This window comes from Peromyscus eremicus, chromosome 3, assembly GCF_949786415.1.
Source record: "Peromyscus eremicus chromosome 3, PerEre_H2_v1, whole genome shotgun sequence".
Lineage (NCBI taxonomy): Eukaryota > Metazoa > Chordata > Mammalia > Rodentia > Cricetidae > Peromyscus > Peromyscus eremicus.
In genome coordinates, this window is record NC_081418.1 from 104,478,810 (window position 1) to 104,550,898 (window position 72,089).

The window sequence follows — 72,089 nt, forward strand, 5'->3', positions numbered from 1 at the left end:
TTGATTGACACTTTGTCTTGCTTTAGAGGGAACTTAAGGCAGCTATGAGGACATATGAAATATAAGATGGCATAAATTTAAAGCAGGAACAAAAGGAGAGGAAAAATGAGGACAGGAACGTGAAACAGATCCAAGAACGGGGCTGAACTGCCTACCCAAAAGACGTATGGGCCACAAATTTGGCTCTAATTTTGTAGCAGTCAATGTGGAAAAAAAATTATACAATTACAAAACTGTGTCTAAAAAGTAAAATCCGTCCAGTATTTCTGGAAAAATTAAAATACTTCTATGTATGGTAATTATCACTCTGTTCCTGCTCCTCTTTGGGGACTCTGCTAGGTCCTGTCCATAGCAGTTATTTACCAAGAATCTGTGGACAAGAGGAAAAGAAAACCATCTACCTGTTCACGTATCCTTTATCTAGACTTTTAAGCCATGAGTATTTCCTAAGCATCAAGGGTACAAAAAGCATTGAAGCAGGAGCTATGGGGCAGGCTGGTGAATGAACCAAAGATGGTTCGTCATGTGACAGTAAGAGAACATGACAGAACACATGGGAACCAACAAATAAAGCCATCACAAAATGCATCACGTTATCAATAAATGTGACATAGAATAAGATAAAGACTTCCTAGGGGTCCCTACAGCTCAGGCCTCCTTGAAGAAGTGACACTAGCTGAAGCCCAAAGTGAGAAGCAGCAGACTCCAGAAGAGCCTGAAATTAATAGAAGGAGCCTTTTGCAAAGGTTCCAAGGAAGAGAAAAATCCATCTCAGGGGGACCAGAGATCCCTGCAACTCAAACACAGTAGGCGGGCAGAAAGCAGCATTGGACAATGCCTGTCATTGTAGACAGAGCAGGGTTGTGTGCATGAGGGCAAAGAGTTCGTTTTATCCCAAGTGAAGAAAGGGTTTTAAATGGGGAAATGGCCCATGGGGCACATCTGAAGATAGCTCCAGCCGCACCTTGGAGGAAGAGCAAAGAGTAGGGAAACAGATCAGTGAAGATGCTGTGGCTGGAACAAACTGGAAGGCCAAAACGAGAAACGGGCAGGGAGCTGTTAGAAAGAAATTTTAAAAACCCTTGGAGTTATCTGGAGTTAGTGAGTAGGCTGGAAATAGACAAAGAGGAGAACCTGAGGTTTCCAGGTCAGAGGTGGCAGAGAGGACAGTGGTCACAGTGGCAACATCATCAACATACAAACAGACTGTAGCTCTGCTGAGCACTGTGCTAAGCCCAAGTTTGGAAGGTCTCAGGCCATCATTTCAAGGGCTATGTTACTATCCTTGCCTTCCATTGGAGGAGAGGTATCAGGAGAGAATGCACGCCCAGAATTGGATCAGGAGCTGTTTTTGTCCATTCATATTCATTCATTCATTCATTTATTCATTCTCTCTCTCTCTCTCTCTCTCTCTCTCTCTCTCTCTCTCTCTCTCTCTCTCTCTCTCTCTCTCGTGTGTGTGTGTGTGTGTGTGTGTGTGTGTGTGTGTGTGTGTGTGTAAAATAAGGCTTTCTGGGCACCTCTCAGACTTCTGAGATCCTGGGCCAGCATTCACTATTTCTAGGAAGCTTCCAGTCCTCCCTATACAATGCAGTGTGGTCCAGCAACTGCAGACCTGTGACTCCAGCTTGGTTCTGTCTCCAGTAATGAAGTCACATTGAAAGCATACAATGTCAAAGCTGGCAAAATGGGCTATTTCTCTTTTCTTTTTGCACTTGCCAAGGTCTTGAGGGTCAAAATTCAGCAGCTACTCTCAGGTTCTTTCTTTAGGATGTAATTGATGACAGGGAGAAAGGGTCACAGGTGGAGCAAACAGGAGGGGAAGGATAAACCTCTCGGATTGTCCCAGAACCATTCTTAGGAGTGCGGATTCAGAGGGAGGCAGGTGGGTTATTTAAGGGTGAAAGCACAAGGTTTGGAATGCTTCCCAAAGAAGCCTTACTCCAGACTGTTCCAGATCAGTGCCTTTCTAGGTTTGCCATTCCCCAAGAAAGGCCACTCTGCCCCTGGCCTGGCAGTGAACTCCCACTGTTTGCTAGCTTTGCCTGAAAGTTCCTCCTTTTATCTAACAAGTCCCAGGAGCTGTTATTTAAGCTCATTTCCTTCTCAGCTTCTCGGAGGCTTTCAAAAGAGTTGGCCTTGATTGACTATGAAGTAATCCTTCACATTGAGTAGTAGCATCAAAGACTTTCCTGTGGCCTTTGAAAAAGAAAAGGAATACATCAACTCGGAGTGGGGAGGGAGGGAGATAATGAAGAGAAATCTCAATATTCTCCTTCCAAAGAGTTGCCTTCCACAGACATGTAATTGTTTTATCACACATATATGGACTAAAACTCAGAATTCTAATTATGATTAGATTTGTTGAATTTGGGAGGATGAAGGAAAAGAATGGTTAAAAAAAAAAATACAAACCAGACACAGTATTGTCTTAGCTTGCTTTCTGTTGCTGGGATACAATACTGACAAAAACAACATGGGGAGGAAAGAGTGTATTTGATGTATAGGTAGGAACTGAAGCAGAGACCATGCAGGAACACTGTTTATTGGCCTTCCCATCAGGGGGCTCTGCCTGCTTTCCTACACAGTCCAGGATCACCTGATCGGAAGTGGCACCAGTCATGGAGGGCTGGGTCCTCCCACTTCAATCAGTAATCAAGAAAATGTCCCCCAGACTGGCCCGCCGGCCCATGTGATGGAGGAGATTCCCTAGTTGAGATTCGAGTGTGAAGAGCTGAGAAGACTCCTTCCCAGGTAACTCTAGTTCATGTCATAGACTAGCCAGCAGAGTATGGTAGGGCCTGAAATTCACATCCGTTGCTTTTCTCCCTCCATCCACTGAGCGGTCACAGGGATGGGATTCTCTTTCCCTTTTAAAGGTAGAGGAGGAAACTAAAGCTGAGAGACTATGTCTATGACAACGGAAGTGACAGTCCTCAGCCCCAAGACACATCCAGCATCACAGTGGCTAGTGGTGGTGGCTCTCAGCTGGGAGCGATTTCCCATCCCAGGGGACATTTGGGAACTACAGAGATATTTTTGGTCATTGCATCAGGAAAGTTGGTAAAAGCATGCCCAGAGTCAACTATAGTTCAAATGATGCTGTGTGACACTCTACAGCACACAGGATAGACCTCCAAATGTCCAAAACACCCAGTGAAGAAGCCTGGCCTTAGAAAACAGTCTAGTGGATGCTTTCATTTTTGCCACACTGAGAAATAGAAGCAAAAGGTTTAAGTGGAGAAATGTATTCTCAACTCAATAACCTGACTAATTATTATATTGAACCACCTGCAGAGTTCATATTTTCACAACATATAGCTGATTCTTTTGGATCTGGCATTTCCCAGATTTAGTGAAATCCCAAACTAAAAGATTTCAAAGCATAGATGATTCATTTCTTCCAAGGCCGGCCTGAAGCCTTGCTCTGAATGTACTTCTCTTGTACCCTCTAGTCCTTCTAGGAGCGGTCTCAGCTGTCAGAAGGGACACATGACTGTGATCCCAGTACTTGAGAGACCAAAGCAGAGAGGATCCTGAGCTGGAGGTAAGCCTGGGCTACATAGTGAGACTTTGTCTCAAGAGAACAAACAAGTAAAAAAAGGGGCAAGCTGGGTTCAGCCAGAAATACTGTCTGAATCGTTCATACCCATGGTGATGAGGCAGAGGTCTAGTTCTAGATGGGTTGAGTTTAAATCCCAACTCTACCATGATAGCCTTGGGCAACTTAGACTCACTGGGACCTCTTCTACCTAATCTATAAAATGGTCATAGGAAGTTTAAATTTCATGGATTTTCTGAGATCAAATAGATAAAATGGCCCAATTTGAATTAAGAACTAGATACTCCTCTTTCATGTTATTATTGTCTATTATTGGTGTGAACTTGCTTCTGTCTCCTCCACGTTGGAAACAAAAGCCCAGTGTATGCCCATGAAAAACAATGATGAATTAGTTTCCCTCTGATGGAACACACACAGTTCTTTAATCTCTGTTTTTTTTGTGGGGACTTGTATTTTCCATCTAGTCTTTCCACCGAGTGCTATAGCTTGAGGAAACCTAAATAAAGCATGTACTTTTAAGGACACCTGTTGAGATGCCTTCTGGAGCCCATTTGGTGTGCCCAGGCTCTGGAGAACAAAGGATGGCCTGTATTATAATCATAATCTTAGAGCCCTACAATAACAGTGTCATATAAAGGGTGGCTTCTGATGGCAAGGTGCTCCTGGTCCACAAGTGCCAAGTCCAGGGCTGAATAAAGAGGTCGTTATCTGGTATGCTGTGTCCTAAAAATCTACCTCTGGCCCTTTGCAGAGACTTTTCTTCTTTTGATAACTCCTTGTCAGCAGCTTACTCTACAAGTCATCCAAGGGTAAGCATCTGAAGCTCCAAGCCAAAGGCAGTGTGGACAGGGGAGCCTGCCTACAAGTCCTAGATGTACGTTCTGAAAAAGTTGAACTGGCTGTGGGCAATCTGACCAAGGACATTAGTGAGTCAGCTGCTCCCCTGAACATGCAGCTCTCACAGCAGCTGGAGGTTCTGTGGGGTTCTCGAAAGTCACAAATCCTACATGTAATCTCCAGAGGAACCAGGTGATGCCAGGCTTCTTGGTCGAGCCAAGAACAGTGTGGAAAGAACAGGTTGTCTTTGTTTCCAGGTGGCGCCCAAAGCAGCAGAAGAGGTTGTATGAAACACACTGGCATGTAAACTTCTTTATTTTCAGCACAACACTGGCCCTAAACACGGTTAGACTGCGTTGTTTCTGCTCCTTCCATCCTTATTGATGCTCTTACTATTTTATTTGTTTAAAATACCTCATAAATTATATGCTTAGTATATAAAATTGAAAATAAAAAACATAAAAATCCCCAAAGGCACAGATTTATAACATTAAAAAATCATTTATAATTCTACCACTCAGGATCACCTTTAAGATACTAGTTTAAATATGTGTGTATATGTATACATATAGTTTAAATATAAACCTCTGTATATATGTTACTAGAGATACACTGTGTGTGTGTGTGTGTGTGTGTGTGTGTGTGTGTGTGTGTGTGTATACACTGGAAACATATATGTATATACCCATGCATATCACCATATATTTTCCACATATATTCCCATACATACATATGTTCACACATATATATTCCCATATTTATGTATGATATACACACAATTTTTCCAGAAACATGGTAAAATGATTTCCAATAGCAGCTTTTATCATGGAGTGTATTTTTAGTCTTTTCCATATACAGCCATCCACATAGTTTCTTTCAGTCTTTAAAACAGTCCTATGACATATATAGATTAGAAAACTGGGATTAAGGGGTAAAGTAACCCAGCTAAGGAAATAAGCTAGTTTGGTGGTAAAATAATGAACAGACTCATGTTACTGTACCAAACCCTGTCTTTAATTTACCAAGAGTCAGAGTCAGCAAGCTTTTCTGGGGAAGAGCCAGAGGGAAAGTATTTTAGGGTCTGTGGGCCTGACTATTTCTGTCGCTGGTTGTACAACTGTAGCTGCCGCAAGAGAGAAACAAAGAGAAATGGATGGTGTGAGCGAAACCTGATCTGTGCATTTGCTGACACTAAAATCTGAGTCTCAGATTATTCTCCATGTCATACTGCATTGTACTGGTTTATTCTAACCATCACAAACACAAAAGCATTTTCTTATAGAACTGGCAAAAACATCAGGATGTGCCCTTAGGCCAATGGGTCCTGAATACTTACCAATAGTGCTGGTATATCTACTTTTCTAAAATGTATCTTTCATTGAATTGTTGAACTTCAGGAATAAACCAGCTAACGCCAGTGACATTTGCAGGTCCTAGTACACGCTGACAGTCAAGGACTGCAGAGACTGAAATGGAGTAAGAGAGAGGCTGTGACCGTCAGTTTTCACTTCACAACAATCTCTGAAGACATAAATTAGTTCCTCCATTTTAGAATTCTAAAAACCAAGACCCAGAGAGCTAGGAAACTTGCTGTGGCCATGAAGTTAAACACACACACACACACACACACACACACACACACACACACACTGATGTGAATAAAGAGAATCTAATTTCAGAAATTAGACTCAAAGCCCCCTTTTCCTGCCAACACAAGACAGATACACAGAACTAAAAAGCATATATTGACAGGAACATGCTGATCAAAACAGTAGTACCATGATCCCAACATGTCAGAACTCATGACAAAGTCCATACCACCACTTGCGAGATAATGAGGAGCACATTGGGAGCATATTTCTCCCTGAAAGTACAAGTATTTAACCAGACAAATAGGACACAGGAAAAATGAGATAGATATCAAATATGTTAGTGTTCATTTTGTTCTCAAATAATCCCATCTGAAGTTTCAGTACAACAGACGGCTTTTGACATCACCCAATGGATACGGACAATAATTGGAAATTTGATGAACCCTTGCTATAGGAAGCAGATACTGGACTGTGAAAGGAGGAAGAGCAGAGAAGAGGGAAGGCCACTTGTGGAGTCCCCAAAGCTCCTTACCTGTGTGGTTCAAGCTAAAATGAACTATTATTTTGACCAAACCCATACCTTCCAATACCTGTTGATTTAGCCCTAAAGAAACCAGCCCCTCGTTAGATGATATATGCTCAAAATTGGTTAAAATGCTTTTCAGAAATACTCCCTGAGGAAGGCATTAGGATCTCAAGGCTCAGTGTCCCCAGTTGGTGGAACTGTTTGGGAAGGATCAGGAGGTGTGGCCTTGTTGGAGGAGATGTGTTACTTGGAATGGGTTTTGAGGTCTTGAGCCATTTCCAGTGTTTTCCTCTGCCTCCTGCTTATGCGTCAAGATGTGAATTCTCAGCTGTTCTGCCTCCATGCCTTCATTCCCCCATCACTGAGGTTAGTTTACTCAAAGACACACAGATAATGAGTAACAGAGCCAAAATTCAAATCCAGATTTCTCTAACTCCAAATTCTATCTCCTAAGTATCTTAGGAAGCAAGCCACAGATACCCAAAAGCCCTGAGAACACATCTACAGAAACTTCCAGGTACACAAGTCATAACTCTGGGTCATAGGACGTGTGTGTGCTCATGTGTGTGTATACGTGGTCAGTCATCACAGTTCAAGGCAGTGGTGCTTCTGCAGAGAACATAACCTTCTGTCTGTGCAACAGTCTGAGTATGTACAGGGCTGATGCAGAGACTGCATGGTACCAGGGGCCCAGACTCCTTCCTGGTGACACCCTTATCTGTTAAGCATCATCACAGGGCAGAGATGGCTTGTCCCTCCCACTGACACTATCTTGGTTACTTTTCTGTTGCTGTGATAAAACTCCATGACCAAGGCAGTTTATAGAAGAAAGAGTTTAACTGGGCTTCTGTGTGCATGATGGGGGGATGAAGGCATGGAGGCAGAACAGCTGGGAATTCACATCTTGATGCATAAGCAGGAGGCAGAGAAAAACACACTGGAAATGGCTCAAGAGTTCTGAAGCCTCAAAACCCACTCCTGGTAACACATCTCCAACAGGGCCACACCTCCTAATCCTTCCCAAACAGTTCCACCAACTGGGGACACCAAGTTTTCAAATCTATGAGCCTATGAGGGTCATTCCCATCCAAACCACCTCAGGCACATTCCATCCACTAGGGAGAAAGAAGAGGAGCGTTTTGAGACTCTGGATTTCCACATAAGGGCTGACCCTACAGGAGGGGCATGATCCACTCAGCTGCAAAGGAGACTGCTTTCATCAGTGGTACCTCTTCATCCTCAGTTTCTGAATAAGAGACAGACAAAAGGGGTACTGGAGGAAAACAGACCAGGCTGTGTGTGTCTAAGAGGGTGGGGAGTAAATCTTCATGTTCTGTCACAAGAAATCAGAAGAACACAGGCATTACTTCCCGACTCCACAAGCACTCTTCCATTAGCAGCCAGAACCCTCTGCTCTCAGGGCAGCAAAATGGAAAGAGTAGAACAGAGAGGGGAAGAGAGGACACAGAATGAGGCCCCAGGGCCTTGCCAGTCCTCTCACTTGGCATCTACCCCTGGCCTGGCACCGAAGTGGGGTACAAGAATTCCTGGGATGACCACTCAGAGAGGGTGCTCATTTCTGGAGGGTCTCTCTCAGAGCAGCCAATGCCCAGATGCTGACATAAACAAACATCTGTTCACCTCAGGCATGGGCTTCACATTCAAGCCACTCCCAGAGTTGTGTGATTTCCAAACACGATCATTAGGAAATGGCTCACAAACAGTGTCTTTTACTAAACCTTCTATTCTTGCTTACATCAGAAAGAAAATGCTATCTGAAGTAGGGCACTAGCCTCTCAGATGACATGAAGATTTCCAAGAAATATTGGAAAGTAGTGAGGTCAGGAATGAGAGGAATTTCAACAAAAGTTTTTCGGGGATTACCACGCAGGGAAAAAAAAAGCAATAGCTTTAATAAGGGAGGTCATTCATTCCCACATGCCTGGCACCATGTTTAAGTTCTGTATACAATAATGAGTTTTTTGTATGCACACAGGCACTTTAATCCTCAAATAACTCTATTTTACAAAAAGTGAAACAGCCCGAGAGCACGAACATTTGTAAATATACATAACTAGCCATATACGAACGAGCCAACAGTTGAGAATCAACTGTCCCATTAAACAGAGCAGGCACCATGAACAGCAAACACTACTTAAACACAGGAGGACCACTCTGTCTGTCAGACATTTCTAAGAAGTTTCACTAAATTCAAAGCCTACATAAAAGAACACTAATTTGAGTGAGCTCATCATCTTAGGCAATGTTCTGATAAAACCTTCTGTAAACATCAGGCTTCTCTTGCACGGTGTGTACCTGAGAATGTTTTGTACATTTTCAGACGTGGCATTCAGTGACTCTGGGAGGGAGAAGAGGGCGGGGGTGGGCATGCACATTTGTAGTGTTTCCCAGTCCCTCGTCTCTGGGCTTGCAGCACAATCATTCAGGAACCGACTGTCCCATTTTTACAACACCGGAAAGATGAAATGCTTTTTTCAACCTGAGAACTAATGTAAGGGGGCTGTTAGACAGCAAGTCATACACATTTCCCTGTAAAAGGGCAGCAGCTACCAAACATCACCAGTCTCGAAGTATTATGTGCCTAACTTGTCACCGCCCAGTTTTTAAAAAACATTTTATCAGTATATATTAATTGCACAAGTCAATGGTCTTCCTGGCATGTCTACACATCCACACATTGTACTTTGATCACAATTTTCCTCTATTGCACTTTCTTATCTCCTCTCCCTTCTCTCTATATCCCTAAAAATCACCTTTTTAATTTTATACTTTTTTCCCAATTACATTCAGCATATGAGACAAAGCATGCTTGTCTTTGAGACTGGCTTATTTTAGTTAACATGTTAATCTCTGGTACCATCCATTTTCTTGTATAGGACATACTTTTATTCTTTCCAAGAGCTGAATAAAATTCCATTCTGCATTTAAATATAAGCACGTAGACACCCCCTAGCCTAGACTGGCTCTTTAACTTGGCAATTGGGATAACATTGCAGTTAACTGTAGCTGGGCAGGTACCTCCATTGTGTGCTCACAGTGGTCCATGGGAGCATATACCCAAGAGTGGCAGTTCTATTTTTAATGTTTTGGAAACCCTCCACAATCATTTCCATAGAAGACAGACTAATTTACACACCCACCATCAATGCATAAGGGCTCTTCCTCCCCATTCCTTGGCATGCTGGACAACAGCTGTCTTTAGTTTCCCTGACGACACTTGATTTGACTGAAGTGATGGGAAGTCAATGTATTTTTTAACTTCTTAGTGTATGTATGTGTGAGCATGGGGCCACGAGTGCCACGTCCAAGTGTGGAGGACAGACAACAACCTTTGGGAACTGGTTCTCCTCCTACCCTGTCGAAGCCGAGTCTTAGCCTTTCCGTTTCAGCTGCTCTGCATAATCCAAGCAAACTAGCTCGAGAATTTTGGGTGGTTCTCCCATGTCTGCCTCCCATCCCCCATGTCTGCCCCCATTTCCGGCAGGAGTGAAATGATTACAATGAGTACCACTGGGGCTCTTTCTTTCTTACCATATGTAAGACAATGTATTCCTGGGAACAAAAGGATTAGCTAAACCAGATCATCCTAGCCTAGAGTTTTTGGATAAAGCCTGCCTCAATATACTTACAATCCTGCCACATGCATTCAAAAATTGCCCTCAAGTGATGTCATTTCAACACATTTTTTTTTCACATCTACCATCCACTTTTCTACACAGTTATTGCCTAATCCTTTCAGCCTTGGTAATGACTAATGATTGCGGTACCTTCTGACTTGGAGGTGGGGTGGTGGCAAATCCATTTCAGCCCTAGTGATTCCTGTGGCACCTTCTGATGTGGGGGTGGGGTGGTGGCGAATCTGCCCGTTTGGTTTTGTTTCCTTGACTACATTCTGATGAGCATTTTCTTGTAAATTCTGCGCTCTCAGCATCTATTACATATGGATTTGACATTTTCTTAGCACCTTTAGCACCGATTCTTTTCCCAAAGATCTTTAAAGTTGTTTTTCCTTATGTATTGGTGTGTGTGTGTGTGTGTGTGTGTGTGTGTGTGTGTGTGTGTGCGCGTGTGTGCGTGTGCGTGTGTGCGTGTGTGCGTGTGCGTGTAGGTGCCCACTCAGGCCAGCTGCCTCAGATTCCCCCGGAGCTGGAGCTCACAACAGGCAGTGGTAAGCCACCTGACCTGGGTGCTGGACGCTGAGCTTGGGCCTTCTGCAAGAGCCCTGAACCACTGAGTCATTTCTGTAAGCTCTCCAGCACCATTTCTTAAGGCCGTGCTCCAGATATCAAGTGAGTATCTATGAGACCAGGAAGTAACAGCACCAGAGAATGGAGGGGAGATTGACAGCATCTTCCGAAGGAGGCCAACAGAGGAGGCCGCCTCACCAACTAGGGCTCGACCACCTGACAGGCAGAAGAGAGCCACTGGCACGGTTGTCCTCCCTTTACGGACACACAGAAACACAAAGGCCTCCACAACAAACCCAGCACGAATCAATCAGTGCTGATATGTAATCAGCAGCTGGTCGATATTCATTCTTTGAAATAAATGCTGAAGAGAATTAAACAAAATAATCAGGCGTAGAAACTTTATTAAAAGGGGGAGGAGAAGAATTTAGAGGAAAATGTTCCACTCTGAAACAATCATTATTAACATTTTGACACATTTCTTTCTACAGTAAAAAAAAAAAATATACTGGGGAGCAAACTATAAGACATTCATCTTTAAGATGGAACTAGCCTTCCTGGGCTGGCAAGATGACAGGTAAGGGTACACCTCACCCGCCCCCCCCCCCCTGAAGCTGGAGGACCCGAACTCCATCCCTAGAATTCACGTGATGAAGGGGAGAGCCAACTCCTGCAAGTTGTCCTTTGACTTCCACACCTGGGCCATAGCACACACATGTGCACACACACAGTCAATAAATGCAATCGAATAAGCTTTCCCTATGTCAGAAAAGTTTTCTGAGAGTGTCACTTCAATAGCTACACGATTTCAGCATTAATATTCCCATGCCTATTGCAAGAATGTTTCATACCTTGAGGCTGCGGAGTTACATTGTTTCCAATTTGCAACTATAAAAATAACATTGGCATAAACACTTCTTTTTCTCCCCATTTCCGATTATTTCCTAAACAAGACTCCTGGAAATGACATTATTTATTGAGTCAAAATGAGCACACTCTTCTTGGCCTTCTGAGAACACGGGGTCAGATTTTGAACCAATGTGTGTCCCTAACACTATATGAGTGTCAATCACCCAACCCTTCACCAACACTGAACACCAGGAACATGCAACCAATCCCCTCCATACTCCATACTCCAAAAACACCTTTGCTATCTAATAGGCACAATGGCATTTTTTTTCTTATTTTTATTTGTACTGTTCGTGTGCTGGTGCATAGAACTTCTGAATTTTCCACCTGCCTTGTGAATTTGCCTTCTCCGGAACCTCCCACTTCCTGGGCTTTGCCCGTTTGGAAGGCACTTTCAAAGCAGTGAGCATTTATGAAAGCCGAGAATGGGTCCTGCCTCTGCTCTCCACCCTTTCTTGTTTTAAATTGTCTTCTCATTGCTGGTGTAGTGCTGGCAAAGGTCATGAACGTCAGCTAATCCATTCTGATAAGAGATTGTCCTATATGTCCCCAGGGCAGAGCAATGATTGTTGGCACCCGTGTCCTACATATGTCATTCTTTGTATCATTTTTAACCCAGAGTTCACAAGCACCACTCAGAGAAAAAAGCTGCTGGACTGGAGGGGAGGGGCACTAGTCCCGCAAGAGAGCCCTCATGAGGACTGCCTCCAACGGTAGTTTGTAATTAGAAGGAAAATTGGAGATCTGTCAAAGCTCATGGTGGCCTTCATCTGTCTGAGATGCCTGGAGACTGGGCCACAGGATGCTGCCTCCACCATGCTGACAGGCCCGCCATGCAGGATGCCCAGGGAGCTGTCATGGAACAGGAGGCAAACCCAGTTCAGAGGAACCCAGAAGCCAAGGAAACGGCTCAGTAAAGGACCCCCTAGCAGATTTGAGCATTCAAAACTTTTTTTTATGACCATAAAAGCCACATAGGATTTATTAGACTACACTGTTTGATCCTATAATTATCTGTTTCACTTCTCTCTTCTGGGAGGCAGCTTCCCTTCCTGTTTTGTCTCTGACGTGTTGGCTGCAGCCCTCTTATGCCTTCTCACCTTCTGCTTCATATTGTAATTCTCTGTATGTGTTTCTTACACATATGTGATATACAGAACACCGTTAACTCTTGAAGGACACATGTTTTGGGAGAGCTGTCCCCATGCCTTATCTGGAAATGAGGGCAGCATAGTGCCTGGGTTTCCCCAAACTACAGAAAGATGGGTGCTCCAGAGGCAAAGCAAAAAGACTGTAGCATTAAAAAGAGCAGTTCAATTCAAGACCTGGAGAAGCATTTACAAAAGCTATCTAGCCACATCTCCCTGCAAAAAGTGGTCTCACTGTAAATGACAGAAGTCAATGAACATTTTCCAACAATGGCAAATGTGACTGATGTACAGAACCTCTGGGACAACCAAGTCAAAGTCACCTTGACTGGAAGGACCTAATATGACCAACCTGACAGACAGCTAATGAGAGGCTGTTCTGTTTGGCCTTTTCATAAACCCAACTTCCTACAACACTGAGCATACCATGCTTTTCAGGCAATGCATCCTAAAGGGACAGACAACTATTAGATCAGGACCACAAGTATCACCAATGCCTCTACTGTCTCTTTCTACTGAGGTGTTGCTGTACCTAACAACATGCTAAGCACATTGCTAATGGAGCCTGACATGGCACAGAACCACTACCTGGCTTCTACACAGGATACAGGGCTGATCAAACACCAACTTTCAGCCAAAACACTTAAATACAACATGGACATATGGCCTTCACATCCAACTGGCTTAAGTTTTGTGTTTGTAAGTTGTAAGACAGTGGGCAAAATATAATACTTTGAGCAAATCTATTAACAGAAATGAGTTCAAATAAAATAAATTATTTTGACAGTACCTGGAGCATGGTAAGAATTGAATAAATTGCTGTTACCACTACATCTCATCTGCAAAATCAATATTTGTTTCTACCCAGGCTACCATTCAAGGACTAAATTATGAGAATTAAATAAGACCTGTAAAAATTTCAGTATAATACCCAGTAAATAGTGACTTCTCAGTAAGAACAGCCATTGTTTGTAATTAATGAAGAGATTTGGAATTTACAAAGCCGTGCATGCACTATTAGAATAACTCAGTTCTATTTCTGGCTCTCTCTTGCTAACTCTGGGATATCACCTCATTCCAACTTCCACTAGACAGTGTGGCATTTGTGACCACGCACCTATGGGATGTTGCATATATAATTCAAAGATGATTTCACATGCATAAAAGCAAAGTCCACAGTAGATGTTAATAAGAGAACAAAAAGCAACAAAAGTATCAGTACACTAACCTACAACATGCTAGGATTGTCACAGCAAAAGGGACCAGCTCCCAGGGAAAAGAGAAGGCTCATATTCTTCCATGGTTTCTAGCAAGCCCAGCGATGCAGAGACATCCCCACAACGGCCCCACAGCTTCTAAGAGCCAGCCCTAGAGAATTGCTACAGTGGTTTCTCAACCTGAGATACCTTCTGTTAAATCAGATATTGACTGATCCTTCTCCAAAATCGTTACAGGAAACAACTTTGTGTGAAGAGCATTTCGAGATTTTTATTACTACATCTTATTTACGCATTTGTTTCTTTGTGTATGCATGCAGCGTGGCACACATGTGGAAGTCAGAGGACAATGGGGAGGAACTGGCTGTCTCCTTCCACTGGGTGCATTTTGGGGATTGAATTTGGGTTGGCAGGCTTGGCAGCCAGGGCCCATACCTGCTGTGCCATCTCACTGGCCCCATTTCAATGTTTTAATCATGCATGAAGATCAGAGGGGGGAGCTAATCTATGTCTATACTTCATAGGTGATTAAAAAAAACTGGGGAGCAAAACATTCTTCTGTATCCTTATAATCAGAATGTGGCAAAAATAGGTTGACTATCCCATACCCAAAATATGTGGGACTGGATTTCAGATTTTAGAATAGTGATACATACATAGAGATATCCTGGGGATGACCCAAGAAGAAATATACCCAGACTTCATATACTTCTTTAGCAATACAGGTTGAAGGTAATTTTATGTGATTTTTGTGATACCTTTACTAATTTTGTATATGAAACAAAAGTACTGTGATGTGGAATCTTCCCCTTATAGAACCATTATTAGTGCTCATACCCTTCTTGGTTTTAGAGTATTCTGGATTTTGGATTTTCAGTTAAGGTTGTTCATCTTGTACCATAAAACAGTCTTAGGATGTGACCATGTTGTGACCAACTCTGAATGAGAAAGCTTTTTGTCTATCTAGCTCTAGATTCTTGAGTCTATATGACGGAAAATGACAGGTGTTTCCATGGACAGCAGGAAATAGCCCAAGGATGGGAAGTTGGATCAGCAGGTAAGAGCACTTGCTGTGCAAGCATTAGGACCTGATTTCAAAACCCTAGTGCACATGTAAAAAGCTGGGTGTGGCTACACAGGTACCAGTAACTCTGGGGCTGTGGGAGGTAGAGACAAGAGAATCCCAAAGGCTTGCTGTGGCCAACAGCCTATCCTCAAGTTCAGTGAGAGGTTCCACCTCAAAGGAATAAGGTAGAGCTCTTGAGAGCATGTGATGGTTGGTTTAAATTGATATTGATACAATTTAGAATTGTATCTAGGACAGGAGTCTCATTGAGGGGTTATATAATCAGGTTGGCCTGTGAGCATGTCTGCCTTGGGGGGTTATTATCTTCATTGTGATAACTGAGGTGGGAAGACCACTGTGAGTGGCATCATTCCCTAGCCAGAGGATTTGGAAGTCTATAAAACCTGAGAAAGCAAGCCGATCACTAGTAAACATAATGTTTTCCTCTCTGCTCTTGACTGTGGATATGAGCGATTAGCTGCTTCAAATTCAGGATGACTTCGCTTCCTTGCTACGATGAACTGTAATCTGGAATTTTAAGCTAAAATAAACCTGTTCTATCTTAAATTGCTTTTTGTCAGAGATTTTACCATGGCAACAGGAAATGAAACTAAGAGTAGGCCAATCAACGCCTTCCTCTGCCTCAGTGTACGTGGACCGATAAGCACCCAAACACACTCATGCACCCATACCACACACATACACACACACACACACACATACATACACACAACAAATAAAAAGTAGTGAACACACATATTCTCCATGTACCAGAATGTATTTGCTTTCATATGACAGAAGTCTCTAAACCAGTTCTCTCAACTAGGTTACTTATACTCAGGGTTTTTTTTAATGAATACTTTTGCAATTATTTTAAAAACTAAAATATAATTACATTGTTTTGTCCTTTCCTCTCCTCCTCTAACCCTTTCTATGGTCCCTCTTAAATTCATGACCTCTTTTTCTTTCATTATTATCATTACACACACACACACACACACACTACATAAATATAATTAGCTGAGTCTGTTTGGGTTGCCTGTTTCAGGGTTGACCAGTTGATATTAGATAACTCAATCCTGGGGAAGACTAACTCTTATTTTAGCAGTCCTTAGCTGCCTATAGTTCTTGTCTAGTGGTAGGCCCCATGAGATTTCGCCCTTCCCTGTTATCATGTCTTTTGGCGCTGTCCTTGTGTGGGTCTTGTCTACCTAGCCATATTGTTGATGTATCATGGATGAAGCTTCCCTGTTATTCCTAGGAGACACACTCTCACATCCAATATCCTGGTCCTCTGGTTCATACAGTCCTTCTTCCCCATCTTCCATGATGTTCCCTAAGCTGTCAGTGCAGGAGCTGTGTTGTAGATGTGTCCACTGAGGCTGGGTACCCCTGATCAGTTGTTCCCTGCATTTTGACCTGCTGTGGGCTTCTGTAATGGTCTTCATCTTTTGATGAGGAGTGAAAGCTCTGCTTATCTGTGGACATAAGGATAAGTGTTTAGAACGAAGTCAGGAATGACTTGCTTTAGGAAAGTGGCAGTAGCAGAATCTTTGGAGGCATTTTAAAACTCTCCCTGCCCATATCACAGCTCTGGGGATGGGACCCAAGTACCAGAACTTTAAAAACTCTTCAGATGAGCGCGGTGTGCAGCTATCCTCAATCAACTGAAAGGGCTATGACTTTAAGCATTCATCTAAAGCATGCAAGATATTATGCAGACTTGTAAAGTGGCAAATAGGACTGGAGAGATAGCTCAGAGCATTACAGCACTTGTTTTTACAGAGGACCAGGTTTGATTGCCAGTACGTCAGGCAACTCACAACTGCTTCTAACTCTGTCTTCGGGGGATCCAATGCCTCTTTCTGGTCTCTGTGGCACCTGTACACACGTACACATGCACACGCGCGCGCGCACACACACACACACACACACACACACACACTTATAAATAAATAAATAAAAATAAATCTTTTTTTTAAAATAGCACAAGAATCCTGGAACTAGGAGGAAAAGCTTGAGATATGGCACTGAGTGGCAAGAGAGTGTTAATCCTGACTCTATGAGGCACCGGACAAAAGAGCACTCACTCTGTTTCCATGGGTCTTCCTTCACCCATGGAGCTCAAGCCTCCAGTCTGTTAATTATGACAGTGACATGCTTTCAAAAAATTATTTATGTGTTCTTTTAAAATATGCATTTGTAAAATTATTGTGAGCCATTATTATAAGTGAGTGAATATATACACGCAATTAACAAAAACAGGAAAAAAATGGAAATTATATTTGGCATAAGACCACATATATAACATGGAATCTGAGTAACTGAATGGATGTATCTTAAATTTTCATCAAGGTTGTTGCAGAGATGGCACAGTAATAATTATTGCAAATAACAGGGAGAGAACGCATGTTGTAAAAACGGGGTACTTACAGAATCTCAGAAGTGTTTCTCCACGGTTGTAGATGAATGGCAAGGCAGAAAACATACTTTCACTTTGGAGAAAGCTTGTAGTCAGCCATCTAAATAAGTAGTCAAAACTTACATCTCCAACAATAAGCCACAGGCACATCCCTCGCCCCTGGCTGTTGCCCTGAGAAGGGCACAGGGTGGCTTCTATGGCTTGCTTATTGATTGCATCCTTCAGTTCAATCATATCAGAAAAGCTCCAATCACAGGAACCCCTGTTAAACCACTGACCACTTCTCTCTACACACGTCAGTCATGAGAGAGAGTAAGCAAGCATCAGTGATGGAGGGGGAGACTGTTAACAACTGGGACAAGCAGTATGGCAGGAGAAACTGGATGGAATCCAGAACCAGAAAAAGGAGCTTCGCTGGAGAAGCCGTGAAATGATGCAGAGGGTCTGTAGTTGGAAGCGCCATAGCAATATCAATTTCCTAATTTTGCTTATTGCACAATGGTTTTTGCTAAGAGAAGGCAGACAAGAGCTCTCAGCACAACTTTCTATAAATCTAAATTATTTTGTAAGCTTTTAAGATTAATGAATATGAAGGAAAGTTTTACTATTTTCTTCACTCCCACATTAGGTCAACGTGCAGTATGCTTTAGAGATGAAAGAACTGGGTCAAGGATACCTGAGGAGGGCACCTGGCACCTCCAAGGAGAGATAAGTGGGCAGGTTACTTTTAATGCCTGCACTGGTGGTCTGTGAAAAGTGCAAGGCTTCATGCTAGCCTATAAGACACCCCATGAAGCCAGGTAGAAACATCCCTGGATTTTCAGTCAAGGGTTGGGTATCCATGCTGAAGTGTTGGTTCTAATAAAAATTCACCCAGTAGTGGGCTAGGCTAGCTAATCGGTGAGCTCCTGGGATCTGCTTGTCTCTGTGCTGTCTACACTGTCGTGAGAGGTGTCTGTAGCCAGGACCAGCTTTGACATGGTGCTAGTGATCTGAACTTGGGTCCTCCAGCAAGCACTCTCCCCCACTGAGTCCTCCTTCCCCCAGCTGAAACCCATTTTCCCCCTCACACAGAGACTTATGAGGATAACCCTGAACAGATGCCCTCAAAATACGAGAGAAATGATAGGGCCCTGCTATGGAAATTTATCAGACTTACCAAGATTAACCACAATATCTACCTCGTCAAAAATGACTCTGCAGCTTCAGTCCCAAGTTACAACATCCTAGAGTCTCATGGTACCAATCCTATACAGAAGCGAGCCTGTGCTGCCTGGCCCTGGACCTGGGGACCAGCAGTCTCCATGTGTGGCCAGTCTCGAGAGCTATCAGTCCAGAGTTAATAACCTCCTCTTAGTTTCAGTGTTGCTGCTAAATCCTAAATAAATGCAAAACTGACAACTTTCCCCTTCTGCTTCTGACTCTGGGTGAGTGGACTCACCTTGTAGGTGTTTACCCTTCTATGCTTTGTGATAAATTTCTCTGCAGTCTTTTTATACGCAATTAGATGCAATCAATTCTCTTTTTTCTGAAGACTTTTAAACAGGCACCGAGGGGGCGGGTACCCGTGAAGGCTAGGCCTTGCTGCCAATCTGTCTTCCCACTGTGCAGCTCTTCTCCGCTCCTCTCCCCTCTCTCCGCAAAGGCCTTAATAATCGCTCTGATGATGATCTCGCGTAGGTCATCTTGCTTACTCTCATCAGAGCAATTATATCACATTGAAAGGGAACTGTGTGTTCCAGCAGATTCTTATTCTCCAGTTGCTTTAAGATTCATTCCCACTGTGGTTTCTTTCATCTCTTGAGTTTGTTTTGTGCCGGGCCCACCTTTGGTTCAGGAGCTAGGCAAACGGGCGTCTCTCCCTCTAGTCTAGTACTCTAAGAAGCCATGACTGGTCAGAGAACACCGAGATGGGCATATCCCCCCCACCCCCACCCCCACCCCCACCCCAGTGCAGGGATATGTCAGGAGGCTTACAGGGATAATCTGGAAAGAGGATCTCTCTTTCACTGAGTACCATTTGAACAGAATATTATCCCGGATGTGTGGGCCTCCTTCTATCACAAGGAGAGGCCTGTCTTTCAAGATCACACCAAGGAGCAGAACAGAGGGGAAGGGAGAAGGAGACAGAAGCAAAGATACAGACAGACTGGGGCAGGTAGACCACGGAACAAATCATTACATCCCATGTTCCACAGCTACAGCCACTGGCTGTTTAGGCACGTGGCCTGATATTCTTCTCAACGTTGGACGTTTTGAGTTTGTTTCTCACAACCCAAAAGTGCCCACCCATAAACCAGGGAAATGAACACCAAAAACAGAACTCTTTCTGAACAGAAGAGGCTGCCAGCATCAATGTGAAGTCTTTCTTGGGGGCAAGGGCTGCAAGCTTCCCAGGGCTTCTCCAGATCCAGCTGGTAGCCTTCACTGTGGCTTCCCATCATACTGTGTGTGGGCACTTCAGGACTGGGGCTAGGGAAATGAGACCCCAAGTGTGGCTCTTCAGCATGCTGACTAAGGAAAGGTCCTTAATAATGGTGACTTAGCTTCACACATCCGAAACCAAGGTGAAGAACCAAGCCATCTGTAGGTCAATAAGGCCAAAAGACAAAAGGCACTGGTCTCACTTCTCCTTGCAGATCTGCACAAAGTTCTGCTTTCCACCCCCACACTGTTTTATTACGCTATAATAAGCCTCAGATGAAAACTGTTGCCATAGGTGAAGCTTGCTGTAACATATGGTTGATCCAACCAAAGCAAAACATGTTAAGCGCATTTTTAAAATCCCACTTCACTTGTAGAATGTTTTTAAAAGAAATCATTTAGCATGTTTCTGGTTTGCTGATGCATTCCAAATGTTGAGGTATGGATGTGTGTACATGCCTTAGGGTCACTTTATAAACCCATAAGGAAGCACTCTGCCCACCACAGAACGTGGCTTGCAGGATTTGATTGGATACAATTTGCAAAAACATAAAGAGGTAACTTGTGGTTTTGTCAACATGGTTAAGGGCAGTGTGCTTGAAACTTGAAAGCTGTCTGGGATGTTTGGGCAGGAAAACACAGCTACTCAAATACCCTCAGCTGAGCAAAGCTTTTCTTTGCTTAGAAGTGAAAACTTTTGTACCCAAGCCCTGCCTGGGAGGTGAGCACATGGCCAGTACGGAGGCAGCTGAGTGATGAAATTAGGAGTGTAGTAGAGTGCTTATCGAGCATGCATGAAGCCATGGGTTCTACCACATTACACAAACTCAGCATTCAGAGGTAATCCTAGTACTTGGTAGGTTGAGGCAGGAGCATAGAAGTTCAAGGTCATCCTCAGCTACTTAGTGAGTTCAAGGCCCTCGTGGGATGCATAAGACTCTGTCTCAAGGAAAACAAAAACTTGAGGAGGATGGAGGATGGGGATGATCAGAGCTTTCTTGTCACTGTTATTAAAGTGGCTAGCAGTTTGGGTCATGCTTTTCCTCTGTCAATTTCCTTATCCTTACTGAGATCACAATATGAAGCTCTTATGACCCATTAACAAACTAGAATGCTGGAGTCACTTAGTTCCCTAGAGAGCACACAGCCACCCTTTGAGGGTATATGCACCTATAAGTTCTACTCCAAAGATGCCATATTCTTTTGGACAATTCTAGTCAAAAAACAAGTATTGGCCACCATTTCTAACACAATGGCTCTTTCCATTCAACCAGGTAGATGTCTCCTGTTCAGTGGATATCACAGTCTCTGTGGCAACTTCAACCTTGTCTGCACACATCACTGTTACTATTGTTATGTGACGTCAAAGCTGACTAGTGTTTTTATTTCTATTTTATTTAAAAGGAAACTTTAAATTCCTGAGAAAAACCAATAAATTCTGAAGTAAGTAGAAAGTAACCACTGTTTCAAAAAGATAGAAAATGCTTTAAGAATGCAAATTAATCGAGAAAGTGTATATTAGTGGCTGCTTACAGATGGGGTGGGGAGAGGTATCTAAAAGAATGATGGTTTGGGATTATACGATTCCCTCCTGAGATAATAAAATATTTGAAAAATTTTAGGGCAAATGCATAATTCTCTGAATATTACTAACAGTCACCAAATTATACTATCTGAAGGGTGAATTGTGTGGGATGTAAATTACATCTCACTAAAGCTATTCTTTTAAGAGTCAATATAATTACTTCACTACTAAAGATAAATAAAAGGAAGGTGGTTGTTTAATTTTTAACAAAACCACATTTAAAGGCAAAATTTTACTCAGACCATATCATTTTCCAGATGAGAGTTCTCAGGGTTTACTTTCTCTGATAGAAACAAAAAAGCAACAGTGAATTCCCATTTGTATACACTAGGAAATTTTAAGAGTCTGTAACCAAAAAATAAAAAGACAGACAATTAACAAGTGGGAAGAAATGGTGAGCCTCTATTATTGTTAGTGGGAAGGCAGTCACTTCGTGGCACGGAACAGTCTTTTTGTACACTGTGAACATGTGTCACTCTGATAGGTTTCATAAAAAGCTGAATGTCCAATAGCTAGGCAGGATTTTCGGGGCAGAGAGGACACTGGGAAGAAGAAGGGTGGAGTTATGAGGACCTGCGGAGGAAGCATGACATGTAGGAGATGAGGTAATAAGCCACGAGCCTCATGGCAGCATGTAAATTAATAGAAATATGTTAATTTAAGTCATAAGAGGCTTGTTAGAACAAGCCTAAGCTATCGGCTGAGCTTTCATAATTAATAAGAAGTCTTCTTCTCATGGTTTGGGAGCTGGCTGGCGGGACAGGGAACGACTTGCAACAACTTTGGAAAATTAGTTAGTGGAAATCCTCAAAAGACTTACCCCCCACCCAGTTGAAAATGCCTGTCTACATAAAAACACATGCATAAATACAGCAACATGATTCATAACAGCCTTAAAATAAAAACAACCCAAATGTCCATCAAAGGATGAATCAATAAACAAAATTCGGTATATTGAGGCAAGGAATGGAGCACTGATGCCCCTTGCAATACAGAACAATCTTAACTATATAATTAATGCCAAAGTAACAGAAGTCAGACTCAAAAGGCCACATATTTTATGGCTCCATTTGTGAAAATGACCAGAAAAAAAGCACATCTACAAGACAAAGCTGATTAGTAGGCATCTAGACTAGATTAGGGTGGAAGATGTTAGGGGATGATGGGAAGTGACCCCTAATGTGTATACATTATTAGGGGTGGTGACACTCAACTTTTGAAGTTAACTGCTGAGTCAGTTGAACTCTGTAGATAAATTTAAACACAAAAGTTTATATCATTTAAGCTGGATAATTATATATGAACATTAATAGAACAATCTATAACAGCATTGCTAAAATTTAACAAAAGTGAATTCACATAGTGACTTAGAAGTAATTGCTATGGCTTGAAGGTCCCCCTCCCTACCCCTGCCCCCCCAAAAAAAAACCAACCACACTTTGAAAAAGCCATCTCCAATGCAAAAGAGTTGGGATGGATGAGAATGGGAGGTGATGAGGTGATGAGGATGGAGCGGAGCGATGGTGACATCATCTCAGGAGTGTGTCCATGATAAAAAGCAGAGTTTAGATTCCCATAGTTTTCCTTTTTATGCTCTTTCCCACTATTATCTACTGTCACAGGACGATAAAGGAAGTAGATGTCAGACACCAGCCCCCAGTACTGGACTTCCTAGCTTCCAGAACTATGAGCCAGCACATTTTTGTTCACTGTATTCAGTCTCGGGTATTATAAGAGAGAGTTACAAACAGACTAAGACAGTGTCTTATGAATAAAACATCTCAAATACAGTCAATAAGGTTTGTATAACTGAGAAAATATATTAGGCCTGGCAGGGCTGTATCATTGAATAACAATTTAGGGAGTTACGAATTCAAGAAGCATACAGTTTCTTAGGAAAGTCAAGTACTTACCTTTTCTCTAAGGATGCATAGGACATCACAATTATCTCTACAAAATTAAGCTCAGTTTCTTTGTCTGAAAATGAAGAAGACACTATAACTCTTAGGATTCACTTTGTTATACCAACTTCTCACTGGTTAATGGTCTCAACCTGTGTTTATGGATTCTTAGCATGAGGCAAGCAGTATCCTAAACTATAAGTAAATAGAAGTAAATAACTTAGAGGATATTCCTTTTGAGTTTATATTCTAGAAAACTAAGCTTTCCTGTCACATATATTATCAGACTTTATAATAGGATTAAACAGTGTTCTGAAATTCTATAAGAAAAATTCAACAGCTAAATGGGATGGATAGGTGAGAGATGAGGAATGGACGGCTGCTATAAAAACCAAGAGAGCCAAGAAAGTAGAGTTCTGTCTGAGAAAGTCAAGTTTGAGAAGAGATCCGTATGAAATTCCCGTAGTAAAATCAGAGGCAATGGCTGAGGAGCTAGTAAGATCAGAGAGGCAGAGGCTGAGGAGTTGACTTATCAGTGAAGATCAGGGGCTGCTCTTCCAGAGCACCCAGATTCCATTCCCAGCACCCACATGGCAGCTCACAACCCTCCTTAATGCCAGTCCAAGGGGATCTGATGCTCTCTTCTGGCCTCTGAGGGCACCAGGCACATATATGGAACACAGAAATATATGCAGGCAAAACTCCATACACATTAAAAAAATCTGAGTGGCAGAAGATATCAGAAAGAAATTAAATAAGGAAATAATACTGTTTATAATGGCATCAAGACAAACAATAAAACAAAAACAAAACCTTAGGTGTAAATTAAACCATGGAGGTTAAAGATCCATACACTGAAAACCACCCACAGTAATTGGGGTGGAAGGAAGATATATAAGGCATTCAAATTGGACTAGAGGAAGTAAAACTGTCTGTTTGTAGATACATGATCTTGTATGTACAAAACTTTGATACTATTAAGTGGAATAAGAATTAGGTTGTATTTCTATATATTAATAGCAAGCTATCCAAAAAGAAATCAAGAAAATTCCATCTAAATAAATAAAACTAACCATAGAACTGAAATGACCTATTTATGTAAAACACCAAATAAAAAAATTGATAATGACACAAATAAAAGTATATCCCATTTTCATGGATTAGAAAAATTAATATTGTCAAAGTATACATAATGCCAAGAGAGCTAGATAATCCTCAAAACTCCCAAGTCGTTCTTCAGAGAAATGGAAAAAAAAAATCACCAAAAAACCCAAATTTCATATAGAACCCAAAAAGACTATGAATAGCCCAAATAATCTGAAGCAAAAAGAACAAGGCTGGGGGAGGGTCACACTACTGGAAATCAAGATCTATTACCCAACACAATAGTATCCATAAAAACAGATTGATCAAGGAAATAGATTAATAGTCCCAAATAAACCCACAACACTGGTAGTCAATTGATGTTTTTTTGTCTGTTTTTTGTTTTGTTTTGGTTTGGTTTGGTTTTTCAAGACAGGGTTTCTCTGTGTAGCTTTGCGCCTTTCCTGGATCTCACTCTGTAGACCAGGCTACCCTCGAACTCACAAAGATCCACCTGCCTCTGCCTCCTGAGTGCTGGGATTAAAGGCGTGTGCCACCACCACCCGGCTGTCAATTGACTCTTAAGAGAATTACACACAGGCACACGTGGGTTAGTTCTTTCTAAAGCTATGAGGTTCTTAACCAGTAGGGGTATGTTTGAGAAGGTATGGGTAGAGTTGAGTGGGATGGGGCACAATCATATTTCATTGTACTCATGCATGAAATTCTCAAAACTAAAGAAAAACATTTTAAAGATTCAAATGTAAGACCAGAAACTGAACTACTTCTTGGGAAAGCAACATGATATTAATCTAATGATTAATTTCTTGACTATGACTCTTAAATCATAGGCAACAAAAGCCAAAGTAGATGAGTAGCTTCTGCATCAAATGAGAAGGAAATATACAACAAAGAATGTAGTGAAAGAACAGAGAGACAGCCTAGAGGGCAAGACAGAGTAGCTGAAAATCACACATCACACCAGGGACTAACACCTAAAATGAAGAAGAAACTCCAACTTTCCAACAACTGAAAAATCACCTCATTACAAAATTCAATAGTGCTGACTAGACATTTCCCCAAAGAACAGCAGAATAGATGGGTGGTATAAACGGCCAAGAGACACATGGGGGAAAAAAAACGTTCAGCATTAAAACCACTGTAAGAGATCAACTTACACCTGTTAGATGATGAAGAATATACGTGTTGACAAGGATGTGGAGAGAAAGGAATTCCTGGACACTCCTGGTAAGACTGTAAATTAGCACAATCATTTTGGAAAATAGTGCTCAGGATCCTCAGAAGACTAGAAAAGAATTACCACATATCCCAGTGATCCCACAATTAGGCACAGACACAAAGGAACTGAAAACACTATTCTTAAGAGGTATCCACACTCAATGTTCATTGCAGCGTTCTTCGCAACAGCCAAAAAGAAAATGCAACTGGGCCACTTACAATGGATTTTAAATTCGAAGTAAACACTTTTAATCCTTAAAAAAAAAAAGGCAGAAAATTCTGTCATTTGTAACAATATGGATAAGCTCAGAATATATTACCTAAGTGAAAAGTAGCAGATGTAGAGACACAAATGTCAGAGTCATAGGATGACACTTATACGCACATTAAGTAGAGCTCTGGGAAGAATAGAATAGTTGATAGCAGATTGGGGGTGGGGCATGGATGGGGAAGGAGAGAATAGAATGCTGGATAACAGAGCTGGAGGAAGGGTGCCTGGGAGGAGAGATGCTGCTCACTGGAGGCAGTGTCAGTCACATGGGTACATGCTCTGGTGTTCTACTGCCCAGTAGGTTGACTGCCTAAGAACAACATATACCATGTTTTCAAAGAACTAAAAACAGCATCTTAAATGATCTGGTGGGCCTGGCTGTGGGTGCTTATAAATGCAGCATTGAGATGGGCAGATCCCAAGAGGTCTCTAGACAGCCAGCCTATCTGGGAAGGTGAGCTTCCAGTCCAGTGAGTGACCATCTCAAAGTAAAAACTCAGGAGATGACAGATGAAGGTAACTGATGCCCTTACTCTGGCCTCCACATGTACACACCTGCACACTCCCATACATGTGTGCCCCTGCCCAAAGTGAGGCATAGGAAGAGGGAGAAGAGGGATGGGGAGGAGGGCAGGAAGAACAGAGGAAAACCACACAAGACTGTAAGGAAGACAATTTCCAACCAGATTGAGCAATCTGCTCTGGGCATCACAAAATAAGCCTCTCTCATCATGGAACATTACATAAATTGTGAAAACTATTCCATTTCTAACACACTCTTTGTCAACTGCCTCCAACACACTTATGAGTTTATTGTAGTGTTTTCAGTCTCCACAAAGACCTCGTCTTCACAGATGTTTGTCTGTCCTTTGAAGTATGATCCCTCCTCCAATCCCAAATAGCCTGAAGGATGTCTCAGAACTCCTAAAATGTATGAAACAGTCACAGCTCAACTGAGCATTTTAGGTCAACAAAATGTAAGCAGAGTGCCTAACACTAGCATTAGCTTACAGCTGCTATGTTCTATAAATGGAATCCCCTCAAAATATACTAACTGGAGATGCAAATCTCTAATCCCTGAGGAATCTTATATCCAAAATATATCCATGATGCTTGCTCCTCAATGCCAGTTAATTTTCTATTTGCTGACTATTGGGAGACTATTTATTTAAGGTCAGGCAAAAAAAAAAATCCGTATCAACATGGATTAATATAATGATCAGTAAGCAGACAGACAGAAAGTTCAAAGACAGGTGTATTAAAGAAGGCATCATGTTCCCCGAGTTACCCTAGATCAACGGTTCTCAACCCTCCTAATGCTGTGACCTTTTAATACAGTTCCTCACGTTGTGGTGACCCCCAGCCATAAAATTATTTTCGTAACTACTTCATAAGTGTAATTTTGCTACTGAGCAGTGTCTCAGTTCCTGAGATGATAGAAAATATGTGTTTTCTGATGGTCATGACCCACATGTTGAGAACGGCTGTCCTGGACGGTAAGTATGACTATCCCCAAATGTGCTCCCATCAACCTGTCCACTCTCGGGGTATAGGTAGCACTCCTCCAAACTGTGCTGTTGTATAATATGACTGATCATACAGTGTTAACCTAAGATTCCAGAGCAGAAAGACCCCAGAACTAGACTTAAAATAGAAATCACTTTTCTGCCCTTACCAGACTGAGAATGTCTAACGTGTGTGGGGGTTGGGGGAGGAGGCAGATTTGGAATGATCAGCTCCTTTGGATTTTATTTTGGAGATTCATTTGTTCTTGGTAGCTGCTTGTGAATTTTATTTAGTCTTTTTTTTTCTTTCTTTCTCTCCTTCAAAGTAAAAGACAAGTGAATGTGAATATACTTTCTCCAAGTCTCTTGCTTTTCTCTCCTGGATTAGCTGTCAATACATTCTAATCACCTTGAAAAGGGGAGCAAATCCCTTCATCCAAGACCGAATCCATGGCAATATTTTGGAGATCTGGGTGAGCATGGGAAGGAAAGAGAAATGATGACTTTTATCCAGTGAGCAAAACTCCTTATAATTAGGTTGGTGGTTTCTATGGTAACGAATAGCTGACTCTTTTATTTGAAATAAAAAATAGCAACACTCCAGCTGTCCTTGCTGTCCAGACCCTCCAAAGCAAATGAGAGATTTGGTTTCACATTTGCTATGACTGCTGACGACTTTAAACCATGTATTTTATTTGTTGCCAAGTTTTGTGGAGACACAGAGTTCCATTCCTTTGAGAAAGCAGGTGTGAAAAACAAAAGCAAAAACCAACCAAAACAAAATACCTTTCCTTCTTTGCAACCAATATGGTGTTTGCTTTTCTCTTCCTAATTATTATTGTTTTCAAAAATCAAGCTGGCTCCTTGAAGAAAACTATTGGTGGTAGTTTGTCTTAGAAACAACATTGGAGATCTCTGGAACATTCTTCTTCACTTTCAGTAATAGTGTTTACTGTCACTGGGGACTTTCCCAGGTGTCAAGTATTGTCACGGGCTTTTCCTGCATCATCTCCCAAACCCACAGAAACCTTAAGACAAGCTCTCTTATCATGTCCATTTGGCCATAAGGAGATCGATGAGTTGGAAATGATAGTAGAGTACACTAACCTTCTTCTGTTTTCATTTCATAAGCTATGCCTGAAAATGTCATTTACATATGGAGATCATGCTAGGAATCCTCTCCAAAGAAGACTGTCACACTTAAATGTTCTGAGTTATTTATAAGAAGGGTCACTTTCCTCCTCTCATTCCTCCATCCTACAAGGCACCAGAATGCCAATGGATTCTAGGAGTCCTATGTCCCTTCAAGAGATCAACCTGTCACACAAGCTGTCAACAGTTACATCACCAAAGAGTTAAAGAGCTCAGGGTAACCTGCCCTGGATGCTGGAGAACTCAGAAGAGTGACATCATTCAAGGCCATTAACAAGGCCATCATAGAAGGTGATAAGTGAGCTAAGCTTGGAAGAAAAACCAGGTGTAACCTGGGTAACAGCAATGGAGAAAGACTTGGAGCAGAGTGAATGCCATGTGGAGAATTAGAGGCAAGGGAATAATAGCCCCTCTGGGGGGTCTTGGCAGCAGGATATTGTGGAGGTCAGCCAGCAAACTCTAAAGAGTTCCATGACACGAAGTGACTTGTAGGTCTCAATGGGCTAAGAATGTTGATAAAAGAGAAAGAAGGAAACAGCCAGTTCTGGAGGAGTGTTCACTTCTCTTCCATAGTATTCTAGAACTCTAAATTAGGGTTCAGTGGTAGAGTTCCTACAAGTCTGAATTAGTTCAAAATGCCATTTGTATGCACACAACTGTGGGACTGAGCCACATGAGCCATGAATTACAAGCCTTGGATTATCTGTTTACAAAGTACCTCCACCAAGAAGCAAAGAAGTCCGTTAGAACCAAAACCGAGTCAGGGGCCTAGCATGAAGCAAAGTAAAATATGGACTAAGTGAATGAGCACATTTTTGTCCATAACCATTAGTTACTTAATTCAACTCTATTAGCCCGCTGCTATGCTGAGCACTCTATACAGAGTACCTCATCGATTCCTGATACTTGCTTAATATAGGAGGTGCCACACTAGCCTTATTTTATAAATGAGAAAACTGAGACGTAGAGGGCCTGGAAGCTTACCAGAATCTACAGGAATTAATAAACAAGAGACAGATTGGAAATTCCATTTTCATTGTCTTAACGCTCAGCATGCAGGGCACATGACAACATATTAATTAGAATAGTTATTTTTTAAATGTTGTGTTGGGGCCAGAGGGGTACTCAGTCAGTACAGTGCTTGCCGTGCAAACATGAGGACCTCAATTTGATCCTGGAACCATGTCAAAGGCAGGATGTGGTGCCATGAGCTTGTAATCATAGTGCTAAGAAGGTAGAGACAGGAAGCTCCCTGGGGCTACTGGTCAACCAGCAGAGCCAAATTGGTGAGTTCCAAGTAAAAGAGAGAGACTGTCCTAACAAGGTATGCAGCATCCTGAGGAAATACATCCAAGGTAGACCTCTGAGCGCTGTACATACACATGTACAACAACAACAAAACCCTGCTCTGCATGATTTACTAGTTTATATCCATGAGTCAATATGGTGTGCTAACCACTTCTGGAAGGTGGAGAGCTCACAGAGAAATGGCTTTGGAGGTGGGGAGGACAGGACCTGTATTTTTCTAGTAAAATTCAGTATCATGGAGAAACATAAGAATGATTCCTTTGCACACTTTCATGGTCTTTAAAATGAATTTTGCTGATTCCATATGTCAACCTCCAGCTGACCTTGAATTGACCCTTGAGAATGCTGACAAGAGGCTTAGCAATGGCCAGCCATCTGAGAGAAAGTGGAGAGAGCAGAGTGAAGAAAGCTGCGGCCTGGTGGCATGAAGTTGTAAAGTCATGAGCTTTTGGATGCACCGTGTCTACGCACTTGAGTAATCTCAACAAGGAATTAAACTCATATTCATTCTCTCTTTCTCCCTCATTCTCCTCCCCCTCCATCTCTCTCGTCTCTCCATCACTTACTTCGGCTCCTAAGATACCGGTCTTCTGTCATTGGCTATCAACAGTCCAAACAAACACAGTCCCATGATAAGAAAGAATAGACTACCAGCACATATAGTGGGATAAGCAAGGGTGAAGAAAAATAGGGAGAGAGGAAAGTCTATTCAGTTATTCCTGGCTGGCCTTTCCATTCAATAAATTAGAAGTACACAGTCTGGTATGGCAGAAAAACTCCATTTAACCTCTCTGAGTTTATGTAATATAAATGTGTATAAATATATGCATTTATATTATATATAAATAGCTATAAAATATAGATAAACTATGCAATAGACAATAAACAATGCAAATACAGCCGGAATGCATTGAAGGGTAAAGTCTCCTAAGGACCAGGAAAGTGCAATAAAATTCCAAGGAATACCAACAGGAAATATTCACTCAATCAATAGGTATTGAGTGAGAACTCTATGTGCCAAGAATCGAGGCTAACATATGCTGAAAAAATCAATCCCATGTACATCTGAGGAATGTTTAGACATCTTTGAAGCTCTGTTCTGAACCCTAAGTAAGAGGAAAAGAGTAGGGACTCCCTCTCCTCCCTTGTCTCCTCACCTCCACATACTTGAAGGACAGTTTTGATAGCTGAGAGTGGCTAATATCTAGCTGGAAATAAATTATACCCTACAGCATATGTGAAGGAATGATAAAGGGAAACTGATTAGATCACTAGCAAATGCTTCCCAGAAAACCAACCAAACAACAACCAATCCAAAAACAAAGAAACAAAAAAGATATTCCCAAGACAGTGAAGAAAAGTCTAACACAGTCAACAAAAATTTTCTCCCATTCTATGTATGGACTTTCTCTTCACTTAACTATTTCCATTGCTGTTCAGAACACTTTTAATTTCGTAAGATCCCATTTTCCAGCTGTTGACTTTAGTTGCTGAGCAATTGGAGTCCTTTTCATAGGCCTTGTCTATGTTTATATCTACAACTATATCCAGAGCTATTTACCTATCTATGCTTGTACCTCGGCGCAGGAAGTCAGGTTTGGTTGTGCATGCCTGTAATCTTAGCACTTGGAGGTAGAAACTAAAGGATCAACTCAAGGTTAGCCTCAGCTACACAGCAAGTTCAAAGCCATCCAGGGGCCACATGAGACTCTATCTCAAAAATCAAAACAAAATGACCCAAAACAAAACAGAAAGGGAGAGAGGGACTGAGAGGGAGGAAGGGAGGGAGGGGGAAAACTCCACAGGTGAGGGGAGGTGGTAGAAAGTGTCAATAACTCAGAGGATACATTTGATCCAGAGAAGCTAAAACAGTTGTTCCACATGAAGGCCCTAGCAATCTGCATCTTCATTGTGTACACCAAAAAAAGTCCCAACTTATGTTTGGGAGCTGCTAAGATCTATGCTGATCCTCTCAAAATCCATATGTTAAACACTAATGCTAAAGTACTAATAGGTGGGGTCTATGAAGAATTGATTAAGTCCTGAGGACTCTTCCCTCGCAAATGGGATGATTGCCTTTATAAGAAAGAGAACTGAAGGGCGGTGGGTACCCTCTCTGCCAAGCCATCTGTAGCAAGGTGGCAGTCCCTCTGAAGCAGAGAGCAGCTTTTCACCAGAATAAGAATCTGCTGGATTTTACCTCACTTAGACGTCACAGCTCGGAGAAATTTTCAATATAACCTTTTCCTTAAGACAATCTCATAATTTTTTTTTTTTTGGCCTAGAAAATAAACTGCCAATAGATAAATAATCAATACTGGAAAAAAAACATCAATTAACACGAGGAAACACAGGAATCAAGCACAGAGGTGGACATCGGATACTCAAAAGAAGGGCTAAACTACTAGAGTTTAAATTCCATGTGGATATACAGGAAAAGAGAGGGGCTGACAACGGGGTGACAACATGAATTACCAGAAGACAGGGGGAAGATACATGGGCAAAGGTTTTCCTTTTTTATCGATAAAAGTCTGCTGGGCAATGGTCACCAAAAGCCACCTGTTTGGGCCATGTGTCTGACCTCCCCACCCCCAACTCCAATCTCTTTTCCCATGAAAAGTCCTTTCCTAGGCAGTTAGGGAAATCACAGACATAAAAGCTGATATACGCATACACTGTTTACCAATGAAGATGGATATCACTTTCTTTTTACAAAAAAAAAAAAAAATCAGATTTTGAGACACATTCCTGGGTCTGCAGTGGTCTGCAGTTTCACTGAACAACCCACACCAAATAATGCCAAAAACACCAAATAAAAAGAAGGCCACTGCATGGCAAGTTACACTGCAGAGCCATATTAACAAGAACAGCCTGGCACCGGAGTAAAATCAGGGGCACAGAGCTATAGAACACAGGGCTCATATAAACCCTTGTAGCTATAGCCACTTGACTTTTTTGCCTAAATAAATAAATAATGACAGCCTTTTCATGATGCTGAAAAATCTGGATATCCAAATGTAGAGACTGAAACTAGATACTCATCTCTCACCCTGGGGGAGGGGAAATCAAACACATAGTTCTCAAAAAGGTGAAGCACAAATGTCCGATAAACACAGGAAAAATGTTCAGTGTCACTATCAGGGAAATGAAAATGAACTGTTTTTTTCATTTGGTCTTTGTATATTTTTAGGTACTTCCTAAGCAGTAAGGAAAAAAATGCTACATCTTCTCAGGTGACTTCCTAAGGAAAAAAATGCTACATCTTCTCAGGTGACTTCAGTTACTCACCCAGCCCTTGTAAAAACTAAGATGTTGTGCATCTGCCATATTGTCAGAGAGCTTTGCTGATGTTTGGGGTTAGAAAACATCTTCAGAACTAAGCTGCTTCTGAAATGTGAAAACTCCAGATGTGTACTAGGGAGCTGTGACATAAAAACTCTTAACAGCTGCATGCCCTGAGCTGTCACACAGTGGTTCTCAACCTTCCTAACGCTGTGACTCTTTAATGCAGTTCCTCATGGTGTGGTGACCCCAACCATAAAATTATTTTCATAACTGTAATTTTGTTACTGCTATGAACTGTCATGTAAATAGCTGATATGCAGGATATCTGATATATGATTCCCAAAGGGGTTGTGACCCACAGGTTGATAACCACTGCTAGGAGACACTGGATCTCAGAGAGCCATGTGGAGGCTCCTGCATCACTACGAAGCCTAACCTTGCCCTGGTGGCTAGTCATAGCTCCTGCTCTACAATTTTCTGAGGAGACTTATGTCAAACCATGTAGGCTTATTGAGTCCTAATGTTTAATTAAACATAAGGTGATCTAGTAGACATTGTAGAAGCAAAACAAAACAAAAAAAATCACTCGTTGAAGCATGTGAAATAAAAGTTCTGTAAAACAGACAAACATACATACATAATGAGGCTCTAGGGAGAGGGTCCGGAGCAACTCGCTTGCATCTCCAGACCCTTCAAAACGGATACAAATGAGAACTCACAGAGACTCTGCCAAGACCTGCACAGTTTCAAAACAGACAAAACCCCAGCACTGAGAAGGGGAGTGGACACAAGGTCTCACCCCAGCCCAGAAGCTATTTGTAATTGCTACCTGCTGGGAAAGGGAAACCAGTTCTCTCTAATGGAGCACCACTGGGGATGCCAGCCACGCTTCAGGGCAGGTGCTACGCCCAGGAACAGGCGACCATCACAGAACAGACCCTATGTTTTGTGGGTATGTGTATGTTTCTTGTTTTCTTTTCTTTTCTTTCTTTCTTTTTTTTTTTTTTGAGTGAGAAAGAAAGAACACGAAGTTGGGTGGATAGAGAGGTGGGGAGGAGCTTGGAGGAACTGGGGGAGGGGAAGAATATAATCAAAATACAGTGTACAAAAGAAATTAAATAAAAATTTAAAAAACAATATTTTTCTTCTGGTGTTTTGAGATAGGGTTTCTCTGTGTAACTCTGGCTGTCCTGGAACTCGCTCTGTAGACCAGGCTGGCCTCGAACTCAGAGATCCCCCTGCCTCTGCCTCCTGAGTGCTGGATTAAAGGTGTGCACCTCCATGTTCATCTTAAAACAGGAATTTTGTTGTTGTTGTTGTTTGGTTGGTTTTGATTTTGATTTTTCACAAAGTCTATATAATCGTAGTTGTCCTGGACCTCTCTAGGTAGACCAGGTTAGCCTTGAACTCACAGAGACCCACCTGCCTCTGCTTCCTGAGTGCTGGGATTAAAAGTGTACGCACCATGCCCAACAAAAAAAGAATTATTTTAATTAAAAAATGCATTGATAAAATAAATAAAGACATTTAAGTTTCTGTGTTTTTTTTTAAAGACTAAAAGATCAAACTTCAATGTGAACTGGCATAGACAACACATTAATTAGAATTAACCACATTTCAAGTGCTTTTTGGCCAAATGTGGCAGACCACTACCACAGTGGACAATGCATGGAATGAGGGTAATAACATTTCAGTTTCCTAAAACTTCAAGGTGCATGTGTTCAAGGGAGGAACAACAAGTAAAAGCAAAGAAATATAATATCATTGAAGAAACAATATTTCCATATTACATTGTGCAAGAACGCCATATAAACAATTACTCTGTAAGTCACTGTTCTTACGAGTGGGAAGACTCCAGACCGGCACACCTCTAGCCTCTCTGCAGGGATGGATACAGCTGAGAACTTCCACATACACCCTTCAGATCTTGCATTTTAGGCTCCACTTGAACTTGATGCGTATCACCTGAGCTGAAATGAAGGCACTCTAGTGCCTTGTGTGGACAAGTTCCAGTTGCTAACTGGGAAAACCAGGACATCCATCTCCAGAGGACAGGGTGGGAATCACTCTTCTGAGACACTAGGTCAGAAGAGAATTAGAACCAGACCCACGGGGGAGATCTCGCCTCCTGCTTCCACCTTCCTTGCTTGGGTGCTGACTCGAGTCAAGTAATTCCTAGTGCCTCCACTGTTTCCTTCCTATAGGCCTAGTCACTGTATCTCCTTCTGGCAGGGGCCACTACTAAGGGCTGCCAATATACCCCATGTGTCTAGAACAGGAGTTCAAAAGACAGCAAATAGCATAAGCAATGTTACAAGAATAATGTTATTGAAGGTATTTATGGGAGCTGGTAAGATGGCTCCGTACACAAGGGCACTTGCTGCCAAGCCTGATGAGCTGAGTTCAATCCCCAGATCCCAGGAAATAGGAGAGAACAGACTCTCCTGCAAGTTGTTCTCTGACAGACATATACTAACACACACACACACACACACACACACACACACGCACACGCACACAAGCACACACACAAGCACACATACAGGTGCATGCACACAGAGACACACCCCTGAATAAATGTAAGAATCTTCAAGATTTATTTTACTTTTAATTCTTCCTCCTCACTCCCCCCCCCCCCATGTGTGTACCTGCACCTAAGGGCAAGAACCTGTGAAGGTTAGAGGGCTAGAGGCATCAGATTCCCCTGGAGCTGGAGTTACAGGCAGTTGTGAGCTGCCCAGTGTAGGTTCTGAGAATTGAACTCAGATCCTCTAGAAGATCAGTGCACACTTTTGACAGCTCAACCATCTCTCCAGCACCCACCCCCAATCATTTCTAAAGCATTCACATCAAACTTATTACTAGGGATTACAGGGATCAGGGGAAGCAGGGGAGATACCTTAGACACAAAATTTTAGGTGCACTGAAGAGCTCAAGGATTAAGGAAAGTAACTTCATACGGTATTGTTAAGAGAGCAAATGACTGGCCATGCAGGTTAGCAGCAGAGTACTTTCCTGGCATCCAGGGGACTCCAGGTTTAATTCCTAGTAAATTAATATAAAAAAAGAAGTTGACAATGAAGAAAATAGCAAAAAATCTTAAGAAGAAATGGGGTTAAGCTGCCAGCCTTATTTTCCTCTAAAGCCCTACCTCTGTTCAATCATGTCATTACTTAAGATTAGTTTATTCAAGCACCTGATTTTCACTCTTCTGCCTGGGGCGGGGGGGGGGGGAGAGCAGGAGGGAGGGGAGTGGGGGAGTGGGAAGATATTCCCAACTCCAGGTCTTCATACTTATGAGAAACAGGCAGCAGCTCTTGGTCACCCAGCACCTGACATCACCCTGAGGCGTGACAAAAGAGGCCAGAGTCCAAGAAAAGTACCAGAACAATTGAATGGAAGGCCAACAGGGAGGGAAACAATGGTTGTTGTATATTTCTCATGATTAGAGCGGTCCTGGAGACTCATCCATCCATCAGTCTTTGGACCAGGGAGAGACACCAAGCCAGACAAAGCCTCTCCAACAATAGCCAACCCGTTCTTGGTCCTGCTACATTTCATATTCTCTCCCCTTCCCCCGTGGGGTCCTCACACACAATAGGCTGCTCCGAGGGGACCTGCCTCCCTTCCCTTCTCCTTCATTAACAACAGCAGGGATCAGATGCTGCAGACGAGGGACCTGCTCCAGACAAAGATGATTTAAACGGTAAATAAATACAGTGTGTGGGCGCAATCAAAATCAGCACCATGAAGGCCTCACTCTGGGCCCAGAGTATTTTAAAGCATGAGCAGAATTGTCAATGAAGTTTAAAAGACAGAAAAGCAAAAATAAAACCTACCACCACCACGGCACTCTGGGAGGGAAGATATTTTATATTCTAGCTAGAACTGCACCGAAGGCTGTCAGCAGGGCAGAAGTTGGGCTACAGTGGCCTTCTGCACAGTTCGAAGTTCCAATAGAGGAACCAGGTTTCTCTGGTGTTTGGGAGGTTCAGCATGGCCAAAGAGCTGCAGCATATGGATCCTCGAAGCAAAGAGCATGTACCCCGCAGATCGGTTCCTCCCAACAGTCCACCTTTAATGACTCAAACTGCATTTTCCCTCTTGGTGTTAAACAATATCTTTCTACTAGTTCAATTGCTGATACAACAAAGGAAAAGAAAAAAGAGAGACAGGAAGGGAGGGATGGAGGGAGGGAGGAAGAGAGGGAAAGAGGGACAGAGGGAAGACAAACCCATGCAGCCTTCAAGGACAGGTTTCTGCCATATGCTGCCTTGCTCTGTTGGATGCCTTATTTAGTTCATGATTTATTGGCCCATGGACTTTTGGGAGGTGGTGTCTGTTCTTCTTCAACTACACAAATGAGAGATTGGACTGATCTGGTGGCTTGCCTTCTCGTTGTATGTATCACAAATATTAAATCAGAAGGACAACAGCACATCTTGGAAGGACTCCCCTCTGAATTAGGGATCTTTGTGGTGTGTGTGTATGTGTGTGTGTGTGTGTGTGTGTGTGTGTGTGTGTATGCATGTGTGTATGTGTGTGTTTGTCAGGTGTGTTGGGCGTTCTACTCTAGCCTTCTCCTGAGACAGGTTCTTTCACTGAATCTGGAGCTAGGCTTACGGCCAGCAAGCCCCAGGGACCCTCCCTGTCTCTGCCTCCTCTGCCACAGTATGGAGTTACATGCATGTAGTCATGCCTGGCTTTTTATGTTTGTTCTGGGGATTCAAGCTTACGTTTTCATGCTGGCTCACAAGCACTCTTATCCATTGGGTCATCTTCCAGCTCCCCAAATCTAAGGTTCTCAGTCCCAGCAGACTGAGTACTTTCCAGCCAATGACAGTAATAGAGTCAACATGCACTACTGTGTGTCAGGATTCAACCAACTCAATCATTCTTTTAAAAAATGTTCTTTCTAGATCTCCAACCACAAAGAAAAACAACAGATTTTTATTGTTGTTTTGGAGGCAGGATCTTTCAATCTGTAGATCTGGTTGGCCTCAAACTCATGGAGATCTCCCTGTCTCTGTCAGTGTTGGGTTTAAGGGTGAGCCTGGCAGCAACTGCCCTCAATAGCTTAGATGATTAAACTTGTAGGAAATAAAGGAACTTCAAATGTTCTCCTTTATGGGGCCACAACTATAGAATGATAAGATGTATTTATTTTGAAATGAAAAGATTTTACACCCAAATGTCTTCACAACTGTTTAATGAAGACAATGGAATGGTTTTCATCTAGTTTAACCATTTCCGGTAACATATCTCTGTTAGTTCATGCTGGTCTCACATTCAACATTTTTATCCAGAATTCCCCAAAGAAGCTTTACCTAAATTTGATAATAAGTATTTCTTTTAACACACACACACACACACACACACACACACACACACAGTGGTAGGAGGTTCTGCATCCAAGTTAATTTAGAAAAATATAAACTAGATGCACTTCTAGAAACTTGGTGGCAAATATTAATATTAAAAGCTCTAAGGCGCAAAGCTACACAGAGAAACCCTGCCTCGAAAAACCAAAAAAACAAAACAAAAAAAACCAAAAAAACAAAAAAACAAAAACACAAAAGCTCTAAATCCTGGGGCTGGAGAGAGAGTCCAGAAAGGGCTTTCCTCTTTCCAGCATGAGAACCTCAAGTTCATCCCCAGAAGCCATGGTAAAAAGCCAGGCATAAGCCGGGTGGTAGTGGTGGTGCATGCCTTTAATTCCAGCACTCAGGAGGCAGGTGGATCTCTGTGAGTTCGAGGCCAGCCTGGTCTACAAAAGTGAGTTCCTGGACAGCCAGGACTGCTACACAGGGAAACTTTGTCTCAAAAAAACAAAACAAAAGCCAGGCATAGAAGTATGTGTTTATAATCTCAGTGTTATGGGGTGGGGGATATTTACATATAAATAATGAGGAATTTGGGTGATGAGATCCACATCTAAATATGAAATCATCATGTATGATTCTCAGACTCCTTACGCACATAAACTGAAGTAATTTTCTACAGTACCACATTTTGACCTGTCACAAAGTCAGGTACTAGAATTTTCCATCCATAGCATTATGCTGATGCTGAAGATAATTTAGATGTTGAACTATTGTGGATATCCAATATTTGGATTAACAATCTCCCTTTTCCAATTTAATATTATTTGTTAGAGTTTCTCCCACAAGAAAATCAAGATAAAGATCATAAATTTCAGTCTCCTGAGGCTATGGGACAATGGAATCAAAGCTCTTAGCACGTTAAATGGTGGGGAGTTGCCCCAGTAACCACTAAGGGCCATTTCTCCTATTCCTGGTTTGTAAATTTCTACCGCATTTCATCATAATTCAGAAGCGTGTGCTAGGCACCAGGTATGCTACACTTGGAGCTGTCCCTAGAACTCCAGCCAGGCAGAGGGCTGGTCTGTGTCTAACTTCATGACTTCCCCATTCTCTCACTTAGTCCTTTCTTCTTTCCCAGCCACTATCATTGCCCTCGCACCAGGCCTCTGGTGGCCTCTACCTACTGTCCTCACTCATTCTCTGGAGCTTCCCACAGGGGCTTTGGACACGTGATGGCAAGGGACCACAAAAGGAAGAGAAAGGGATAAACATGGGCATTCCTGGTGCTTCAAGAGGAACAGACTAAGCCACATTAAGCATCACAGGGACTGCTCCCTATTTCACTCAGTGACAGCTTATATAGAGTGCTGATTTAGTCAAACAGTTATCTGCTTAAAACTAATCCCTTGTTTCTGACTGGATTCAAGGCGCCATCCATGGGAAAGAAGGCATGTCTGATACTGTAAATCTGACAAAGAAACCATAGTTTCATAGGCCCCGAGGGTAAACATACTATTATTTTGCTAAATGGACACAGTACTAAGCATCCCTTTCAAATGCATCTTTCTACCCATAGAGTAGTGTGGCTTGAAGACCTCATTAGAGAATGTTCTTTGTGCCATGGATGACAGTTAACACAGAAACTCACATGCTCAGCCACGAATGGTACGTCTATATTGCATCCCCTCAGCCTAAGGCTCAGGAACCATTAGGGGACAGAAAGATGTAAGAATCAGAGTTCAGGGAGGATGAAAGTGAAACAGTGCTTTCTGTACATGATGTACCACTACTCTCATGAATTCACAGTGGCTGTGGTTGTCTCCACAAGATTATACAAGATCAAACCAGTAAACATTCCCAGCACAGAGGGGACGGGGGCTCACAAACCCCCAACCCTAGCCGAGAAGATATTGACAACTGATGACTTCCGGGCGAGTAAGAGTCAGTTTTCTTAAAGAATATGGCCCCCAGTAAGTCGACCATGCTTCGGTGGATGGTCCAACACCCACGAGTATATGAGCAGCACAAACTGGACTGGATGAGTGTTGTATTCTGCTTTTACTTCTGTGGTAAACACCATGACCACAAGCAGCTTGGGAATGAAAGGGTTTATTTGACTTTACAAGCTAGAGTTCCTCCTGGAGGAAAGCTAGGGTAGGAACTCAAGGCAGGAAATGATGCGGAGGCTGGACAGGAATGATGTTTCCTGGGTTGCTCCTCAGTCTGATGCTTGGTCATCTTTCTTATACTTCCCAGGACCACTTGCTCAAGTGTGGCATTGCCCACAGTTTGCTGTGTTATCTCACATCAATCACTCATCAAGAAAATGCTCCCGTGGATGCTCCTCCTGGTCAATCTGATGTAGGCATTTTCTGAATTAATGGTCCCTCTTCCCAGATGATCCTACTTTATGGCAAATGGACAAAAAACTAACCAGCATAGTAAGTTATAAATTTATTTTTAAAAAAGAATGCATGAAGTTTGGAAAGAGTAGGGGGATGAGGGGGGTAGATCTGGGAGGAGTTGAGTGGAGGCTCTAGGGGTAAATGAGATCAAAAGGCATTGTAAAAATGCATGAAATTCTTGAGGAATTAATTAAAATGTAGTATTTTAAAAGTCTGGGCCATAGAGGTGGTTCATTGTTTAAGAGTACTTACTGTTCATCCAAAGGATTCAGGTGTGACTGTCAGCACCCACATGGTGGGTCACAACTATCTTTAACTCCAGCTCCAAGGGATCCAGTGCCTTCCTCTGCGCCCCCCCCCCCCACCATGAGCACTAAGAACACACAGGGTGCATAGACATGCATTCAGGCAAAACATCCATATACATAAAATAAAATTAAAATTTAAAAACTTAACCCTGAACATTTTCAATAGTACAAGCAAATAAAGAAATAATTTCCTAAAATCACTAAGTCCTCTATTGAGGCACAGGTTTCTTTTTGGTAAGGCTGTTGACAAATTAAGTCCTTTCACCTAAAGCCAGCAACAAGGATGACGTAATGACTCACAGCTTCAGGAGTATTTGCTAAACAGTCTGCCGTGAAGTTCTACCAACTCATATACATTTTTCTTTCAAATGCTAATTCACATTTCTGAGTTATGATTAGGATAAGTATCCCTTTTCATGTTCTCACTTAGGCTGTTGGTGATTATCAACTAGATTCAACAGCACCCATTCTGCCCTGAGGTCCTAAAGAGTGTATTAAAATATGCCAGTGAATAGAAATCAAAGGCGCTTATAGATTTACAGCATTCTTTGTATACACAGAAGGCCCTGGGCAAACACAGTCCCACCAAGTTGGAAGTAAGAACAGATATCAAATGGAGTCCAGTGGTTCTCAACCTTCCTGATGCTGTGACCTCATGTTGTGGTGACCCCCAACCACAAAATTTTTTCATTGCTACTTCATAACTGCAATTTTACTGTTATGAATCTTAATGTAAATATTTTTAGAGGTAGAAGTTTGTCAAAGGGGTCTCGACCCACATTTTGAGAACCTCTGAAGTGTAACATGAAACACACAGAAGCCAAACAGACATCTGATGCTGCCAGGATTCTCAGGACAGAGAGTGAATTTGCCAAAGAAAACCGATCTCCAGAGGTAGCAATTTGTAAAAGAGGAATGTCAATGAACTTCAGAAAGTTCTGTCCGAGCATGTATGCAACCACAAAATGCTACACTGGACAAATGGCAGGGTCTGTTTTGAAACCACTGAAGTGACCACTAAGTGCAGATGCTGGGTGCAGATAGAGCATAGAGCAGCAGCCTACACCACACCGTAAGGGACTGAAGGGAGGGAGGGAGGGTCACTTTAGAAAGACAACCAACCAAGCTTGTGTAAAATGAAGGCTGGAGAGATGGTTCAGATAGTACAAGCTCTTACTGCTCTTCCAGAAGACCCAAGTTCAGTTCTCAGCACCCATGTGAAAAGGCTCACAAAGACATGTAACTCCAACTCAGGAGATCTGACGCCTTCTTCTGACCTCTGTAGGCATTCATATATGCACAACATGCATGCACAGACATACAAAAATTATAAAAAACACTCTTAAAAACTTTTTGACCTGGAAGCCAGAGGACTATCTCTCGTAGTATTATAAGGGGCTATGCAAGCTGCCAAGGGAGAAAAGCAATCCACAGTCCTACCCCTGTAAATCCCCCAAACCATAACAATGACCAATACAGCAAGCTAAGGGTGTAACAATGGCACTTATATCTTAGCGGCAACAGCTGTCAAGTTGGGCTTAGGGTCTACCAAGTGGGAGGGAATTTATACTCGGAACTGTAAACTTGGACATCTAAACTACACATGGTGTAGTCATGGACCCTAGAGGAGAACCTACTACCGCTGTTTCCTAAATCAGTGTAATTTCTAATTGCATTCTAAATACTTACTCTGGTAAATATAGCTCTTACCCCTCATCAAAGAGGCTTCTCTTTCAGCAGCTGGTGACTCCCCCAGAGATTCACAACTGGTCAAAATGCAGAGAATTCATGACTGTGGGATGTCCGACTCCAACTGATAGATACACAACACAACCCCTCCAAGGCTCTGGGAACATTGTGAAAGAGGTGTGTGTGTCGGGGGGAGATTGTAAGAGCTGGGGGACTAGTAGGCTTGCTGCAGAATGGTGTCTTCCATATATTACAGAGAGCTACATCTACAGAAGCCTTAACAACATGGTCACCTAAACAAGACTGGAACAATGCCAACACCGGTTGACATGCCAACAAGGATGGGGAAATCTCACGAGATGCCAGCCCTAGTTGAAGAGATACAGGCCTCCAATGGCTGCCCAGAGAGGGAGAAGCAGTCCTCTTTAGGGATGAACTCCCTGATAGATTATCCAACCCTAAGTGGTCAGCCTTAAACATATGTACATACGAGCAACACTAAATGGACTCAGCATGGTGTGTGGTGTGTGTGTGTGTGTGTGTGTGTGTAACAATAATAAAAGTCACAAATTTGAGAAAGAGAAAGGAGATGGAAGGTGTTAGAGGGGGGAGGAGGAGAGGTGGAAAGGATAGAAACAGTCCTCATTTGCAGTGTTTGTCCTCTTCACAAACGAGTATCAGTGATAACCCCTAGGATACGTGGGAAACCTCCCGTGCCTACAACTGTGTCTCCAGGTCAGCCCTGTGACAGTGCAATTGCAAACCCTTGGGAGTAACACATTTCTACCTTTGGAGACAGTACTTCATAGTATATCTTATCAGTTATTTCAGGTTATGAAACTTACCTTCATACTGTTGAGAAACATTTTGTAGGAGTTAACCTTAAGTATCTATGGGTATTGTGAGATAATTTCAATTTTACAGAATACTCTTAAGAAAGAAATAAGCAAAGCCTAGCAGGTACCTATTTGCCTTCTTATCTTTACTAACAAGTTAATCCGGAACAGATTTCTGCTAAAGTAACCTGTTACTGCAGTGAACAAGTATCTCAGATCTGTAGTTTAAAAAAATAAACATTTGATCATGTATATATTTTGCATTAAAGATAATATACACAATTGATGAGTGTATTCCTTGGGTCTCTATGTCTTTATTATTCTCTGTTCAGCACTGTGGTTTTTTTATATTTCAGATATTAGTTTGAATTTCAATTTTGATAAAAGGTTAATCTTAATTCTCCCACCCCCCCCCAAAAAAAAATAAAAGATGAGGAGAACTGGTTCACAATGGGAGAGACATCACTGGCTTCAGAATATATTACATTCTTGATCACTCTGTCCATTGTTTGTCCTGAATAATTAGACACATTTACAAAGGCAGCAAAAAAGGAATTTGAGTGTCACTCACTAAGGACACCCAGCTGCAGGGTGAAATGGCTAGCCACCCAGAGGCAAGGGAGATTTCACACAGGACTTAGCACTTAGTGACCTGGGAAGGCTTCCATGTGTGAAAGAGAGGGTCACCACCCATACTTGACTTGCAAGGATGACTTTCTGGTGGTCAGCATTAACACCCCTACCTGTTGCCACAATCTGTCTGTCCCTTCCAAAAGATACCCTCACCACAGAAAAAGATTAACTGTGGGTCAGGAGGGTCCTCCAAGACTCACTTCCAGGGCCATTGTCCCACAGGTTGTCAGCACTGGGCATCAATGCCAGTGTTATTAAACATTTTGAATATTTATACAACCATGAAATGACTACAACTGCCCCTTATTTTATACCAAAAGTAAAAAGAGAATAAATCCATCAGCTGAGATCCCATAGGGATACATATTGCTTTATGAAATCCCAGATAAATGAGATAAAAGTTTCATTTCTAGAATGGAATAGGAAAGCACAATGATTAATATTGACCTTCAACTTGGCAGGATCTAGAATCACCGTGGAGACAAATCTCAGGGCATGTCCATGTGAGGAAGTTTCTACTTTGGATTAACTGTCAGTGGCACTGAACCTTGGGCTGGGGCCCTGGATGGGACCAGGAGAAAGCGAGCTGAGGCCAGCATTGACTTTCTCTCTGCTTCATGAATCTGGGTGCAGGGTGCCCAGCTGCCTCAGGCTCCAGTTGTCATGACTTCCCAGCCACAGCGGGTTGCACCTTCAAACTGTGAGCCAAGGTCAACACTGTTCCTCCTTGTCCCTTGTCCGCAAGTTTGTGATGCGGATGAGAGGAATAACTACTGCAGAAGGTCAACAGACCTTCTCTTCCAAGGTGTCTGCTGCCTAACCCTCGAGCAAAAGGATTAATATACCCTGTGGGGCCTACACATGTGAGCCCCTGCGGGGGAAGAAGACATCTGATTCACAAAAGTGCCCCCAGCACCAAGCCAACCCCTAGAACACTAGGATTGCTTCGGGGAGCTACTGGAGCAGCTGAGACCTGTAACCTGCCAATTCTGAAAAGCATGGGCTAAAGAACTGAGTGGCCTTAACCCCTGAGCCATCTCTCCACCTCCTTTTATATTTTTTTTTCTAGAATAAACAAATGCATAGTTTTCTTCTATGGGGAAATAGAGAGCTTTTTCAAATAATACTGAAAACCTCAAAGATCATGTTGATTCTTCATTTTTGCCTTTGACATAAGTGTCTTTATAACATGTATCTTTAAAGTAGCTAAGTCTTTGGGAATATGTAACTAGAACTGTTAGTATTGCTTGTAATGCTTTAGTTAGGGTTGGTATATACATGTACACACCTAAATATAAGCAAGTAGATTTGCATTTTGTCTCATAAAATTTTATTTCAATAAATTCTTCCTATAGTAATGGGAAACAAAATCCATTAAAAAAAAAAAGAACTGAGTGGCAAGTGTTCAAGTGTTGTTTTTCTTATGTAGTACTTGGTAGTAAATTTTACATACACATACATACGTACATACATACATACACACACACACACACACACACACACACACACACACACACGGTGGGGGGAGAGGGAGGGAGGGGGAGAAAGAGAGGAAGTGAGAGAGAGGGAAAGAGAAAGAGAGAAAAGAGAGAGAGGGAAGGAGGGGAGAGAGAGAGGGAGGGAGAGAGAGAGAGAGAGAGAGAGAGAGAGAGAGAGAGAGAGAGAGAGAATGAATGAATTACTCAATAGTTCTCCTTGGCTAATCACAGGATTCTCTACCAAGGACATCACTATGCACACTCCAAGATCACTCCCCCATTAGGAAACATCTAGAAATGTTTAGGAAACTTTTTGGTATTTCTCCATATAGCCTCTGTGAATACCAAGTCATGTGCATTCCTGAGGAAGGAGAGGCCACTTAGAACTTTTGGATCTAAACTGGTGGTCAAAGAGGCCTCAATCAGGTGTAAAGGCTCCCTTTACCTAAATAGTGGAAGGAATAAAAAAGGAGGGGTAATCGTTCCTATCGACTCAGAACCCAGCCCTGACTTCACATTACCTTTTGTTGCCTTCCCAAGAACTTTCTCAAGTAGGAATTATTTTTCCATTTCATAGATGAGAAAAAAAGATTGCAAAAAAAAAAAAGCATGTCTTCATTAGGGTTTACTATTGGTGTGAGGAGACACCATGACGGTGACAACTCTTATAAAGGAAACATTTAATTGTGGTGGCTTGCTTACAGTTCAGAGGTTCAGTCCATTATGATCGTGAAGTGGAGCATGCGGGCATGCAGGCAGGCATGGTGCTGGAGAAATAGCCGAGTGTCCTACATCTTGAAGGCAACAGGAAGTCAACTGACACCGTGGGCAGTAACCTGAGCATATGAAACCTCAAAGCCCACCCCCACAGTGATACACTTCCAACAGAAGGTGTGGCCCAGATTAAAGGTGTGCCCTCTAGCCACAAGGTCTGGATTAAAGGTGTGTGTGTCATCCAGCCTCCTCTAACAAGACCACACTTCCTAATAGTGCCACTCTCTATGAGCTTATGGGGAACAAACACATTCAAACTACTACAAAGTAAAATTATACTTTTTGAATAAATAAGCAAATCAATAAGTAAATAGATAAATAAGCAAGCAGCAGTATCCGAACCTAAACCTCAGATCTCTCCAAATTCATAGTCATGATATTTTATGGACTGATGGAAAGAATGGAAGATAGAAAAAAAGAAATGGAAAGACAAGGCAGTAGACACAGCTAATGGTGTTCTGAGTTGCAGGCTATCTATGCAGAGCCTGGGAGTGAAATCAAACAATGTCCAAGAAGCAAGCCCAGGCTGTCCCTTACGTCACTCCCAGTGCAAAGGGCTGTTTCCTCGCCATGCTCCTCCAGATCCACTAGCCCTGGCAGACCGGAACCTTCTCAGAATCCCGTGAAGACCTAGTCTACATCACATAAGCTAGGTCTCACCAGCCTTCAATTGTCAGCCACCCTCAGATCTTCTCTGCCCCATCCGTGCTTCTGTGGTCCTCTCAGCCTGTCCTGTATGCAGTAGGATGACCCTGGCAGCTGTGTCCTTGCCATGATTCCTGTCAGAACTATTTTTTTCATAGTGTTGGCTCTATTTAAGTATTTCCATGTGGATTCTCTCGGAGGAGGAGTGTATGTCTTTAAGTATACTGAATATTATCAAGCTATAAATTCCATGGGCATCCTCATCTCCACCAACAGTTTAGTGTCAGCTCTGTATGTAAGTACTCCAGGCACTGTACTAAATCCCTTGGGACTGATTCAACAATCCTCAAGGATCCCTGACCTATGAAACAAGGGCTATTCATGTTGCTTCTTATGGGAAAACAAGATGGAAGGGATTACATAACATGTCTAGCATTACACAGACCTCTTTCTCTTTCTATGGTCTTCAAAGTACACAGTCCATGTAAGACAAAGCAGCAACTTGTCAATATTTAATGACTTATTTCCTTACTTTCCTCCCTCCCTCCCTGTGAGTTTCCAGTATACGATAAAAATTTCATAAGAGAAAGAATAAGCCCCACTTGCTGCCCGTAGAGAAATCATAATCAAGTGAAAGATGCCCACATATCAGACAGATACTAAGTAGAAAATGAAATGCTCAATAAACAGATACAGGATCGTGTATCCAGAAGATGGTAGATACATGGGTTCATGAGCAGTTTCATTGCCAAAGTCCCTAGCTATGGAGCCTCTAACAAACACCCCAGCCTTTACAACACTCAAGGCAAAGGTGACTTGTCCTTCATCACAATCCTGCACCCTTGGCAACACAACACACAGGAAGTCTGCATCAGTATGGACCAGGGCAATTATGAGTGCATCTGAGAGATTTTGCTCGGCAGCAATGTGAGGACCTAGACTCTTACTATCCTGAGCACTTATTGGTGGAATTCTGCAGAGAAATACAGTCCCTTTCCTTATTTTTACAGATGATTGTTCATGACACTTACAAGCAGCTTCAAATGAGTACACAGGTTTTATTTCCCTACAGACTTTAAATAACGATGTCCTGCCACGGGCTGAAAATCTGGTTGGCACTGCCGAGGACATGTCAGCTTGAAGCTACAATACCTTTGAGGTATCAAACATACTTGGGAAATAAAAATTTTAAAAGGCAAAAAAAGTAACATTTTCCCTATGGAAAACTTGACTACTAGAATACACATTTTCCTCCAAGCCTGGGTATATCAGTTACCTATTACAACAACAACGTTGAATGTTAAGATCTGTGAGTCATTGCTCTCCAGTCTGTCTACAGGGCTTCCTTTTGCAGCTAGGCTGGCAGTCTTGGGGCACTGGTATCTACTCCCTTCCATGCTGTTCATTCTCTGACAGCTAAGAGCCAGGTACTTTTTTTTCTCGTGGCAATGGCAAAGTGGAAGACGATGGCGGCAGACCACATGTACCTTCTCCCGGTCTCTGTTTGCTTAGGTTGACTGACAGCTCACTGGCCCAGCAGGCCCATGGCTGAGCTCACAGTCAGAATAAAGGGACACCACAGACAGAAAAAACAAGGGGGGTGGGGGGCGGAAATCAATGCATAGTTGTCATTCAAAACCACAGTGCTCCAGGGCACTTGTAGAGACTGTAATCATTTTCTGAATCCCGTATCAATTTGGACCATGACTTTGTTTGTTTTTGTTTTTGTTTTCTCTTCCAATGGAGAGAGAGTGGTCGGAGAAGAGTGGTCTGATGGCAAAACTGAGACATTTTGGAGAATTTTAGTGGAATTACATGTAACATATCAAACACCTGGAAGAAAATTTCATGAATTGGGACTGTTCTGGAAACCAGGACGGTTGTTACCAACAAAGGGAAATATGAAAACAGGGACATTGGTGACAGATCTGGAATAGAGTACATTTACTGCCCATGAGGGCTTCACAATCCAAACAGCAACAACTACAAGCCCTTAGATAACAACAATCACGTCCTAGGCACCATAGCATGCAAAGCACTTTTAAGGCTTCACAGAAGCCTGTGTGCAGACACATACTCTGAGTAAGCCCATTTTACAGCTGAGAAGCAGATGCCAAGAGTGAGGCACATGGGCCAAGAACCCACAGCAAAAGGAAGAGTGGGGACTTGAACCTGGGTGTGTCTGGTTTCACTATGTAACCTCTCTCTCTCTCTTTTCCCTGAGCCTCACTGGGCTTGTCATGCTTCCCTCTATTATTTACAAATAATCCTCAGAGCTTCAGAATCTCTCTCAGTCACAGGAAGAAAGTCTATTCTCTAAAAAGTTGGAAAACTCATTTTATATTTCACTCAGTGCTTTCTAGTCTGACTTAACGTTTTTGTCCTTCTGTACATTAACTAAGAATGTTTCCAGGGAGCAAATGGGACAGGACTGAAGCACGAGGTCTGATTGGTTACTGTAAACCGATTAATGAAAACCACGCTCAGGGGAAATCAGCAAAGTTCTGTGGTGGTTTGAACAAGAATGACCCCTAGTATATATTTGAATTCACGGTCCCTAGTTAGTGGAACTGTTTCAGGAAGGACTAGGAAAGGTAGCCTTGTTGGAGGAGGTGAGGCATATCACTAGGGGTTTAAAGTTTCAAAAGGCCATGCCAGGATCAGTCTCTTTCTTTGTACTTCCAACTTTCAGACAAGATGTAAGCTCTTAGCTACTGCTCCAGCACCTACCTACCTTCCTTCCTTCCTTCCTTCCTTCCTTTCTTCCTTTCTTCCTACCTTCCTTCCTTCCTTCCTTTCTTCCTACCTTCCTTCCTTCCTTCCTTTCTTCCTACCTTCCTTCCTTCCTTCCTTCCTTCCTTCCTTCCTTCCTTCCTTCCTTCTTGCCTGCCTGCGGCCAAGCTCCCTGCCATGTTGGCCATAGACTCACTCTCTGAAATAATAATCAAGCCCCCAATTAAATGTTCTCCTTTAGAAGTTGCCTTTGCCATGGTATCTCTTCACAGCAATAGAAAAGTAACGAACACAGAAGTTAGAACCAGGAGTTGGCCTCTCAGGGCCATTCTCGTTCAATCCACCACAGGCTCCAAGGAATACTGAAGGAAGAAAAATAGCCCAGCACTTGGTGCCAGACAATCTTCTTTACTTTTCCACAAAATGAAACAATTATCTGTTACATTCAAAATAATAAACTAAATGCACATTGATCTAAAAACACTTGTCACAAGGTTGGAGCACACTTATCTATGCAGAAAAGCAGGCTGTTGACAGCATTGCTTTGTGATATCCACTGCACCACACATTATGGATCAAACCATTTCCCAGGTCATTTGTTGATTTGGGGACTCGCTAGCATAATCTTCTGCGTGGTGAAGTCTTTACTAGCAAATGATGTCCCTGTCTAAATAATGGTTGATGTAGGGAAACATATCCAGTCATTCCAAAGACAGTCCATCCCAGGCACCAGGGTCCCAGCCTCAGGCACTTTATTGTAATGAGAAGAAACCCAGATGTCATTGGCTAGTGAGCAGGTATCAGTTCCTTCCACGTGGTGACCTAAATGTAGAAAGCCAGCCTTGGCCTCAGCTATCCATGTCACGCACACCTCCTACCCTCACTCCTTTTCCAAAGTCCCACCAGGTGCTATGGAGTAAACAATGCTGTGCCTTATCTGTGTCCTCACGCTGCTACCTGCTCTTTCAGACCACTGTCCCCACCCACAGCTTCGGTATTGCTGTCAATCAGCACCTTAAACACAGCACAGCTAGCTGTGCTGGGGCCCTGAAACTAAATTCCAACCCTAAGAAATACTTATTTTTATATCCTCCAGGGACTCCTGTGCTGTTTAATTAATTCATGAGAAGATGTCTTTCAAAACAAACAGTAAATATTGCTTAAAATGTGTTTTGGGGACACCTTTTGGAGCCACTGAATTGTACGTGGTATAGCAAAGAAAGCGGAAGTGTTGTTCCTTCATTCTGTCTTGCTTTCTGCTCACGAATTCCAAGAAAACAGCCTGCAAAGCATGTTTGAAAAAAGCAAAAAAAAAAATTTTAAAAAGGGTGAATCTGTCAGCACATAACTATGATTAGGCAGAATCAAGAAGTTACAGGAGAGGGTCCAAAACAGTGTTTCATGGTCAACATAAGCCTCAGGAACATCTAATAAGGGCAGCGCCCCCAACGTGAAGGGCTGTGCAGTCAAGGTTTTCACTGGACGTGACAGTACCAAGACCCTCACCCTGTTGAGCATGCCCCAACAGCATCACTAGTTTGATAGTCAGATCCTACCCAAGCCAATGCCTTGGAAGCTTATGCTACAAAGAGACTCCAAAGGACTCTCTTAGTCAGGGTTCTCTTCGAAAGAGAAACCCAATAGAAGATAGACACACAACAAGACAGAGGAAGTGGGGCAAGACAGGAACTGATGGTAAGAAATCAGCTCCCACAACCACAGAGGCTGAGAAAGCCAAACCCTAGAGTGTGGGCTGGTGTGCAAATGGGTTGGTGTGCAAAAAATCCCAGAAGATGCACTGTGGTGGTTTGAAAGAAAATGGCTCCCATAGGCCCATAGGAGTGGCACTATTAGGAGGTGTGGCCTTGTTGGAGTAGGTGCAGCTTTGGTGAAGGAAGTGTGTCTCAGTTCACTTTCTGCTGCCTGGGGATCAAGATGCAGATACTCTCAGCCCCTCTCCAGCACCATGTCTGCCTGTGCCTGCATGTCACCATGCTTTCCTGCCATAATGATAATGAACTAAACCTCTGAAACTGTAAGCCACCCAATTAAATATAATTTTCTTTATAAGAGTTGCTGTGGCCATGGTGTCTCTTCACAGCAATGGGAACCCTAACTAAGACATGCACTGTTCCCATTGAAAGACCACCAGGCTAAGAGAGCTGCTCTTGAGCATGAAGTGGGGAGGCTGGGGATCTCACCCACACTGTGGGAGGAGGTTCAGTCTTGATATCATTTTGTGTTGGTCTTCAGCTGGCTGCGTGACACTCACCCATATTTTAAAGAACAATCTGCTTTACTGAAGCCTTTACTAAAGCCTGCTTTACTGAAGTAAACGAAGAACATTTATATTTAAATGTTCATCTCCTCCAAGAATACCATCACAGAAACCCCTAGAATACTGTAAGATCAAGTGTCTGTGTGCCTCATGCCACAGTCAAGTTGATACACAAAACGATTTGTTGTGAGCAGCCCAGCGGGTTTAAAAATCTTGGAGATTTTTACCCAGACAGATTTTCTAGATAGCATGGAGACAATTTCACTAAAAGCAGGTGTGGGCTAGGGGGAATAGAGGGAAACCACGGGGAGAAACCATTGACAGATAATGAGTCATCAGCTCAGCCTCAGCCCCTGGTACTCCTTCCCCTGCATCCGCATCTTCCCCAAGCGAGGTTATCCAGCAGGGAGGCTGTATGTGAAACGCAACCCCAGAACCAGGACTTCTAACCTTGTGCAACTACGCACACACATATGTACAGTCAAGCTCCTGGCTAAGATGGATGTTTTTCTCGGGACACGTTTCCCTCTGTTCTAACTCCTTAGAGGGTTTGTTGTTGTTCTGTGAATCTTCTGAAGGCTGCAGGGCCTCAGGCTGCAGCAGTGGGCTCAGTGTCCCACCTCCACTTTCTCCTTAAGTGATCTCATTCACAGATTTAAATACCATCAATATGCCTGTGCTTCCCAAATTTATGTTTCCCAGCCCAGATCTTCCCTAGCAAACAGCGATTTCATATGGTACAGCTTAATATAGCAACCAGTTTTTTTTTTTTTTTTAAAGAAAAAAATTCTCACTCCTACCATCAGCTTTTTCTCTCTTAAAAAAAAAAAGATGCCTTCTGGTCACATGATGTGTAAACCCAGAAAACCCATTAAATCTGTACCTATTGCCATTTATAACCTTTGTGAACCAGCTGCAAGGTGACTGTTCCGCTTTTCTTTCTGTTGTCTTGACAAAACATCCTGACAAAGAGCAACTCAGGGCAAGAAGGGATGCATTTGACTTACACAGGTCAGAGTCCATCAAGAGATGTCAAGGCAGGGACTCACATGGTAGCTTGAGACAGGTGCCATGGAGGGACACTATCTGCTGGCTGGCTCACTGCTTTGTACTTACCCCTTTTTCCTATATAGCCCAGACCATCTGGCTAGGGATGGTTCTGCCCACAGTGGGCTTTCCTACACCAATTAATAATCAAGGCAATCTCTAGAGAGCCCACGGGCCAATCTAATTTAGGTAATTGCTCAACTGAAGCTTTCCTCTCAGACAACTCCAGGTCAGGTTGACAACAACCAGGACAGTGACCAAGGTATGCCTATATTTTTTTTAGAGGCATTTAGAGTGTGGATTTTCCACTCCAGCATCTGCCTCACTTCTGCTAAGTAGCTCCCAGCTCCTGGTGCTGGGTTAGAGACATATGGCCCAATGTGAAGTATTGACTGGAAACACTCAGAATAAATCTGATGGCTGACTGATGCCTCAGAGAAGAAAACTTCTATTTGGTTAAAAAAAAAAAAAAAAAAGCTGAGTGTGTGACACGCACTTGTGATCCTAGTGTCAGAAGCAGGCAGTTCCCTTGGGCTCACTGGCCAGTCCACCTGTCCTTCTCAGTTAGCCCCAGGTTCCAATGAGAGACTTAAAAAATGAAGCTGGACCACTCCTAAGGAATGGTACGTGAGTTTGATTTCTGTATTCTGAGGATAAGCAGAAGCCCATTGGAGCTGGCCAGGCTTGCAGAACTAGGGCTGCAGCTCCCATTGCAACATTCCTACAGAGCTGAAGCAGGTTACTGCTAAAATTGGACCAGGTTCAGCCTAGCACTGATGGATAAGCCGAGCCAGCATTGAGCGGCTGATGAGGCAGAGGCTCGCTCAGGAAAACAGTAACAAAAGATCTTTGTCAACAACCACAGCACCTCCACCCTTGGACACACCCGTTTTCCCTGTGAATCTGGCTCCCAGGCTTTTGTCCCTAATGGAGAGGAAATGGGGGTTTCAAAAGCTTTTCTATCAGATGCTCCTCCCCGTTTTAAAAACCTGTGAGCAAGGTAAAGCTCAGAGAGCCACACAGCACACCTGTCAATTTCAGGGTCTCCATCTCCCAGAATGTGCAAGTGGCGACAATAAACGGATCTGCTTTAGGGGAATCTGTGCTCACTTGATGAGACAGCCTTGGGGTAGTGCCTGGCAGGAGAGAGCAAAACACGTGCTTGGGATTCAATACCCCCTTTCCAGGCTTGTCTTCTCAACAGGGGACTGAGAAAGTCTGACAGACCTCAAGCCTGGTGGTGACATGTTCTAATGCCCTTCCCATTCTGCATAGAGAACAAAGCAAAATGGGGATTGCTTCTCTAAAATTATCCCCTATCTTTAAGTTATAGAAATGATACCTAACAGTGGGGGCGGGGCAAGAGGGGAAGGAGCGGGGGACATCTCCACTTCAAGAACAAATGGTCTTCTTCAAACAAAAGATGGGCTGAGGGGCAGCAAGGGAATTGCCCCTCTTATGAAGCCAGGCTAATTACTTTTCCGTAGATTTTTCAATTAAATAAGCTCAGGGGCCAAGGACACCTTGCCATATGTGGGAGGCTGCCCTCTGCTGTGCATTTTCATTACTGCAGGAAGTTTGGATGTTTGGATTTTTCAAGTCCAGTAATCCTGGGACTTGTGCCAGTAGAGGACCCTGACCTATTCAACTCTGCCCTCTGCCCTCCAAATGGAACAAGAACCCCACAGTGTTTGTAACCAAAGGAAGGATGTTTGGGAAGCATCCTGACCGGAGGATGCTGTTAGAACAGAACTACTCACACCCCGATGACTCAGCCTTGAGGCCAGGGAAAGGCCCACAGAAACAAAGGCCAGGCAAATTCTCGAGCATCCTAAGACTCAAGTGCACAGTGAATTGTTACCCAGTACCAGGTGCTGACTCTGAGGCAGCAGCAAAAGGGAGAAGGCTCCAGTGGTCAGGGTAGACTAGTGATGCGTACTCTGTAGCTCTACAACTTAAGAACTCTTTCTTTCTATTCCTTCCTTCTTTCCTTCTTTCTTTCCTTCCTTCCTTCCTTCCTTCCTTTCCTTCCTTCCTTCCTTCCCTTCCTTCCTTCCTTTTTTACTTTCCTTTCTCTCTGTCTCTCTCTTTCTATTCCTTTCCCTTCCTGTTTCCTTCCTTCCTTCCTTTCTTTTTCAAGACAAGGTTTCTCTGTGTAACAGCCCTAACTGTCCTGGATCTCCCTGCCTCTGCCTCCCGAGTGCTGGGATTAAAGGCGTGCGCCGCTGCCACCCCACCCAGCTGACACCTTAATAACTTTGAAACTTGCACAAGGCACAACTTTATGAGCCTGTTTTCTCATCTGTAAAATGGGATTCCCACCCACTTACCTCGGAAGGTTGTACAGATTAGAACTCGTGTCTATATCACTCGGCTTTGGAAGATGCTCACATAGCCTGTGTTGGCCTGTGGGTTAGTATTCTATCTAAAGGGATTTTTACAAGATGGTGGGAAACTCAGCGTTCTGCTTTCTCTAGTATGAGCTTCATTTGAGGATTGTGGATGCCTCACGGGACACAGACAAGGGCTCAAGTTTCACCTGACTCTGTTATATCACAAGCCCTTTTGCCTTCTGCAAAACAGAAGCCTTCACCCTCTACAAAACAGTAAACAACAACAACAACACTCCCAGATAATAGTAATAGGCAAAACACCTTTTTAAAACATGCAAATAAAGAGACTCCTCAAGATACCACAGTGATATATTCAAGGGCACTCCTGTTTAATGGTGTGTAACAAGAGAAAGTGAACTTAACAATATTTAATAACGGATCCCCAGTCATAAAGATTGATGCTCCAGAGGTTAAAAAGCATATGAACTTCAACAGGATCCATTTACTGAGAACTAGCCAATCAAAAAATGAAATTTCAATTTAAAGAAGTTTTTCAAGAGTGTGGGAAACATAACGTTCTATTATCTCTAATATGATGACTCATGTTGTTTTTAGTCTAAGGAAGTAGTGTTCATGAAATCATAGCCTAGGACCTCAGAGAGTGTGAATGCAAGATTCAAAGTAACCCCAGATTGTGTTAGGACAGACGGGGTAAACAGAGGCATGAAGAATCCAGCTTCCCAGCTCAAAAGACTTCTTCCCTAAGAACTAAGAACACCGTATAACTGAAGTTACTATACGGCTTATGATCAAGCCTGACTTCAGTTCCCATACTGAAATGTATTCAGCATATGTCAGCTTTCAAACAAATGGTTCGGCTTTATTATCCCTGCATAGCTCTGGGCTGATACTGCAGGCTCTCCAACTGGGTATCAGCAGAGGTGGGATTCCAATCATCTTTACAGTGAGCCCTGGGATCTGTGTGTAGGAACCGGCTCCAGGATGTCACAATTAGTTCCATGTGTGAGAAAATGTGATATATAATACATTTCTGCATTGACCTGAAAGATTTCCTGGGTTTTTTTTTTCTATTGTTACATAGTTTTAAATAGAACCTTTGTATCCCTGCTGTGGGGACCCAGATTCCCAAGGATAAGTGAAAGGGTTGGAAACAAAATATGCAGATAAAATGGGTCTATCAGGACCCTGGTAATAAATAGCCTCAAATCAGAGGATGCATCTGAATATGGATATAGGAAACTTCTAGAAGGAAAACAGTTAACATTCAATTGACAAATACCATCTTTTCTTACTTAGTGTTATTCTGTCAGGCTAAGGGAGCTAGCAAAAAAGAAGCAATCAGCTGGTTAGAAAAACTTCTTATTACAGGAAAGTTGGGTGAGGCCTCCTTGTTGTCATGGACTCAAGGTCAAGAGTGGAAATTAGGGATTGATCATATCCAATAACAGCTTTTAGCCAATGTCAAGATCTGTGCTAAAGACTTTATATACAGTTAGCTTTCCATGTCTGAGAGTTCCACTTTCATAGATTCAAACAACATATTCACAGGAGAAAAATTGTATCTTTATTGCACTGACTCTTGTCCCTTGTCATCATCCCCTAAGCAATACAACATTGATTATAGATATAGCATTTATATTATGGAGTTTTGTTTTTGTTTTTGTTTTTGAGACAGGGTCTTATTATATAACCTAGCTGGCTTGAGTACTAAGAATGCATGCATCACCATGTTTACCAATTTATATTATGTTTTATAAGTGATGTAGATATGCCTAAGCTATTGACATTGTGGTATGACATTCTACAAAGTTCATGCTTGAGGACTGCATAATTGTTACAAAATAAAATCACAAAAAATTCATAATGTTTTTAATTTTACAATTTTGTGTTGGGTCATATTGTTAGCTATCTTGGAGCACATGTATCCCTCAGGCTGTAGGTGGACATGCCTGAAAGTAAACAGGAGCTCCAGTACAGGTTATAGGCAAATATTATGCTAATTTATGCAAAGGACTTGAGCATCTCAGAATTTGCAATCCACATGGTGTTTGAAAGAACAATCCCTTGAATACCAATCATAGACTGTGGTAGCCATCATTTAATCTCTATAGTAGCCTTGTGAATAAGTATCATGAACATCATGGTGTGAAGGAACAGGGCTTTAGTTCAGTAGATATCTTGTTCACAAGCAACAAAATTCGGAAACAGGAGAAACTAAACCCACACAAAAACACTCCAAAATATCATCCAGAATAATTCCAGAATCTTCTGACACTTCGGATGCCTTACACCTAAAACCCACCTTTGTAGAGGAAACTGTAGATTATGAAGTTGTAACAGTTCCTTCACCAGCTCAGCATGCTCACTCCCACCTGCCCCTAGTTGAAACAAATCTTAAGCCAACTTAAATCGTAAGCAATTAAAACATCCATCAGTTCTAAATCACCCATGACAAGACTGGAGTTTTATATTCATGAGTAACTATTTTATTTCTGTTTTAATTTTAACAGTTACAGAACTTAGTTTGAAAACTACCACACAACACCCAGGATCTGGCCTCAGCTATACCACCAAATAGATTCTCTTAGAGTCACTCACTTATAAATCACTTTTCTCAATTGGATACAAGAGGTAAGCCATGCCACACATTGTCCTTGTCTAAGACACTTTAGGGAAAATAAAGTGAAGGAAGTTTATGTTAAGATTAAGGAAAATCTTGAGTAAAAAGGCTTCTATTCTTCAAGCATTTGAAAAACAGGGTCTGTGAAGACAGGAAGTTTTCCATGGAGAAATTTCTCAAACTACTAAGGGCAGACACACACTGAAAAAAATAATGAGCCCAATTACACTGTAAAGGTTCAGAGGTGGTTGTTATTTAAATGCTAATAACTTAAGAGGAAGAACATTTTTTTCAAGGCCAACTTAAAGAAATTGTGAGTGTAGGGTGCCAGCAACAGAGGCTGTGAGTAGCCAGTGTCGGGGTGGGAGACTGAAGGAGGGGTTCAGAGTGGCTGTCACATACTAGCAAGTCAAGCTGTGCCATGCCACACTCTTGGGGACTGCTTTTAGAGAAGAGCTTACTGTCCAGCTAATTGTCTTCACTGAGAGCAGAAATTGAGAAACACTCCTCGTCTCTTGGTCTGCCTTCACATCACAGGCCTCCTGGAAGAGAGCTGAGGGGGCATCTCTCACCACAGCCCCATCAAGCAGCGCTCTCCCAACCAGACTCCACTGTTGTCCCTCCAGATCAGCTTCACAAAAGCTTAACAAGATCCAGGAGCTGACATTTATTGGGCTGGGTTGCTGTACCACGGTCATCTTGCTTAACTTTTACAAGCATACTCCCATCAGACACACAGATGGCAATGGAAAAAACAAACACCACCAACCAAGAACCCTGGAAGGGCAGGCCCAACTTCCGGTGTAAACCTCTAACTATCAGCATGGAGATTCTGACTGACTGCCTCAGAGGACCTTGTTTGAGAACATAAACCCAAACAATAACAGAAGATAAGTCCAGCTCAACAGTACATGCTCATTATTTTTAGAAGGGCGCCCTGGAGCCCACGAGGTACCACCATATCGGGAGGAGGCTGCTGCATAGGAGGAAATCGAAATTGTCCCTGCTTTCTATCATACAGAGAGATGATGGAAAAGTAATCTGGCTATCTAGTAATCTGGAAAAGCGCTGAATATAAAAATTGCCCTCGGCTGGCTGAACTCGGGCAATACATTTACAATGTATTTTTCAAACATTTTGGAAATGAGAATGCTTCATCTTCTTTTGAACTTTTTTCAAGCTCTACTCTGAAGTCTCTCCAAAGGCACACACTACTGTCCTTTCTTCCTGTCTATTCAGTCACTTCTGCAGCAGCTTCTGATGCAGTCCTTAGAATACAGTCACCAAGAGAAACACTGGAGCTGGGCGGCGGTGGCACACTCTTTTAAGCCCAGCACTCGGGAGGCAGAGGCAGGCAGATCTCTGTGAGTTTGAGGACAGCCTGAGTTCCAGGACAGCCAGAGTTGTTACACAGAGAAACACTGTCTCAAGAAAACTGAGCAAGAGACAGAGAGACAGAGAAAGAGAGAGGGGGGGAGGGAGGGGGGGAGAGAGAGAGAGAGAGAGAGAGAGAGAGAGAGAGAGAGAGAGAGAGAGAGAGAGAGAGAGAGAGGGAGGGAGGGAGAGAGGGAGAGAGGGGGAGAGAGAGAGAGAGAGAGAGAGAGAGAGAGAGAGAGAGAGAGAGAGAGAGAGAGAGAGAGAGAGAGAGACTGGCCCTCCCATTTCTGCCTTGTACCCAGCCTCAGTAGAGGCACTGGACTATAAACTGCACCCTGAAGCCCTGATCTTGATGACATAAGATTTCCAAAAGGGAATTACATATTCCTAGAAGTATTTTGAGGATCTTTTTAATTATAGCTGTTTCCAACTTGTTTACCATGGTCCACATGCATCTTAGACAGTTGTGAATTTAGCCCCAAAACACATCTGTGGATGACAGTACCAAGTCACATTGTCAAAAGACTGGATGACTAAGAGATGTTTCATCACTAAGAGAACACCATAGAAGAAAAACTGATAAAAGCTACTTTTAATGCCTCATGAGAAAAACAATTCAATCTTCACGTACTTCAGTGAAGATGTATATTGTCCAGGAGTTGTCATACACTTGAGAAGTGGCACGGGGCAGGGAAAGAAACCTGTATGGTATGATCTACATCAATCGAGTTTCTTTGGCTCTGAACAAAGGAAGGTGTTCAAGCAGCACTTTTTCTTCTCCCAAAATGATGACAGGCTGAAGGTAGGAGTGGGCCTCTCATCTACATGCACTGGGATGAAAAGACCCGAACACGAGCCCTTGTTTCTCATCAGCCGATTGAGAGGGAAAGGGGCACTGTGGAATACAGGGGTGGGAGTTAGCCTGAAGGTTTCCCATGGTTACAGCTACCATGGAAATCATTTTCTTCTCTGGGGCTTTCAAAGATCTGGAGCCTGACTTCAATCCCAGTTTAAAGGAGAACAAAGGTAGAACACGGACAGGAATGGCTTTTTTATTTGAAGATTAAAGAGGTTCCCAATCGGGGTGCTTGGAGGATGGGTCCAGGCACCAAAGGCAGCAGCAATGTCCAAAGACTCCATATCGAAGTGGCCCAGTAGGGTGCAAGATGAACCCTCATGGCCTAGAGGGGAACTTGCACTTTCTGGACCCAGCCAGGAACAGATTGATCTTTTCAAAGTGCCAATCGAATCATGTCACGTCACCCCCTGTATAAAATTGTTCAGTGGCTTCCCACTGTTCGTAGGATAAAATCGTTAATCTCCATGACAGTCTGGCCTGGGCATTCCTGGTCTGGCGCATCTGTCTGAATCTGCCTTCTTTCCTACATATTAAGTAGTCTGGCCTGAAGCCCGTAAAATGTGTGAAGCTGTATTCTGTTTGGGGGCTTCGCACAAGGACCGGAGACACTCTTCCCCCCACTTGCCTTTTACACAGGCATCTTCCGATTTTCAAACTCAGTGACATCTTCTCCGGGTGTCCTCGCTCTGTCAAGCCACGTGTTTCCCGCAGGGCACCTGCTATTTTATTTGATGTTTCCTACTTTGTGAGCACCAAAGCAGCAGCAGCTAACCTTCCTGACAGCTGGAGCTTCGTGCTGCACTTCTGAGGTCTTCAGATCAGTGCCCGGCACACGGGCTCAGTAAATGATCGGTCAGTAAATGATTTAAGGGTGAGGAGAGTCACCCATCTCTACATGCCTAGGAATTCACATTCATGGCCACTTTCAAGGAGCCTCATAAACAGAAGCCTCAAGTTAGGGAGGACTCAGGTTTCCAAGTAGTATACAAGGTCAGCTCAAGGACAGCAGTAATTCTTGACGTGAGCAAATTTGCTCTGCAGGGGGCATGTAGCAATGTCTAGATATACTATTGATTGTCACGATGGATGTCTAACAACAGAGACCTATGCTGCTGCTAACTGACCTACAATGTCCAGGAAAGCCCCCCCAGCAAAGGAAAATCTGGCTTGAAATTGTTAATAGTACTGAGGTTCAGAAACCCTGCTGCAAGGAAACGTGGTCCATTAGAAACAGGTTTTGTGAAAACGCATGCCATCTTAGACAATGACCACCTCTTCTAGTGCACACTGGCCATTTTCCTCCAATGGTAATACAGATACACTGCTTCTCCTAAACACTGCAGAGTCACTGGCTTGAGTTAAAGGAGCACAGTGCACTAAAAGGCACGTATCCTTAGGAGTTCTCCTCTCACACAGTGTGATAGGCAGCCTGTACTGCCAGAGGCTTTCAGAAACTAAGTCCAGCAAGAGTCGGGGGATCTGTTTCTCCTGCTATGATGCAGATTCTAAGTGTTCCTAACGCTCATAGGTTTAAGGATTAGTCTGCAATGCAGCAGTGTTCGAAGGTGAGGTTTGGGGGAGGTGACTGGATCCTGAAGGCTCTGACCTCATCAACGGATTACTTTTTTGAGAGACAGTGAAAACTTTTTGAAGCGGGTCCTAAAGGAGAGCCCAGGAGGAAGCAGGTCATTGGAGGCGTGCTCTTGAAGGGCACAGTTTGTCCCTGGTCCTTCCTTTCTCCTTCTGCTTCTAGCCACCATGAAGTGAGACTGGTTCCACCACCCACGTCCCGCCATGTTGTTCTCCCTTGTCATTGGTTTAAAAGCAATGCAGCCAGCCGATCATGAACCGAAACCTCTGACCATACCGAGCTAAGAAAATCTTTCCTCCTTCACATCTGTTTCCTCATGTACTTCTCATAAGTGATAGCTGAGTAACGGGATAGGGATAGGGTTTGGTTGTTGGAATGCTTGCCCAACATGCACAAAGCTCTGGGTTCGATCTCCGTATCACATAAAGCAGGTGTAGTGAAGCATGCCTGTAACCCCAGCATGTGGGAGGCAGAGGAAGGATAAGACCACCAAGGTAATCTTTTGCTACAAAGTGAGTGTGGGGCTGCCATGAGCATCAGGAGATCTTGCCTCAAAATTAAGAAAAACAAAACAAAACAAAACAAAACAAACAACAACAAAAAAAAACCCCAAACTGACTGTGTAAGATGCCCCTGCTGTGTTTGCACTGGGGATAGATACCTTGAGCAGAGGAGCTACCAATGGCCACACTTACTTATATCACTACAGCTTCCCTTTGTCTTTCCAGAGAACCGCACCCCCATGATATCATGAGCAAGATCAACTTTCTCACAGTAAAATTCTCCTTCCACCTCAAAAGCTTCCTACTTCCATTATTAGAGACGTACCAATTTGGACATGTCATTTCTCATATAAAATGAACCTGTTAATTAGTGAAAAAAGAGGCCCCAAATTTGAAGGGCTGCAGGGAGGGGCCAATGGGAAGGTTTGGAGGCAGGAAAGGAACAGGAGAAATGTTGTAATTAAATTAGCTCAAAAATTTAAAAAAAAGAAGAAATGAACCTGTTAAAATCCAGATTCCTGCGCTGGGGCTGTAACTCCATGTACAATGTCCTTGATTCAATCCCCATCCCAGTACTGACAAAACACACACACACACACACACACACACACACACACACACACACACACGCCAGCAGCACTAAAGAACAAACAAAAGAAAATACCCCCTAATGCAAATTCTTAGAAATGCAAATGCTAGGTTTATATATTATTTTTTAATATATAAAAAAATAAGTACTACTTTACCATAAATGGGGAAGAATTGATCCTAACTCAGAAAATGAAGTGGTGTAAGAGAACGATGTAACAAGGTTGGGGACTGCACAGAAGATAGAAGGCTGTGTTCGAACCGTCAGCAGAGAATACAGAATATGGCTCCATTAGCTTTGGAGCACTTGGCAAGCAACTTCATCCTCCTGTGCCTCAACTTTCCTCCCTGTACAATGGTTCTCTCAGTGCCAGCCTGGAAGGGTGACAGGGAAGAGCAGTGCAACAATGGGAATGAAGCACTTACATCAGGTTAGGGGGATCCAGGTTCCGGAAAAGGTGTTCCCCATACTCTATGTTCCATCAAGAGCTCAGAGATCATCATATTCTGGAGCTGGTGCCTCAGGCAGGACTTTCAGACAGTATAAGATGGCTGCCATGTTTCTCAACAAAAGGCTTCCACAATCCAATAAAAAAGGTCATTAGTCCAGTTACCCAGGTCACTGAGGCTGATATATTTATCTTTTCTGGTATATGTTTCTATTGTGGGCTCTTCAACTACTGGCCGATTTGACAGTATATTTGTGCTGGAGGCAGTAGTTGGGGGTCACCTCATATTTCCTCCCAAATGGAAACATTCATCAAGCTATGGTTGAAGAATACAGATTTTTTTAAATTTCCTAATTCTTACTCACATCCCACTGGGATAAAGTAAAAATTCCAAGGTCCTGCAGGGTTGGCCACACAGAGGACCATGAATGGTGCAGCTCATAGCGAGGCCATGATAAAGGGCTTTCCACCACAGAGTTAATATCGCTCCCACCACCACCTTCTAGAAATACCAGCCAGCTTCTGGTACTAGACGTGCATTTGGGAATAACATTAATCCGTCTCTACTGGTCTGCTCTATGATAACTTCATAACTATTTATGGGCAGCTTCAAAAGCCAAGAGATGCTAAACAAACACGGAGACAATTTGGCGAAATGTTAAACATTTGCCCAGGGTGACCTTACAAGAGTTTGCTTGGGGAATTCTGTGGCCATGTAAATTATCAGTGGAAGCCAAACACTGTGATAACATCTCTTTTAAAAAAAGAAATCATCCTGGGCCAGACTCAGGAAGCTCACAAACCAACACAAGGTTATTTTTAGAAGGTTGGTACTTGGGAAGAGATAAAGATTAAAAAAGAAGAAGAAGAAATATGATTACAAAATGAGAAAAATCAAACCTGTATCACTTTTCTTCACGAAGTATTCTGACCTTTTCCACCGGAGCCTGAGAAAATTTGAGGATCAAAAAACAAAAACAACAACAAAAACAAAAGAAAGAAAGAAAAGAAAAACCAAAAAAAAAACCCTGAATTAGAAATCTCTGCTGGTATTTCAGAGCCAGTGAGTGCTCTATGCCTTTAAACTTTGCATGCAAATACATTGCACTTTCCAGAGGCTATCTTTCATAATATTTGAAAGTGGGTAGCCGCCCACAAAATTTCCCTCCTCTTTCTAAGTGGAAGTGGTTTTCTCAAAGACCTCATTCTTTTTTTTTCTTTTAATTGTTAATAGTGAGGACTGGTGTCAAGACCAGGACAAGAAAATAAATCCTCATCCTTTAAGAGAGAGAACACGCAGACCTCTTCACAGAGCCTGTATCCACTGTGGCAGAAAACAAAAATTGAAATTGAATGCTTCCTTAGGGGAAAGAGTCAATGGATAAAAGAGGTTTGGGTCCCATTAGGCATCACATTAAGGGGAATCTCTCTGTGATTAGATGCTCTAGCCCCAAGGACTAGCCATTACCGGCTAACATTAAAGACACATGTTCAATAATGAGACTGAACAAACGCTGTCAAGCAAGCAGGCTTGACACCAGGAGAAGATGACACTTATTAAATACCTCTACTGGATCACTACAGTAATTCATAGTTGAGAAAGAACTTAATACATATCAGACACTGGTCTAAATAGTAATATATTAGTTCATTTAATCCTCACAAAACCATGAACTTCACAAAATCCTCCCCCTCAGGCTAAACCCAATCAAAATTATTTTGAGAATGGTATCATCATTTTCAAGTAGGAACCTAGCCAACACAGTTATCTTCTTCTTTTGTTTTTTGTTTTTGTTTTTCAAGACAGGGTTTCTCTTTGTAACAGCCCTGGCTGTTCTCGAACTCAAGGAGATCCCCCTGCCTTAGGCTCCTGAGTGCTGAGATTAAAGGCACCACCGCCTGGCTAGTTATCTTCTTCTTCTATTTGGTTAACTATGTTTATTGCTTTGCTTCGTGGGCAAATGCTGGGATATGGCATTTTCCTCATACACCGCTGAGCACAGAGAGAGATGTGAACCCAAGCCTGTGGGTCGAGCTAAAGCAGCAACGTCCTGCTGTGGTAGTCATGCCACAGACTTACGCTTCCAAGAGCCTCCAGAGGACTGACGCACACACCAACCATGAGAGCTCCACTTGTAGAAGAAGGCATGCATGTAGCATGAATCTTAGAGAGTCTTAATAATAAAACAAACCCAGAGCCAAGTATTGGGGTGAAGCTGGAAGATCAGAGAGACAGAACAAGCCACAGCTATCTCACCTTGCCAGTTCCTCAGCTGATCTTGTTTCCTCAGACTGGAAGCTTCTGTGTCCTCATCCCAATGGCTCTCAGCTGAACTGTGCTGCTAGAAGCCTGAAAGCTTAACCAGCCAAATGCTTAACCAGCCAAATGCTTCTAGTTTCTGGTCCTCATGCCTTATAAACCTTTCTGCTTTCTACCACCACTCCCTGGGATTAAAGGCTTGCTTTCTGGGATTAAAGGCGTGATGAGTCACCATGCCTGTCTGTAGCCTTGAACACATGGATTTCTGCCTCTGGAATGCTAGGATTAAAGGCATGTGCTACCACTGCCTATCCTTTATGTCTCTGACCCCAGATAAGTTTATTAGCATGCACAATATTTGGGGGAATACAATACCACATTTCCTCTCTTTTTGTCTAAAATTTAAAAAAGCTTATAACTAATACAAGAAAAATTATATCAAGTATATACAATATACACAGTCAAGATTACATTAACGATGTCTAGTCCATTAACATTTGACAGATTCAGATAAAAACTCCATTATATATATTAACAATGTCCAGTCCAGTAACACATGTATGTTGTTTCTTTTGCATGGGTGCAAGTGTGCACAGTGCATGAGCGTGTGGAAGACAGAGGACAACCTCCCGTGTCTTTCTACAAGTGTGCTCTGTTTTTTCAGACAGGGTCCCTCTTTGACCTGGAATTTCACCCAGTAGGCTAGGCTAGCTGGCCAGTGACCTCTGAAGATGAACTGGTGTCCACCCCCCCACCCCCACCCCCGCTTTCCCAATTGCTACCACGACAAACGGCACTACTGTACCCAGCTTTTATGGGAGTTCTGAGGAAACACAGTCAGGTCCACACTTGGGAGGCAAGTACTTGACCGAGGGAACCATCTCTCCATCCCCCTTCTTGTTGTTTCTTAACGCAGACACCCCCTGTTCTGTTTAGGGGGGAAAGCTCAAATTGCATACATAAGATTTGTGTACATCTATATGTGTTCTGCTTTAACATGGTGCTTTAAAGCGGAGCACCCTATGCTTGCACATCTTTGGAAAGATCATCACAAACCTTTGGACACCCATATCCTAGTTCGAATAGCATTTCTTTTACCACAGGCCCCCTTAGTTTCAGCCCCTACTCCTTCCAACCTCCCATTGCTCTAGCCCTTGTCTGTCAAGCTGACCTTGTGCCCCATATTGCCCCTTCTCCTTCCTGCCACAGGCTCACACATCCCACGACCCTTCATCCTAGCAACAGGCACCAGTTCAGATGCCAGCTCTGTCCCTTATCTCCGTTCTTATCTCAAATCCAACTTGACTCAAGTCCAGATGAGCAGTCAGATGCCCAGGTGTGCACTGCCAGCCTTCTGTTATACTCACCATTCCCTTGCCCCCCATGCCCATTCTGTGCCCATCACCTGACTTCTTCCCCCAAGCCTATGCTGTATCCACCACACTCTTGCTCCCTGAAGCCTGTGTTGTGCCCATACCTCCCTCCTCTCTCAAGCCTGCCCTGTGCCCACCACCCCATTGCTCCTCCAGGCGCATGCTGTGCCCACTCCTCCTTGTTCTCCCAAGCCTGGGCTATCTCACTCAAGAATTCCATCTTTACTTCCCCCAAATTCTTCCTCCATTACACACACTCTATTGTCTTCTTCACTCGTTTCCTGTCCAAATTATACCATGCTGATTTTCATAAGCCAATTTTAAGGAAAATGTTAAGTTATAATCACTAGTTTTAATAGCCAATGATTAAATGATTGTTATTATGTCACTTGCTGCTCTCAGCACTACATGTGGCGACTCACTTTACCCTCATAGCAACCCCCCAAGTAAGCACTATTCCAATCGCAGATTTATAGACCAGGAAGTGGTCACTGAGACCTATGAAGTTTAACATGGGGTGGGTAAGCAGAGTCAGACACATGCTCACATACTAGGGCTCTCAAACAGAACCATGACACAGAAGTATCTCTCAGCGACAGGGAAGGTCCTTAGATGTGACAGAAGTTACGGAGGGGGCAGAGAAAAAGCCAGTCTCAGTGCCTTGGAGGAAAAGCCAGGGCTGCCAGGTCTTGTCCCTTTGCCAGTGGATCTCAGCAAATGTAGTTTACCCTTCCTCTCCAAGCTCAGGCCGGGGGTGGGGATTCATCACCCACTGAAGAGGGAGGGAGAGAGAGTCATAGCTTGCTCTGTGTGGTATCAGTGACTATGAAGAGCAGACCTGGGAGTGGAAAGGCAGAGCACCAAGGTCCTTCAGGAAGCTCCAGTTCTTCCCTGAATATTCTTTCTGTCTCTGTCCTAAGACTCAGGGCACAGGATACCCCATGAACAGCTGGGTGCAAATGCTCCTCCTAGAACAAACACTTCCTGCCTCTCGCAGCAGGCCGAGGGGCTATAACTGTGTCTTACACACCCTGGCAGTCTCCGGGGACATTAATGCACTCCCTATCAAAGAAAAATGAGCAAACTAAAATGTGCCAAATTGTAAAGGAAAGAAATTACATTAAAACTGTTATTAAAATGTTTTTTAAGCTTTGATGGCATAATTTACATTTCTCTCAGGTTAATACACAGAACATATGTATATACACATAAGATGTATTACATACTTATAACAGTTTAAAGTATTTATTAGGTAGACAGCGCATATATCTGTCATATAGATGTATACATGGAATACACACACATACAGTATACCTTGTACAACACCACACATACACAACACCATACATGTATCTCACATAATTTAGTGTATGCAGTATTAATGTGTTTATTAAAACGATACACAAAGCCCAGCAGCAAGTCTAATGGCTGCTATCATTTCCAGGCAGTGGTGAGCATAAGCCAGCCATATTTCAATATGACTACCACAACTGTTAGGTGATTTGAAAACATCTGGAATTTTACTGACAACAAAGCCACGGGTATTCCTAATACAATGACTATGATTAACGCTTACTTGAGGGAAATGCTACAGTTCAAATAGGGGTTACTAGGAGCAAAGACAAACTTTTCCCACCCAAGTTTTGGGGCGGGGTGTTCTGAACCCTAGGGTGGGCTTGTGGTTAGTAAGTATCCTGGAAAAATAAGTCCAGAAATCTCAGGACTAAAAAAGAATGATTAGAGGCTGGTAGGTGCATGCCACCTTGGAGGGTATACTCCAGAGTCGCTAGTTATCACACCTGCATGCCAGTTCTTACTACACTGTGACTTCTGACAAAGGTACTGCCTCTCAGCTGCAGGCTTAAAAGAAGCCTGCACACTCATTAGCAAGCAAGGGCCATAGAGCATTCCCCAAGCCTCTCCCCTTCCAGGCTCATCCAGAGACAGCTGATGGTCTGGAGTTCCTCACATCATCCTTACACTTCCTGCTTCATTTTAACAAGTCTTCAAAGCTAATCACACTCTAGCCTACATCCCTCAATTGTTCAGTTTTAATCCTTCCAGCTTTACTTTGTGGTAACTAAGAATGTAATGAGACAAAGAGGTCTGTGAGACTTTTAAAAACTGAATAGCATATGTGTGTATGTACATGATATATATTATATATATACATATATATATATATATATATATATATATATCAGCCTAAATAACATCTTTTACATACCTTATGTAATTTACTCAGCCTTTTAATGGCATTTAGGCCTTCTAGTTCTATTTTTTTACCCTTTTCATTTTGGAAACATCCAGCCATCACAGGACAATGTCTTATCACACAGAAATATTTCTTTATTACAAAATTTTATGTTTACATCCTTTTGACATTTCTCTCTCCTACTTAATGGTTTCTTATTTTATATCATGTTTAATACCATAAGGCATTGTATCACTAGCAAATAAAATTTCCATCTAATTAAAAGATAGCTGAATCCAAACAACATACACAGCATAATACAATAAATTAAGATGACCTGCAGATACACTATAAGACTGTTAGGCACCGGGTGGTGGCGCCGCAAGCCCTTAATCCCAGCACTCGGTAGGCAGAGGCAGGTGGATCTCTGTGAGTTCGAGGCCAGCCTGGTCTACAGAGCTAGTCCAGGACAGGCTCCAAAACTACAGAGAAACCCTGTCTCGAAAAACCAAAGACTGTTACGCTTTATAAGTTCCCAGGAAAATCTTACAGAAAATACATGACAGTCAAAAGTTTTATGTGTGTTCTGTACAGTCAGAGAATGAGCTGCCATAGCTATGCTATTGAATGAGTGTAAGTTGAAGATTTTTTTTAAAAATGCTGCTGATAAATAGCAAAATATCATCACATTGATGTTGTTTACAACATCCAACAGAGATCAACTAGGGCCACCCTGTGAAAACTGTAACACTGGAGTTACAGATTGAGGCTTTCTAGGCAGAAACCTCTCGCAGATTTTATCAGCTGTCTCTACTGCAGCATCTTTATAAAGAGTGACCCCTGTTAGGAGCAGCTTACCCCTTAGCAGTCCTTTCTAAAAAAAATATTTTTATTATTTAAAACAACTTTGAAAATTAAATATACTTTGACCATCTTCTTCCCCTCCCCAAGTCCTTCTAGATCCCCTCCCCATCCCTACTCACCCAAATTGAAGTTCTTTCTCAAAAAACAAACAAACAAAAACCCAATACAACAAAACCAAGAAAACAAAATACTGCCCCACAAAATAAATAAATAAATAAATGGAAGCACACATAAAAAAAAACCCACAGAGTCCATTATAGGTTGGTCAACCACTCCTGACCATGAGACCTGTGTAAGGGTGCAATGCCTGTGCTCTTAGGCTGTTCTGTTGTTCTCCTTTTGCTCTGCTACAGTCTAGGAGTCAGACTGACTCAGGACAGGTGGTTTTGAAAGATACTTTGAGAAAAACATGCTTGGGTCTAAAGTAGGAAGGTCAAAATCCCATCCTCGGAGACACCTTCTCAGTGAGCTCAAACAGCACATGGCAGTTTACCAACCTAATTATCCACAAAAGGCATGTGCTCCTCTGTAAAACCAAAGAGGACAGCAAATTGTCTACAAATGATATTAAACTTCCAGAGGTCAACATTCAATATATTGATGTCACTGCTGTGGTATCATTTCTCTGGTGCTGTGATAAAACACTTGGGACAAAAACAGCTTGAGGTGCAAAGGGTTTGTTTACTTTCACATCACTGAAGGAAGCCAAAGCAGGAGCTCGAGGTAGGAGCCTACAAGCAAGAACTGGAGTAGAGGCCATGGAGGAATGCTGCTTATTGGGATACTCTCCATGGCTTACTTCGCTTGCTTTTTTATACAAAACAGGACTACCTGCCCAGGGTGGCACCATGCACAGTGGTCTAGGTTCTCCCTTATTGATCATGGGTCAAGAAAATGCCTCCATCTCTCCACCACATACTTGTCCATTGTAGTGGCACCTGCCACCCCAGGCTGTGGGGTTAGGGCATGTGCTTTGGTCCAGTCCGATTTTTAAAAGTCCCACAGTCTTTTAAATATTTTGATAACTTAAAAATCAAAAGTCATTTAACTGTAGGCTCATGGAAAAATCTGAAATATATTACATAGTTCTATTCCAAGGGAAAGAACCATGACCCAGTTACAATCAGATCAAAGCAAAGCCAAAGTCCAACAATACAAACTACTCAGTGTTCAGCATCTGGAGACTCGCTCACACTCCTGGGCTTCACTTAGGCACTCCGACTTCTCTGGCTCTGTCACAAGATACCCACCTTGTCTCCTAGAGTCAGATCAGCCTGACCCCACACTGGCCACTGTCTTTGATGGTCTTCCTGCTGTACTGGCACCTCCAGAGCAACTGAGGCTGCTTTTTCATCAATGGCTCCTCACAGTGCCAAGCTCCAGCTGTTCTCTCTGACACTATCTTCCTGCCTTCAAAGCCAGTACCACATGGGAGGCTACTACATATTACCATGTTCAGCTACCAGCTTGGAATGCAATCTTAGTCCCTTCTGGACCACAGCTTCTGCGTGTTGACCCTGAGGAAACACTTCCCAGAAGAGCTTGCCTCAAGGACTTTGGATTCTTATTAATCATCAATGATTTTTCAGCTCTAGGCAACCAGCATCAATTGTCCCCAGTAAAACAAAGGTTTTATTTCAGTGCTGCTGGTCTCTTGGTAATCACAG